General features: G+C 40.7%; 1 protein-coding gene and 2 long non-coding RNA genes across 5 annotated transcripts; 1 reads left to right on the top strand and 2 right to left on the bottom strand.

The window, feature by feature from the left end:
• Positions 1 to 15,660: 15,660 nt before the first annotated feature.
• LOC118147323 (uncharacterized) lies at positions 15,661 to 27,020 on the bottom strand. 2 transcript variants are annotated; one of them, XR_004733604.3, is made up of 6 exons: positions 26,814 to 27,020; positions 25,812 to 25,939; positions 23,836 to 24,060; positions 18,171 to 18,281; positions 16,132 to 16,246; positions 15,661 to 15,854 (listed from the first exon to the last, which is right to left on the bottom strand). It is a non-coding gene; the product is annotated as an uncharacterized LOC118147323 (long non-coding RNA). The 2 variants fall into 2 exon arrangements; XR_013526100.1 differs by having other exon boundaries at positions 25,798 to 25,939.
• Positions 27,021 to 27,143: 123 nt separating this feature from the next.
• On the top strand, positions 27,144 to 30,136 carry LOC118147324 (uncharacterized). Its single transcript, XR_004733607.3, has 3 exons — positions 27,144 to 27,402; positions 28,010 to 28,234; positions 28,686 to 30,136. It is a non-coding gene; the product is annotated as an uncharacterized LOC118147324 (long non-coding RNA).
• A 13,715-nt stretch (positions 30,137 to 43,851) lies between these two features.
• Positions 43,852 to 71,126, bottom strand: CIMIP6 (ciliary microtubule inner protein 6). 2 transcript variants are annotated; one of them, XM_054244983.2, is made up of 5 exons: positions 71,026 to 71,126; positions 67,010 to 67,220; positions 58,118 to 58,271; positions 47,166 to 47,278; positions 43,852 to 46,085 (listed from the first exon to the last, which is right to left on the bottom strand). In XM_054244983.2, exons 1-5 carry the CDS (start codon positions 71,049 to 71,051, stop codon positions 45,726 to 45,728), a joined length of 864 nt encoding a protein of 287 aa, XP_054100958.1. In that variant the 5' UTR covers positions 71,052 to 71,126; the 3' UTR covers positions 43,852 to 45,725. The 2 variants fall into 2 exon arrangements, with proteins under 2 accessions (XP_054100958.1, XP_078204562.1); XM_078348436.1 differs by lacking the exon at positions 67,010 to 67,220.
• Between the last annotated feature and the right edge of the window lie 963 nt (positions 71,127 to 72,089).

A 72,089-nucleotide genomic window follows, 5' to 3' on the forward strand; every position in this document is an offset into this window, starting at 1 on the left:
CGCTCGCTGGAAGACATTTAAGTCTTCACCAACATCTGTTTGAGTGGGAAGCAGGGATGTGAAGGTGAGAAAACTGGGAAGGTTCTGTTCTTTAAAATTCCTTATGAATAAAAGAGATTCAGCTCTCCTGGTCAGTTCTCAATATCTCAAGGAAGGTGCCTCTGTTAAGTCATCCAAAGGGGTAAGATGAGGTAATGTACCATGACCTGTCAATCAGTCAATATCATTACATCACTAGTGTCTCAAGGATTCCAATGGTGGATTTCTGATTGGGTTTCTGGAATAATTATTATTATTTTTGGAGACAACATAGTTTCACTGTGTTGCCCAGGCTGGTCTCAAACTCCTGAGTGAAGCAATTCTCCCTCCGCAGACTTCAAAAGTGTTGGGATTACAGACATGAGCCACTGTGCCCAGCTAGTTTCCTGGGATTCTTAGTAATCTCTCTTTCACATTTTTTGATTCCTGTAATTTCTTCTAAAGGGAAACTAGAGCCTTACAACCAGATGGGTAAAATGAGTCAGCCCTTCACAGAAGTGAAGGGACATGGCAGTTCTTTAAAGCTGTCACTGCTCATAAGAGACATTCTGGGTCGGGTGCGGTGGCTCATGCCTATAATCCTAGCCCTTTGGGAGGCCGAGGCAGGCGGATCATGAGGTCAGGAGTTTGCTCAAGATGGTGGAACCCCGTTTCTACTAAAAACACACAAAAAATTAGCTCGCTGTGGTGGCACATGCCTGTAGTCCTAGCTACTTAGAAGGCTGATGCAGAAGAATTGCTTGAACCCAGGAGGCGGAGATTGTAGTGAACCAAGATCACGCCACTGCACTCCAGCTTGAGTGGCAGGATGAGAATCCGTCTCAGAAAAAAAAGAGAGAGACATTCTGAAGCACTTCAGCAACTTTTGGAAGATGTCTATTAAGCTAGAGAGCTTTATGTTATTTGGAGCTGCTGCTTTTTCTATATACCATGAAGCTGTGCGTTGTACTAATTGCATGACTACAATCACCCTCAAGTGCACTTATCCTTGACCTGCTGTGTTATAAATATTTCAGATCCATGTGCTTCTTCTGAGAAGATGACTGATTTGTTCTTTCCTCTGTGTATTGCAAACCAGGGTGCTCCTTACAATTTAAACAAATAGAAAGCCAGGGATCATTGTATTTGGTTTGTATGATAATACTTTAAAGGGAGAAGAATTTTAGCTAACATGAGTGATGTAAGATGCAAATAATGACTGCGTATTTAAAGGGAAATTAATGTCATGAAAATTTAAACTAAGAAGGAAAAATATAAAATAAATACATGATGCAATTGGTAAAAAGAAGGGCATCCTGACCCTATAAATAAGTAAAATCTCCCCCTGGATATCATACGTAACCCTCAAAATGTCATTTTCAATGTTTGACAGAAGCTGGGCCTGTACATTTACAACCTGTAAGTGTGATTCATTTGGACTGTGTTTCAGTTCTGTAACTTCTGCCTGATACAAACTGAAAACATCTTAACAGCACAGAACACAGATCAATTACTGAACATCTCAGCAACATGAAAAATATTGAAATTGCATTAATATATGGATGGTAGTGCTTAATCAAAGTATTCCATGAATTATTCCAAAACCTATACAATTTAAATCAATTCCTACCTAGTGATATATGACACTGAAAACAGAATTTTAGATAAGGGTCCCTAATGAATGGGGCCTTAACTGCCTAGAGTTTCTGAATCGAATGAGATTAGGAATGTGGCAAATTTCATATGAAATTGAAGATCTTCAATAAGTCTGAAGAGCCAAGCAAACCTGCCATTTGGCATGAATGATGCTCTCTTTAAGGAAAGCTTCCTCTTGTGGGTAAATGCTCACAGCTACCTTGGTGAGTAGGAGCCTAAAATACAGGTCAGCCTCAGACAGAACCACCATGCAAAGGCATCATAAAAGTGAATAAGGATGGACAGGTAAATCTGTGAGAAGTGAACATAGTCAGATGAGCCCTGGCTCCAGAGGTAACTTCTTGGTAATCCTCTGTTTTTACAAAACAAAAAAGGTCTTTGATTAGAAAAAACATATCTTCCTTCTCCTCCACTTTTCCTTCCTCCCTACAACCAAACAAACAGAACAAAATAGCTATGCGAATAAAGGCTTTGAATGCTGCTTCTTTCACCTTTAGAGCTTATAACCCAGCTGGGTGAGGATCATTTCTCCTTTTCCCTCTTTCCCTAGCTCACCACTGAAAAGAGCATTGATGCAGTTACTGATCAATTATTCATTGGGATTCATTGGCCAGTCCTTAGTTTAATAGAGCAGAACAGATTCATCTTGGGGCAAAAGCAAGGCCTAAACAGAGGCTACACTGAATCAGGGAAGGCGTCCTGGTGCCTGTATATGCTTGGATAGCAACTGAGCCCTGTCAATCTACATGTGTTTTGCACAGATTCTCCAACAGTCTGCTCTCTGTGGTTCCATGGCCTTGTGGAGCTTGACTATGGATGTCTTTTTTTTTTTTTTTTTTAATGAAGGAGAGGAAGAAAGAGAAAGAGGAAGAGGAAGAGGGAGAGAGAACAGGAGTGTTGCTTTATTGCCTAGGCTAGAATGCAGTCTAAACATGGGCGTTGAAACCCTCTTTTATGCCAATAATTGTGCTTAATAATGGAGACAGGAAAAAATGAGGGAAGAAAATAACAAAGAAGTAGCCAACCAATATTTCATTTAAACCTGTAAGTAGGTGTGATGTGGTACTGATAAGAGTGTATATTTCGTGTATTTAAAGTGGAGAGTTCTATAAATGTTTATTAAGTTTACTTGTTCCGGATCTGAGTTCAAGTCCTGGATATTCTTGTTAATTTTCTGTCTCGTTGATCTATCTAATATTGATATTGAAATCTCCCACTATTATTGTGTGGGAGTCTAAATCTCTTTATAAGTCTTATGTATCTGGGTGTTCCTGTATTGGGTGCGTATATATTTAGGATTGTTAGCTCTTCTTTTTGCATTGATCCTTTTACCATTATGTAATGACCTTCTTTGCGTCTTTTGATCTTTGTTGCTTTAAAATCTATTTTATCAGAGGCAAGAATTGCAACTCCTGCTTTTTATTTATTTATTTATTTTTGCTCTCCATTTGGTTGGTAAATCTTTCTCCATCCCTTTGTTTTGAGTCATTGTGTATCCTTGCATGTGAGATGGGTCTGGATGCAGCATACCAATGGGTTTTGGCTGTGTCTTTTGACCAACCAAATGGAGAGCGACCTGAAGGATGGAATGACACTAAAGGATGGAAATCTGCCTAAAATGGCACTAAGGGCTGGAAATGATCATGACAAAATATGGTTGAAAGTAGTGATTAAAAACCGGTATCAAGCCCTTGTCTGTTATTTCCTTCTACAAATTGAGTCTCTTCAAATAAACTGGTTACCAGAAATGTATCATTACATAGTTTCTGTAGATTTTATTTATTTATTTAGAGATGGAGTCTTGTGCTCTCACCAGGCTGAAGTGCAGTGGCATGATCTCCGCTCACTGCAACCTCCGCCTCCTGGGTTCAATCGATTCTCCTGCCTCAGCCTCCTGCGTAGCTAGGACCAAAGTGAGTACCACCAAGCCTAATTTTTGTATTTTCAGTAGAGACGGGGTTCCACCATGTTGGCCAGGTTGGTCTAGAACTCCTGATCTCAGGTTATCCACCTGACTCGGCCTCCCTTTCTCTACCTAAATAAAATCACCTTTCTGCAACACTTCTTGGGTCTGATATTTAGTTTTACGAGTATATGGTGCACCTGCAGCGCACCTGCAGGGGTCCCATCACTTTTCCCTTAAGAGATTGGAGGCCAAGAACCCATGGAATTCTGTCAGGGGAGCTGTGCCTCACCAGCACCCAAGAAAAAACCCAAATTACAGATAAAAGTATAATAGCATACATTTGCCTTTACCCAAATTTTAAAACTGTTAAATTTGGCCATATTTGCTTCAATTGGAAAACAACAAAAAAAGGAATAAAAACATTTTAGTTACAGAGGAAATGCCTCAGAATTCGCAAATGAGATATTGCTTCTCTCCAGAGGTAATAACATCGCTGATATACATTTTTCCACTCATGTTTTTATACTTTTTCCACATATTCATGATAAATATGATATTGTTTATGTTTTGCTATTTTACATAAGAGATATCATACTGAAAATGACTTTTTGTAACTTGCTCTTTTCCATTCGACTTTACATTTTTGATTAATCTGTGTTGAAACATCTAAGCATTTATTCTTTTTTTTTTTTTTGAGACGGAGTTTCGCTGTTTTTACCCAGGCTGGAGTGCAATGGCGTGATCTTGGCTCACCGCAACCTCCGCCATCTGGGTTCAAGCAATTCTCCTGCCTCAGCCTCCTGAGTAGCTGGGACTACAGGCACGTACATCACCATGCCCAGCTAATTTTCGTATTTTTAGTAGAGATGGGGTTTCACCTTGTTGACCAGGATGGTCTCGATCTCTTGACCTCGTGATCCACCCGCCTCGGCCTCCCAAAGTGCTGGGATTATAGGCATGAGCCACCGCGCCCGGCCGCATTTATTCATTTTAACTGAGAAATAATGTTTCATTGTGTGAGGATGAAACCACAATTATGTCTTCTGCTAGTGATGAACATTAACCTTCTATCCTATTCACATAAAAACAATTATGTGTATCTCATTCTGTACCTGTCTGAGCAGCATATAACTGAAGGTGAAATACTTGAAGGGTGTGAGCATCTTCTGCTTGAACAGATATTGCAAAATTCCTCTCCTAAGTGGTTGTGCAAATGTACACCCTGTCGTGTATCAGAGTTCCTATTGTTCAATATTCTTGCTCATGTGGTATTATCAGACTTTCAGATTTTAGTTATTTAGGTGACTGTAAAATAGTATTCAGTTGCGATTATAATTGGCATTTCCTGACTACTAGTGATACAATTTGGCTCTGGGTCCCCACCTGAATCTCATCTCAAATTGTAAATCCCCGTGTGTGAAAGGAGGGAGGTGATTGGATCATGGGGGAGGTTTCCTCCATGCTGTTCTCACGATAGTGAATTATCACGAGGTCTTACAGTTTTATAAGGCTTCCCCCTTGGCTTTCTCCTCTCCTGCTGTCTTGGGAAGAAGGTGCTTATCTTCCTTTTGCTGTCCATCATAATTGTAAGTTTCCCAAGGCCTCCCCAGCCATGTGGGAACTGTGAGTCAAGTAAACCTCTCTTTATTTTTTTTTAAATAAATTATGCAGTCTCAGGTATTTCGTTATAGCAGTGTGAAAATGGACTAATACAACTAAAGAAGTTGAGAATTCTTTCATCTGTTTATTTGCCTTTAGAGACTGCTCTTGTATTAATTGACAGTATATACCTTTAGCTCATTTTTTCATTGGGTTGCTGCCTTTTTCTTTGATAATATTTCCTTCTATTTTGGGATACTAATCTTTTCTTGGTTGAAAATATGAGTTGCAGATATCTTTTCTCATGCTTGGCCTTTCACCTTATATATGGTGTTTTATCATACAATAACTTTACTTACTAATGTAGTCAAAATCCGTCTTTTTCCTTTATGGTTGGTACATTTGCTGTGTTATTTAAGAAACCCTTCAAGCTAGGCATGGTGGTTCACACCTGTAATCCCAGCACTTTGGGAGGCTGAGCGGGCGGATCACCTGAGGTCAGGAGTTCAAGATTAGCTTGGCCAATAAAACCTGTCTCTACTAAAAACAAAATAAGCTAGCTGGGCTTGGTGGTGCATGCCTATGGTCCCAGCTACTCAAGAGGCTGAGGCAGGAGTTGCAGTGAGCCAAAATTGTGCCACTGCACTCCAGCCTGGGCGACAGAGTGAGACTCCATCTCAAAAAAACAAAAACAAAAAACAACCTTTCAGATACAGAGATGGAGGCAGTTATATAGTGGGTGAGGGTCTACACTTGGAGTTGAAATGCTTAGATTTGAATCTCATATTAGCTTTTTAAATGATGGGACCACTTGCTCTTTTCTAATTTCTGTAAAAGTTTGTATCAGATCAGGGTTATCTGACCTTAAAGGTGTGGCAAAACCCAACTTATACAATCATCTGGGCCCTACACATTTTGTTGTTGTCACTGTTGATAGATTTCTTCAACAGGTCTATTGAACTATCATTATTATGCCATATGATTCACCTATTATAAGTGTACAGTTTGCTTTTCGGTAAATCTCTTCATTGTCCAACCATCACGACAGTCTAGTTTTAGAGCATTTTCATCAACCCAAAAAGTTCATGACCATTTGCTGTTACTCTTAGCTTCCTCTCCTAGCTCCAGGCAATCTGCAGATAGAAATTTGCCTTTCCTAGAATTTTGTCCTATAAATAGTTATACAATATGTAGTCTTCTTTCACTTAGTAATTATGAAGTTCATCTACATCATAACACATTATCACTAATTCCTTTTTATGCAAAATAGTATTACATTTCTGGATATATCAGATTTTATTTATCCATTCAGCAGGTGATGGACATTTGTATTGTTTTAAGTTTTTGGTTATTGTGAGTAGTGCTGCTTTTAACATTTGCTTACAAGTCTAAATGTAATTCAGTTTAGGTAATCCATATTTTCTTTCTGGCTGGTTTCAAGATTTTCTTTTTGCCCTGGCACTCTGCTATTCCATTACAATATTTCTAGGGGTAGGTTTATTTTTATTTATATTGCTCATTATGCTGCTTGCATCTGAGCACTTGTGTCTTTCTGCAATCCTGTGAGATTCAGTTATCCCTTCTGCTGTCTGATGCTGTCCATTTCTCCATGCTCTCTTCCTAGAATTGCCATTATGTATGCCACACTTCTTCATTCAATTCTCACATCTCACAGTGTTGAATTTAGAAAATTTCTTTGCCTCTATCTTCTGGATCAAGAATTTTTCTCTTCTGTTAGGTTGCATTTTCTGTTACCAGTTTATTAAATTCTTAATTTCAATGTCCAATATCTTTTATTTTTCTTTGGTTCATTTTAAAAAATGCCTTTTTCTTTACTCATTTTGTCCGGCCCTCTCCTAGGATCTTTTCCTTTAAAACAAACTTTTTGTTGTTGTTTTTTGTTTTGAGATGGAGTCTGGCTCTGTTGCCTGACTGGAGTGCAGTGGCGCAATCTCAGCTCACTCCAACATCTGCCTCCCGGGTTCAAGTGATTCTCCTGTCTCAGCCTCCCAAGTATAAACCGATTTTTTAATCATTTAAAATACATGTAATCTTTCTCTCTCTCTTTTAGAGACAGGTTGTTGTTTTGTTATCATGGCTAGAGTTCAATGGTGCCATCATAGCTCACTGTAATCCCAAACTCCTGGGTGGAAGTGATTCTCCCACCTCAGCCTCCCAAGTAGCTAGGATATACGCATGCGCCACCACACCCATCTAATTTTTAAATTTTTGTAGAGACACGCTCTTGCTATGTTACCCAGGCTGATCCAAACTGCTGGGCTCTAGTGATCCTCCTGCCTTGGCCTCCCAAAATTCTGAGATTACAGACGTGAGCCACTGCACCCAGCCACATAATCTCTTTAAGGTTATTTTATTACCTACTGTTCTGACAGTATGATTTCTCCAATTCGCTGTCTCTCCTGACTTTCCCTTGTTACAGTTCATCACCCTGTGTGGTTTACACATTTTTGCTGTGAGTCATTTTCAGCAGGTGTTCGTTATCATATTTGAGGTGTTTGTGCTTCCTGAGTTTCGGAAACGTCACTCTGCCATGGTTTTGCATTTGTTTCTGTGGACTAGGAGTTTTGTTGCTCCAAATCTGGTTTTCGACCTTTATTCTTTAGCTTGGGATTCTTACACGAATAATGTAATCTGGACCTAAGACCCCCTATAGACTTCTGGTTTTGATTTCTTGGTAGGGACATTTTGTTTGCAGTCTTTTTTTTTTTTTTTTCCTGTTACTCAATGTCCCAGGCAGATGGGAAGCTTCCCCGTTGCTTTCCTGACAGAGCAGGTTGTTTTCCTAAGCCCTTTGGAAGGAAGGGCAGCTCTTTGAGGGCCCTAGTTTTGTGCAAAGTTTTGTGTGTTTCTGATTATAGCTCGCCACCCCTCTGAGGCTGTGGGCCACATCTCCTGACTCTGCACGTATTGCCAGTGCCATCTCTTGGTTTCCCAGAGTGGGTCCCAAGGGCCACCCTGGTGCCAGTTCATGGGCCTGCTCCTCAGGCTTCAGAAGATTCTTGTGTTCTCGTTCCAGTGTTTTTCTTTTGAGTGTGGCTGTGCATCAGAGTCTCCTTCAGGCCATATTGTGCCCAGTGTTCCTGAGTGTCTGGAGCCACGGTGAGGTCAGTGTGCCGCGGAGCTGGAGGTCTCTGTCTGTCTCCAGCATCTGCTTGCTCATGTGTGTCTCCTGACTGTCTATTCAGCCAGGGCATTGAGAGGTTGGGGCTGCTGCCCTTCTATTCACCAGTGCCCTCAGCCTCATTCTTTCTTCCTTCAGGAACCTAGAGAGTTCAGGTTCCTCAGGAAAGCCCCAGCTTTGTCTTCACACTCTTTTCTTCTTCCAGGATTAAGCAAAACAGGTCAAGAGGCACATCCTTGAGGACTGGCATCCCTCTCCCCTTTCCACATCCTTCTCTCTGTTGACCTGAGAGAGGCCCAGGCCAGCATTCCTCCAGGCCTCAAGAAGGATTGTCTGGTTTCTGTGGGGTTCGTACTGCTTCCTGCTGACAGGTGTGGCTGTTCCTCTTGACATAGTGAAGAACAGAGGCTTGGGTTTGGACTCGGGGTTGGAGAAGAAGAGTTAGCCCTTCGGTTGGCTTTGGCTTTGGTTCTGTAGGTTCATGCAAAGGCATTCTTCATTAGGGCCAGCCTGGCTCACCACAGTGCTGCAGTGAGATTTGGAACCCAAGCTTGTAATAAGGGGTTACTTGTGTTGTTGATTTTTTTCTTCCTGTGGACCTCATAGGGAAGGGTGGTTATTTAGGAATGGATTCTGATCCCAATGAGCCTGAATCCTGTAGACCTGTGTTTCTCACATCTGCCTGAGCATTCAAATCACCTGGGGGACTTCTAAAAATAATATGGCTGGCCCACCCCTAACTCAGAACAATCAAATCAGAATGTCTCAGGATGGATTCCAGGTATCAGTGTTTTAAAACTCTCTTGTGATTCTAATTTGCAACCAGAGTGTCATACTACTGCCTTAGACAAACACCATCTTAATCACGTCCCATTATTATTTCCAGCACGGAAGTTTAAGTCAAGACATCTACCCTCTTTAAGAATCATCAATTAGCTATGGAGAGAGGTTAAGAGAGCTCTTTGCAGATATGAGATAACTATTAACACATGTGTTTTTAAAAGGCCAAAGACTGATTACCAGGGGATGCAACAAAACTTCCAAGTCACATGCTAAGTTCAGGTCAGCAAGCTGAGGAGTTCTGTGTCCCTACTTTCCACCCCTTGATTATTTGATCTGTGTTTTGGTCTCTGTGGAAGACAAAGATGATCAGTGTGCAACATTTTTGCAGCTGGAAGGGTGGTCCCTGGAGCCTGAAGCCTTCACTTTATTCTGAAGGCTACAATGGTGACCCTGCAGGGTGTAGAGTAGTTTTCGGTCCTAATTGCTTCCCTCTCTATTTTGGGGTGAATCCCTTCACGCAGAATCTTTTCTATGTTGTGCTACATTTTTAAGTCCCACAAGGGACTCCTTGGCCACTTTAGATCCATTCTTCAGTGCACCTGTGAGCTTCACTCAGCTTTGAAGACGTCTTGAAGTTCAGGCCAAATGTCGCCTGCACACATCACGGGGGGGAACACAGGCTCGTAGAAAATGCTGGGTTTTAGTGGACGAACCATTTCCAGAATTCCCTTTAGGATGCTCAGTTCCTTTCTCCAGGAAAGAGGGACGAGATTTCCTTTTTGCGTTGGCAGAATGTTCAAATGTAATCTCAGGGGTCCTTGGGGTACACGAGCAGAAGGTTGTTGGTCTAATTTCAAAAAGGCATGGACTAAATTCTTGAGAGGAAATGTCTGTGGAAGGAACCGCCTAGGTGCTTGCTATGTCTATATGACAATGAAAACTCGCCAATCAATTCTGAAAGTCCTAAAATTTCAAATCGTTCCCTCTGCCATCCTCCCCGGTCTGCAATGACTGGCAGTCTGTTCTTCATTCCTTCCTCACTTGCATTAATGTAACAAATCAGCCTTATTTACCCTTTTTCCATATTGAGGAAATGAATCTTTTCCTTTGTCTTGGCTCTTACTTTATTTCTTTCTATTGTCACTTGAAAGAATGTTATTCTTTATCCAGTTCTATTCAGTTTGCTTTGACACTTTTCTTTTTAAAACTTTAAAAAAATAACTCCCTTCAGAAGGCTTATCCAACACAGTGGTAAACACCAGAAAACATTGCTGTAACCTCAAGAGGATGAACTTGGAAGGGGACAACAAGATTATTCACTTTTTCTTTATAAAGCTTTGTTTTCATTACTGTCTTAAAATGGGCATGTTACTTCAGCAATTAAAAATATTAAAAAATACATTCAGTTACAAAGAAACGAAAAAAGTGTTTTTGTTTGTATGCAACCCCTTGATGTGTACATTTTGTTAAAAATGTGCATACTATATGTAGTACCTTGATAAATGTATAGATATACCCATAAATACACACATGCATACATTAGTATTTATAAAGAACTTCAGATGCTGCCCGGCACATAGTAAACCCAGTACATTATAATAAAAAACCAAACATGTGTGCCATCATTTAACCAAACAAAGGATTTGCATTAAATCTGTAAGTGAAGGGAAATTCTGAGTGGAGAGTGAAGATATGATGCTTAGCCAAGTGTGGAGAGTATTCCACTGTTGATGGATAACTTCTGATGTTTTCTTTGTTCTCATTTGAGAAACTGGAATGAGTTAAAGTCAAGGAGCATGCTGAGGTTTAACTCATTCCATAGCTCCAGAGTGACACAGGCGTGATTTAAAGCCAGCGAGCCTGCAGAGGTTTCAGTTCTCAGTGGAAGATGTCTGTCTTTGATTGATTACATAGGACCGGGGGTTCTGAACACCTATTGTGACTGACCCAGGGCTGAATGCATCCAGGCAGATGGCTTGCTGCATTCCTGTAATTTTTCTGGTTCTAGTCAAAGCCCTTGGATGTGAGTAGCTATTGGATTGATCGGGGATTGTTTGATGGGTCCTGGACCCCGAAACTACTCCCATGGCTCCAAAGAGTCTGGGCTAAACCTGGAGACAGACTCTAAGGTCTGGACCCTGACTAGGGCTTTGGTCACCTCTGGAACTGGAGGGGGGTCCGAGCTAAGACTGTCGGGAGTGGGTAGCAGGGCCAGCTAGGAGTACTCACAACCGGGATGGATGCACGCAGATGGACTCTTCCGCAGACTCCTGCCCAGCAGGGAGGACACGCTACTTCTTCCCTGACCTCAGCTCCGTGGGTTCACCTGGCCCTGAACCAGCTTTGGTTTTGGCACAGTAGTTAGTGACATGCTGCTCTTCCAATTACAATTTTCCTTAAAGGCAACTAAAAAATAGAATCAAATTTGCAATATGCTTTTGTAAATTTATTTTTCTGAGCTTAGTGCTGTGTGGCTGCATTTTTTGTTGTTATTAGAAAAAAAATCTGAATCATAAACAAAAAAGCTCTATTAAGTGATTACATTGATGGTTGGAAATGGTATTCTTGCTAAATAATAATTTAAAAAGTGTAACTTGCTTTCATTGGAATAGGAAATTCCACAGAGACTTGTGCAAAAAGTTCAGGGGCTTCTTTTATGTTTTTAGGCATGAATTCAAAGAATTCAATTGTTCATGGATCAATAATGCTACAACTTTTAGAACTTCTGAGAGAATTCATCCTGCTGGTTTTTTTACGTTTCAGGGAAAATATTTTCATGAGGCCTACTTTGATGGGGAATTAAGTGTGGATTCATGACTGCTCAGGGAGGGATGGTTTGGGAACTTTCCCAATGACTCCCTTCCGAGTGAGAAGCCAAGTCCAGCCCCTGGGACCACACACTCACATCCTTCCGGCTATTGTAGATGTGAAGGGAAGTCCCAGAACACCTCCTGTCCTGAGATAACTGGTTAGGGTGGGGACAAGTTAGATATTATATTATAAAGTGAAAGTACCAGAAGCCCTCCCACCCATGTCCCAGGCCTAAAATCTAACTTGCTTGACTTGCTTAGCTTCAGTGAGTCCCCTGAATTGGTGCCCTTTTAGGCCTTGACTTTCCCCAAGGGGTAGGAATTTATTTCTAATTCCAGCATGACAAAATCATCTACAGTGGAAATTAATTTTATGCATATTTAGTATAAAAGGTACCTTAATATTTCAGTTTCGTTCTCATTTCATTTTAGCTCTCCAGACATATCCTGACCAAAATATTGATTGCAGTATTTAGAAATGGCCTTGGGACTTTTTTTCCTAAGAATAGGTGTGCTCATGGTTAAAGCACTATCTCTCTCAAAAGCTGTGTTTAGCCATTGCAGTGGCTCACACCTGTAATCCCAGCACTTCAGGAGGCTGAGGCAGGAGGATTGCTTGGGTTCAGGGGTTCAAGACCAGCCTGGGCAACATAGCAAGACCCCCATCTGTACTAAAAATAATACCAAAAAAAAAAAAAAAAGAAGCCAAACATTGCGGTACAGGCCTGTAGTCCCACTTAGGCGGTAAAGGTGGGAAGATTGCTTGAGCCCAGGAGTTCAAGGGTGCAGTGAGCTATGAAAAAATAAAACAAAACAACAAAACCCAAAAACCTTATGTATCCGATAGCATAGCAGAGACTGAACAAATATTTATTAGATAAAAGAAAAAGGATCAAGGATCGATTCAATTCTATTTCACAGTGTTCATCAAGTACCTCGCACGTCCAGGAAGAAAGGGCACAAACTTGTGCCCCCAAATCTGGCCATTTTCAACCTCACACTTGGTGTGTCACCCAGCCAATTAAGAAATGATTGCTCCTGCCAACATCTTACTGAGCATAACTTCAGTGTGAACTTCTTCTATGTATTATACAACAGAGTCATTCTATCTATGTCAGGGTTTCTCAACCTGGGCACCACTGACATTTTGGGCTGGGTAGTTCTTTGTTGTGGGGACTGTCCTATGCACTGCAACATACTTAGCAACAGGCTCCCTGGCCTCTATCCACTAGGCATGACCCTCTCCCATCCCGACCAGAGATGAGAATCAAAAATGTTTCTAGATATGGCCAAATGTCCTCTGGGGGGCAATCACCTCAGTTGGAAACCACTGATCTATTTAAAATAATATTACTTGATTATGCCACTTTAAGCCATACTAAAATTTAAAAACCTGTAATAATCTGAGGTCTCTTCTTTTTTAGTGATGGTATTCTATAATATTCTACCCCAAAAAGCACATACAGAATGAACTTGCCCTGAGAAGTAAGGGTTTTGTTTATTAGAAAAGTAACTGTTGTTTGGGGGCAGAAAGTTATAGTTACGAAAGTTTTCAAAAAAATTTAACTTCTTTGAAACAATAATAGAAAAAATAAAACAAAAAGATCCAAGTGGTCATAATCATCACCTTAATGAACTTCTCTAACGTAAAAATTAAAATTAGCCAGGCATGGTGGCTCACACCTGTAATCCTAGCACTTAGTGAGGCCAAGGCAGTTCAGCCGAGGAGTTTAGGACCAGTCTGTGCAATATAGTGAAACTCTATGTCTACCAAAAAAAAAAAAAAGTAAATTAAAAAATTAGTCAGTCATGGTGGCCCACGCCTGTGATTGCAGCTACCCAGGAGGCTGAGGCAGGAGGATTGCTTGAGCCCAGGAAGTCAAGGCTCCCATGAACTACGCTTGTATCACTGCACTCCAGCCTAGGCAACAGAGCGACCCTGTTTAAAAAAAAATGTAGTAAGTACATGTGGTTTAAAAAAAAAAAAACAAACTGAGCATGGGAAACAAATGTCTCCTTCCTTCTGCTCCATTCCCCAAAGTTAAATGTTGAAATGCAGCATTTTTCATTTCAGAAAAAAAAATGTTTGCAGAAGGAAAGTGTAAGCTTTCTTTGGGGAGAATTGGAACATTCATAGACATGAACCTGAAGTGGAGACAGGGTGATGACTTGAGGCTAATGTCAATTGCAAGCAAATCAGAAAGGAAGCCGTGGGCATTGCTCCCATTAAAAGAGTTTGAGACTATTCATTACTTAACTACTCCCAAGGTAGGGATAGTCTTCCTTTTCCCATGGTGCACAGGCTGCATGTTTTGGAAATATAGCTGTTTTAGCTTAAATCTGATAGAGTTTTAATGCATAGAGCAAGTTTGCTGAGACTGGGTTTTTGGCAGAGAGTGCTGTCCCCATCTTTGTGAAGGCTGACCTGCTGTGGTGGTGCCAGGGACTCATTTACTGCCTTTTTTCCTCGGTACACAGGGCACCCACTCTTTCACTCCATTACCATGTTGTTCTGGCAAGAACAATTAAGCCTTTGTCATGTTCGGAGTCTCCACAGTCTGGCAGTGAATGGACACAGGTTTCTAGTGAAACGGCACCCATCACTGTGTCCCTCTCCTCTCCTTAAAAGGTTCCCGTGGATTTCAGCAGCTTTCCTTAATGAATCAGCTTTTCAGAAAAGTCCTAAATTTGTTTGATGTCCTGAAGCACTTGAGGCTCTTGATCTAAAAATGTAGACATTATGAAGAATTTTTTAGTATTCTCTAAGCATGCTTTTCACCCAGTGAATGAGTCTCTTTATGTGTCCTAGCCAATAGTACCCTAAAGTTCAGAGGCATACAAGTAAAAAGGGCCATTTGTATGAGGATAAAATGTTTGAGAGAAATGGGATTTTTTGATTCTTTGTGAACTTTTATGACATTTCCCCTTTTAACATGTTGCTACTTCTTCATTCACTTATTCATGTAGTCGCTGATATTAATTTACCAAACAAAGTATGTAAGACACTTTGTTAGGCCCCATGTGAGATGCAGGGCTCACTGGGAGGGAGCATATCAGAATGGCTTAGGGCATGAGTTTGGGGATCATCAGATTTGTCAGCTTGGCTATGAACAAGTCACTTTACCTCTCCCAAGCTCGTATTTCACATCTGAAAAATCAGAGTAATAATAGCATTTACTTTGGAGGGCGATTGTGAGAATTAATTGAGAGACACTGGCAAAGCACATGCTGCCAAACATCTTGTCATTTCTCATTTCGTGTGTCTTAGTCCGGTTTGTACTGCTATAACAATACCAAAGACTGGGCAATTTATAAAGAAAAGAAATGTATTTGGCTCATAGTTCTAGAAGCTGAGAAGTCCAAGATGGAGGGATTGCATCTGGGGAGGGCTTTCTTGCTCTGTCATCCCATGTCAGAAGGCAGAAGGCCAAGAGAATGTGCAACAGAGAAAATGAGGGGAGCCTAACTTGTTCTTTTATAAGAAACTCACTCCTGAAATAACAGCACGAATCCATTCATGCAGGCAGAGCCCTCATGGCCTACTCACTTCTTAAAGGTCCCACCTTTTAATACTGTTATGATGGCAATTGATTTTCCAACACATGCTTTTGGAGGATACAGTCAAACCATAGCAATGTTCTTTTTTTCTTTTTAAAGCAACTAATAGACTAAAATGACAAAATTTATTGTTCTTTGCCATATATAATTATTTGCATAAATAAATAATTACATATGGTAAAGAACAATAAATGCTGTGAGAAGTAAAAGGAGAGTATATTACATAGAATTAGTAGCAGTAACGACGATAGCAAACAAGTCCCAAGTTCGTGATTTAATGTAAGGGTGGCTTCCTAGGGTACCACTCCTCCAAATGACTCAGAGGTCCTGGATCCTTTTGTCCTTCGGCTTTCTAGAGCTGCTTTCACTTCAAGGCACATAACTAGGAAAAAACAGAGTTTGTGTAAAATATTGTATGGAATGATTTGTAGCTAAACCTGTATATAACCTGCTTATTAATCCATTAGTGACCTGTTATCTTAGTTTACAACAGGTATTTATTAACACGATTTATATGGGGTCAGGAACTGGATAGCAGCTTAGCTGGGTGGTTCTGGCTCTGGGTCTCTCATGAGACTGCAATCAAGGTTTGCCCATGTCACGGTCATCTGAAGGCTTGAATGAGATGTGAAGCTTCTCTTCCGAGAGGACTCACTCACATGGCTATTGGCAGAAGGTCTCAGTTCTTTGCTGGCTATTGCAGGAGGCCTTAGTTCCTTGCCATGTGGACCGCTCCATGGGGCTGACTGAGTTTCCTTACAGCGTGGCCATAGGCTTCCCCCAGAGCCAGCCATGTCATATGGGAGAGAGGGAGAGAGTGGGAGGGAGAGAGAGAACATAAAACAAAAGCTTAACGGCTTTTATGATCTAGACTCAGAAGTCATATACTGCCACCTCTGCCATATTTGTTCATTAGAAGAGAATCACTATGTCCAACCCACACTCAAAAGGAGGGGAATCAAGCTCCACTTCTTGAAAGAAATAGTCTCAAAGAATCTGTGAACATATTTTCAAACCACTACAGTCTAGAAATGATGAATATCACTTCTGTCTGCATTCTGTTGGCATAAATCTGCCACATGGTCCAATTAAATGAATGTCTGTGAAATGTGGTTTATTTGTGAGCACAGGAAGGAGAGGAGAATGAGATATGGGGTAGAAAACATCTGTGTGTCAATTAGCATGTGTGGAGGGTCTAGCTAGTAGATGGTAAGGAGGAGGTTAAGGAAGGCTGAAGGGAAGAAGTGATATTAGAATATAGGTAGGATTTGAAGAGATAGACATATTGGAGAGGATATTTCAAGTGGAAAAATAAACAAACGGGCATGGAGGCAGGAAATGAGATGTTTGTAGCATGGGTGAAATGAAGTAGCTAAATATCAGGTTAGAAAGGTGTCCTGGAACTACCAGAAACTGTAAAAATGGAATCTTCTGATTAGTTGCAATGTTTTATAATTATTTCTCCATTATTTATATTGCTTTCCAGGGCATATCTGTAATGGCCACACTGTGAATGATTTTCATAAGTAAACACATTACTGCACTGGCTCAGTGTCACTGTACTCAATTTCCATTCAGTATTTTACTCTTGGAGCTGTTTGGACATTGATAACAATATAGTGATTTAGAATATTGTGTGGTATTGAGTACCCAGATGATATTGATATTTAGAGGAATGGCTAAAACAGAAAGGAAATTATGTTTGTTGTCTTTCACCATTCATATTTCTATAGTAGAAAATGTGTGCTTTGTAATCAGACTAACTTTTATTAAGTTCTCTTTACCCACTTATGATGGAGTAAGCTACTTAACCTCTCTGGGCCTCAGCTTCCTCATTATAAGAATGAAACTGCTAACACTTATTGCAAACATGTTTCAAGGAGAAAATGAGATGGCATGAAACCACCTAGGACATAGCGCAGGCACCAAAAACATGCTGGTGATCTCTCTGTTCCTTCTCTTTCTGCATTGTGGCCCAGGACCACAATTATCCAATAGTATTGGCTCCTTTTCCTCAAGGTTTCATCTGGAAGAAAGACTAGAATAGCCACTGAAAAATTATGGGAAAACAGTGTGATGGTTTACAATCAAGTGTTAAATTGGGTGGAATTCTGAGATGGATCCATTACAGAAAAGTCATTCAAAGCCTCCAAGGGGTAGATGGCACTGGACCTAAAGGATGGGGAAGGCTGAATTTGTTCATAAAATCATAGACTTCAGGATTGGAAAGGTCTTTGAAGAACAGCCTAGCAAGTAGTTTAAAGGATGGGGTTTGAAATTAGGCAAAGCCAGGTTCTAATCCTTTCTTTGTTCCTCACTAGCTATATACCTTTGGGCAATTTATTTAGTTTCTCAGTCTCAGTTTCCTCATCTGGAAAATGGGAACAGTAATGTTCCCTGTAATGGGGTATTAAGAAGACGTGAGAAAACATGTAAAATACTTAGGGCAATGTACAAAGTAAGCTTAGTCAATGGTAGCCTTTATGATCTGTGGAGACTTTTTATGATGAGAAAGAAACAGGCCTAGAGAGTTGTAACAACCAGCTCAACATCCTTTGGGGGGTCAGTTAGGAACTAGAGTAGAACCTCAGATTAGAACCAGCATGAACAAAGGCATAGAGGTTGGAAACACCATATCACGTGGGTCTGGAACAGAAATGGCAGAGGAGGGCTTGGGCAGAGAACGGTGGGGCAGTACCAGGCCTTGAAAGCAGAAGAGCAGCTTGCGCTTGATGCAGGAAAGAGGGAAATGTGATCTCAAATTCCTGGGCAGAGTTGTTTTCCCCAAGCGTATCCTGAGACTTCACTGCTAAGAAATGAATGACATAGTTAATACAATAGACTTTGACTCAGGAATAGGAATACAATCATTCAGCCACAAAACCCAGAGGAGAAAGACCTACTAAAAGGCACCCAAGGCATTTCAGCATTCTTAACCTGTAGTCAAGGAAACACGAATACTAAAAAAGATATCACCACAGAAACACTGTTTTGAAAATATCTATAAAGGAAAGAGGAGAACCAACTACGTATTTTGTGCCCACGTTCCCATGGTAGCACGTGTCTGTACAGAATACTTGGTAAGGCATGGGTGTGATCATACGTCTGTGTATGTGTGTGCACACATGTGCGCATGTGTATGTCAGAGGCAGGTGTGGGAACTGGGTGTGGAGGATACATAGCCCTGGCTCATGTGGCACTGCAGCTGGGGGAGAGGTTATAAGCACAAGGTCTCCCTGTAATGTCTACAGGTAGATAAGGAATTCCCAGGAGCTTTTTGAATATTTTAACTCTTGTGCCAAATGAGTTGTGGAGTAGCATCTCAGAGGTCGCTTTGGGTCAGTATAGAAAGTTATCAATCAGCTGGAACCTGGAACCTTGAATCCATGCAAATGAGAAGACACTCCAGGTGGGAGTAGGCAGTGTGGTGTCATGGGAAGAACTGAGGCAGTGCAGGGGGTTGGGGGGAGTTACGGTACAGGGAGGTGGTCAGATGCATTTGTTTTGGAATCTGAGCTTGTACCGATTCACTGAAGAGCCTTTGGCAATTTGTCTTATCAATACATTAGTGTCTAAGACTCATCACTGAAAGAGAATAATAAAGTCTACATTTAGTGGTATTGTAAACGTCAAAGGAGGTATCATAATCGTAAATACAAGTACCTAGCATATAAGAGGCACTCAACACATTTATTTTTCTTCTCCCTTTTTAAATTATTATTATTTTTGAGACAGGGTCTTGTGCTGCTGCCCAAGTTGGAAGACAGTGGCCTGATCTTGGCTCACTGCAGCTCAATCTCCCAGGCTCAAGCAATCCTCCCACCTCAGCCTCCTAAGTAGCTGAGAGTAGTGGTGCATACCACCAGACCCAGCTAATTTTTTGCTTATTTTTGAGACACAGTTTTGTTCTTGTCACCCCCACTGGGGTGCAGTGGTGCAATCTCGGCTCACTGAAACCTCTCCCTCCTAGGTTCAAGCGAGTTTTCTGCCTCAGCCTCCTGAGTAGCTGGGATTACAGGCACATGCCACCATGCCTGGGTTTTTTTTTTTTTTTAGTAGAGATGAGGTTTCACCATGTTGACCAGGCTGGTCTCGAACTCCTGACCTCAGGTGTCTCATCCACTTTGGCCTCCCAAAGTGCTGGGATTATAGGCATAAGTCACTGTACCTGGCCAACTTAATTTTTTGAATTTTTGTAGAGACAGGGTTTCCCTATGTTGCCCAGGCTGGTCTCAAACTCTTGGTCTTAAGATATCCACCTGCCTCAGCCTCCCAAAGTAGTGGGATTACAGGCATGAGCCATCCTGCCTGGCCTTTCTTTGTTCTTCTAAATAAGGGATTCTCGAACCTTTGAGTACATAAGAATCACCCAGGAGATGCAGATCTCACATCATCATCCCCAAGAATCTGATTCAAAATCCTGCAAGTTTGGCCCAGGAATCTGCATATGTACCAGGGCCACAGATGATCTGATGAGGTGATCTAGTAACCACACATTATGAAACACTAGAAGAGTGAGGAACTAGAGAAAAAATAGAAGTCAAAGGATAAAATCTGAAATGCATACCAGACATCCTTTCTTGGCTGTTTGATGATCCATGTGGATGAGGAGGCATTGTTAGGAGCAGCCAGGTCACTTTCCAGAGATGTCAGTCACAGTGGACCAGGCTAATAAACCACATGTATATCAAAAGCCTTATTTTTAAGTTGAATCAATGTCATTTCCTTGTGTGAGACCAGGCTAGGAAACTGAGAGCCCTAGAAGCTCTGTTTTGCTGATATCTATAGCATTCATTTATTGCTTTGTTCATTTGTTTCTTCATTGGTTTATTATTCATTCATAAGTTTGGGTGCCTGTTGTGTGTGAAGCTTAAGTAGAGGCTGTGTGCCTGTCATATGAGGCTTATAGTACATGCTCTCTGCCCTCAAAAACAGAAGGTGTGAAAATATGACAATTTAAATCTCTGCAAAGGACAATAGTACAGTACTTTCATCATGAAAGCACAAACTTAGGAGTAGGAATAACAAGTTCTACAGCTGTAAGAACTCAGGACATGTGAGTCCAAAAAGGTTTATTGCAGCTTATGGGAACTGAGCTGTGATTTGAAAAGGGAGTTTGATTTAAATAGAGTAGAGGGAACATCATTCCAGTTTTCTCCTTTTGTTGGATACTTCTTTCTCTTTATCGTTTTGGGAATTGTTATTTATGCCTTAGTTATTTTTGTTTGAATCAGTACCTCTGCATTTTATTGTTAATTACAATACTGTTTCCTGAGAAAGCTGGCCATTTCTCTGTTTCTTCTTTTCTAGACAATTTTTGGGTAATTTTGCATGCATATTTTCCCACATGCATTTCAAAACAAAATTTGGATGTTCTAAGAAAATCCATGAACATGTATAAAACATATGATTTTTTCAGTTAATTGGGGAGGAATTTAAGTCACTATAATAGATAGTTTTCCTGTTTAAAAATGTTGTTTTTGTGGCCGCGGTGGCTCACGCCTATAATCCCAGCACTTTAGGAGGCCGAGGCAGGTGGATCACGAGGTCAAGAGATCGAGACCATCCTGGTCAACAAGGTGAAACCCCATCTCTACTAAAAATACAAAAATTAGCTGGGCATGGTGGGGCGCACCTGTAGTCCCAGCTACTTGGGAGGCTGAGGCAGGAGAATTGCTTGGACCCAGGAGGCGGAGGTTGCAGTGAGCCAAGATCATGCCATTGCACTCCAGCCTGGGTAACAACAGCGAAACTCCATCTCAAAAAGAAAAGAAAATGTTGTTTTAAACTCTTAGATGCAGGCCTGTGCCTGGATAAGCTCCGGAGGTTGCAAAGCTTATCCAGGAGTTTAAACAGAGTAGAGGGGACAGCATTTTTCCCAAGGAAGACTAGCACTGGTTATCCTGCCTTGGTAACCCAGAGGAATAACATCATCACACACCCAGGTCAGTTTTGTCAATGAACCTTCTGCCCAACAATGGCAACTCTGATGGAGAAGGTTAAACTACTGACTGTTGCCAGGTAACAGGATGATAAAGTCAACGTTTTTCCCAGCCGGATTCCCAAATCTGGTAAAAAGGAAAGGAGAACCGAGTTCAGCCTACTGTGTCCTGATGCTCCCGGCTCTGCAGGACTCTCTAAATAGCTCCCACCAATTAACTGGGGAATCTATGGACACATGTTAAAGAGAGAAGCACTAACATGTATGAAGCTCCTGCTCAGGGCTGGGGGTTTCATGTGTGTCAGTCCTTATACTTCACACTTGCTCTATTTTTAGGTGTATTCTCTACCTGCTTTACCTCTTTGTTTTACAGCAATCCCGCAGGTGATAAATATTATTAAATTAAGGCCTAAAGGTTAATTAAATGACACATTGACACAGAATAGTCACTGGTCTATTTGACTCCAACATCTGTGCCTTTCCTCATCTGCTACACAATCTCTAGCCCCTACACTAAGTCCAAGGAGCTGTGAATACAAACACCTGCTGTTGCCACACAAACATACCTGTGGACTGCTAAAAACACAGGGAGAACTGGGTTTTCATTAAGGAAATAATGACTGTGATTTTCCTGGGAAAAATAGTATCTACAGTATTTTGCAGTGTAGCAGTCTCAGGGTGTGCTGAAGCTGGTTGCTATTGGCTTGGAAGAGCCGACTGTTAGGTTTTCAGGAATTCTGAGAGCTGGTTGTTAAACCTATCTGTTATTAGAAGTTAAATTATATATATTTATATAAATTATGTAAAAAATAAATGTCATAAATATTCACAACTTATCATTTCCTAATCATTTTACTGCCCTTGACCATTGCATCTGCTCTTGAGGTAGAAATACTATGTAATGATACTATATACTGTACACATCTCTTCCCAACTGATACTCAGTAAAGTTTTGCTGGTAGCTTGACATCAGCCATGTGAGTTGTAGTTACACTGTGGAAATTGGTCAATATTATGAATCAGGCTGTTGTTTCTCAGAGAGCCATTTATTAAACCTTTACCAGCACACCATGGATAGTCTGCAGACAGGTGTTGCCATAAATTCCTTTTGTAAGAAAATCAACAGTCCCCAAGGGCTGATGAGTAGCTTCTATAAGCCCAAGAGTGCCGTCCTCTCCTTTGAGACTTGGCCGAGGGAGCGGAAGTCAGGAAAACAGACTGCTAAGGTGAGAAGTGAAGACTCCATTCTTCAGAAGGACGACACTAGGTCATTCACAAAATTCTGGCATGCAAACTCTTGTGTGAAATTCACAGGGATCTTGAGTGCCTTTGCCCTCAAGGAAAGCAAAGACTAATTTCTTGTGCTAACAGTGCCCAGCTGGGAGAAGCCCTGGTATCGAGCTAATGCTTTTTCCAAATACTTCAGCTTCCTGGGCCTCAGCGCAAATGGCCAAGCAGTGGCAGCCCTGGCTGGCGAGGGGTGTGAACACTGTTCACAGCAGTTGGTGGGGTGTGATGTCTGGCGGGCTTTCTTTAATTCACTCCTTGTTACTCCTAATCCTGGGCACTGCCAGCCCATTGCCTCAATGAGTGTATAGTACATTATTCTGGGTGACTGTCACCAAAGCTCAGGTTTATGTCCATGAGAATATTTGTCTGGAAATGAGTAAGATGGAGTAATTGGGATGAGGGTCAGAAATGAAACACATGGTCTCAATTGTAAACTCATTATGTCTATTCCAGTGAAGGAATTTCTATTCCAATTGAGGGACCATAATGTGAACTTGAGATTTTAAGGTCACTGCGATGTATTAGGGATCTTTAAAACTTAGTGAGTTGGTACTCACGACAGGAATCTAGTTAAGAGTGTCTCTGGATTTTATTTTTCTTCAACTGTTTTCATGAGAAAATTTAAAAACAGGCCAAGCTCCGTGGCTCATGCCTATAATCTCAGCAGTTTGGGAGGGTGAGGCAGGAGGATCACTTGAGCCCAGGAGTTGCAGACCAGCTCAGGCAATGTGGTGAAAACCTGTCTACAAAACAAAAATATATATATAAAAATCACCAGATGTGGTGGTGTGCACGTGTGGTCCCAGCTACTTGGGAGGCTGAGGCAGGAGTGTTACTTGAGTCGGGGAGGCTGAGGCTATAGTAAGCTGTGTTTATGCTAATGCATTCCAGCTTTGACAACAGAATGAGACCGTCCCAAGAACAAACCCAAAAAATTTTTTAAATGTGTTATGTCATTGTAAACATTTTAAACAATATTGAAGAGTATAAAGCTAAAAAAAGGAGTTGCTTCTTTATCTCCACTTTCCAGGGATAGTCACACTGCGGTGAGTAATCTTCCAAAACTCACGCAGTCTCTCTCTCTATATATATATGATTTGAAATTTTTACAATAAAAATTGGAACATACTACCTATATCAATAGCTTTGTGACTTGCTGTTAGTTCACATGTATCTTGGAGAAGACCTAGTCCATGCTTCCAGTGCACAGTAGAGAGTTCTGCTGTACAGATGTACCACAGTGTATTTAAAGAGTTCCCTGTTGAACACTGAAGTTTTCTTCAATTGTTTGCACTTCAAATAATATAGCAAATGAATGCCCTAGTAAATGTGCTCTTCTTTCCTTGTGTAGTTATTTCTGTAGGATAGACACCAAAGAGTAAAATCATAAAGTAAAAATGTATACACATGTCCAATTTTGATAACTTTCATCAAATTGCCCTTCTAAAAAGTCATATGTATTTATATTCACACCATTAGAGTACCTGCTTCCCCCGACCCTTACCAGCATTGTATACAAACGATCTTTTCAATTTTTGCCCACCTATAGGGAAAAACTTGTGTTTTGTTCCTCCTTTGTAATTGTTTGGCAGTATCTACTCTGTATTTCTTCTGTGAATTGCCTGTTCAGGCCCTTTGCTGATTTTTCTTATTAATTTGATGACTTCATGTATACTGGTTTGTCTGAGCTCTTTATATAAAATTTTTAATGTCTTTATGTTAGGAATATTAATACTTTGTTATCTTACAAATATTTTCTCCCACTTTTCCCTTTATCTTTTAACTTTATTAAAGTTATGTTTTTTGCCATTGAGCACTTTATATTTTTTTGTAGATAAACCTGCTGTTCTGTTCCTTCCCAGCTTCTGGGTTTGGGATCTTGTTTGGGATATTTGTAAATGCTGGTAAGGTAGCTGGAAAGCCTTGAGGAGAAAAAGAAGCCTAAAACTTTGAAGAATTAATGTCATGAAAATTTACCCTGCATTTATTAATAATTCACTAGATATTCTATTATCTGTAGAAGCAAAACAAGAAGAAATATTTCTCCAATAAGATTAATAGACACTTTTGTAGATCAGGGAAGAAAATGTAGCTGGGAAATCTGCGTGGAGCCTTCTGTGCATTGCAAACACGCAGGGGAGATGGGGGAGGGGGCCCTCGGGAAACTGAAAGGGTGTCTTGACATATGTATTTCATCATTTGCTCTAGAGGCAAAATTTAGCACTGGCTGATTCTGCCTTTATTTTTCCAAGAAGAAAGAAATGAAAGAGGATTTGAAATCTATTCAGTCCTCTGTGTATGAAAAGTGACCACTACATATCCAAGTTCAGGTTTATCCAGCCTTTTCTTTCTGACACACACTTTGGATAATTGCATAACATTCCTCTGAAAGGAAAAAAATGTGAACAACTGGTTGATGTTTAAGTTTCTTAAAAGGAGACAAACTATCCTGTTAATTTGGAAAGATTTGTGATTGGTTCTCTAAGCATTATCTTACTTTACTTAAAAGTTTAAAATCCTTATTCTCCTTTGCCCTGACAGAGTTTTTTCTTTATACTTCAAAATACCATCCACAACCAAAGGAAAGTCCAAACAAGTTTTATAATCTCATCCCTCAATCAGATCACTCAAATTTAATTACTCCAATTACCTTATTTTAAAAAGGACCTTCACTACTTTTCTAATACTTAAAATATCTCATAAAAGAACAGAACAGAAAAGAAAAAAAGACTTGCATTTTCAGCACATTAGGATTCCATCTATAAGAATTATGGAGCAGGCAAGAAATTCTCAGGTAAAACAGACTATCAGTTACTATGGAGAGTAGGGAGTAGAAGAGAGGGAGGAATATAGCAGGCAGGTATGCTGCATAGTACAGTACAGGCTAAGGAGGCAAGAAACACCTCGGGTGTCCAGGTGACATTGGCCAGGCCATGCATAATAAAGTGAACTTGCCATTTTAATAGCCAGGAATAAAAACGACCTCATGGGCATTCATGGGACTTGATGTGGAGACTCAATGACAGAATAGAGGAATGGAAGAATAGATTCTGTCTAGGAGAAACAGACTATTAGGAATATAAATATGTCATACAGAAATTTACAAACCAACGATGGTGCCATGCTGGAGAATAAACAGGTACAGAGAAGACTCAAGCCTCCTTCAGCCCAAGGACATAGGTGGAGGTCACTGATGCCATGCCAAGGAGCTGTGTCTTTATTGAATAGGCAGCCACCTGCAGTTTTTGAGGAGGAGGCAAACTGTTGGGTCTGTATTTTAAGAAGACAAATTATACTAGGGCAAAGATTACTCTCTGAGGGCAGCAGCAGAGGAACTCCTGGAAGCATTTATAGGGCATGTATTGTATGCCAGGCTAGCCACATGGCAAGCCCTGGACATACAGAGTGTAGAGACAGATAAGAAGTGCTGCAAAAGTGACACGCAGACTAGGGAAGGCTAGGATGTCCATGAAGGAGCATTTGTGCTGTGGGGTTGGTGGAGGGGAGCTTCTGAGAGCGTGATCCCCGCACCAGGCGTTGAGGAAAGAATAAAATATTACAGCCATGTGGAGGAGTGAAGGTCTGGGCCACCCAGGCAGCAGCATGGAGGAAGGACAGAGGCACAAGTGCGCCTGACTGGTTCCGGGAAGACCGAGCAGTGAGCACTGGGTTGGGAGCGTGGCTGGCTAGAGAGGGGCCACCCCACTGTGAAGGTTATGTCACTCCTTCAGGCAGCCAAAGGGATACCTTAGATAATTTTAAGCAAGACTGGGATGGCTCTGACTCAGGTGCATCTGGAAAGACCAGTTCCAGCTGCAGTACAGAGAAGGGACAGGGTGCGAGAAGGTGAAGTCAGGGAGGTCAGTAGGAGACCACTGCCTGTGAATGGGGGGAGCGGTAAGGTCCTGAACTACATAAGGCAGGGGCAGTGGGAATGGAAAAGAGGACTCAGAGGGACCCACTGGTGACCTAAGATACTGTTAACTGGAGAGCAGAACTATAGGAGGGGAAATGTAGGAGGTAGAGATGACCCTGGTTTGAAATATACCAAGAATGCCAGTTGGGTATTACAGTACAATAACAGACCCCAAACAGAGCAGCAAACCACACCACTTTGTTATGCAGGAGGTATGACTCGTCCCTCCTCCTCAATCTCGGGCCTTAGCTGAAAAGACTGGGCTCAGGTGGCTGGGGCTGAAGAGCTGGAGCTGCAGGAGCCACTTCCAAGATGACTTTTCCACTTGTGTGCCTGGCACCCTGGGGAAGAGTGCAGGCTGGGCTCTTCCAGGACTGCTGGTTGGCAAGACCACAGGGCACAGCAGCCTCAGAGTAGTTGACCTTCTTAAGTGATGGCCTTGTGTACCAGCCAACAGTGGCCTTTTATGACCTCTCCTTGGAAGTCTTCTGTCACAACTTCTGCCTTGCTCTGTTGGTCTAAGCAATCACAAGCTTGCCCAGATTCACAGAGAGTGGACACAGACTCTACCTCTCAATAGGAGGAGCATCAAAAAGCGGAAGCCATGCTTTATAACCACCACGATGAGTGACGTAATAAAAACTAGAGGACAAATATGATACAGGTACACTCTTCAGATCCCAGAAACTGACTGAAGATGAGGCTAAGAAGGAAGGAAGCTTTCTGATGAACATGAACACTGCCATTTCCTGTATGATAGTATCATTGCTAGTGATGAAGAAGGTGGGCATGGAATCTGATGACCTGGGCGTAAATATTGGCTCCACTGCACCTTTACAGTTTGGCCACAGACAAGTTTCTTAATCTCTCTGTGGCCCCACTTTATTTGCTATCCCATTTTAATGAGTATAAGAATAGTGACCTCCCCGTATCTACTAAAAATAAAAAAAAATAGCTGGGCATGGTGGCGTGTGCCTGTAATCCCAGCTACTCGGGAGGCTGAGGCAGGAGAATTGCCTGAACCCGGGAGGTGGAGGTTGCAGTGAGCCGAGATCGCGCCATTGCACTCCAGCCTGGGTAACAAGAGCAAAACTCCGTCTCAAAAAAAAAAAAAAAAAAAAATAGTGACCTACTTTAAAGCGTTGCTAGCTAAAACATACAGTTCATAGAATAGTTCCACAAACGTTAGCAGCTATTCTTGTTGACAGAGCACCACCACATGCACTATCCCATTCATTCCTTACTAGGACGTCTGATGTAGCCGTTCACATTATCATCACTTAACAGATAAAGGACCCAGACCCTGAGAGGTTAGGTAACATTCTCAAGGTCACACAGCCGGGAAGTGACAAGGCCGTGATTTCGGAAACCTGCTTTCCTGCTTCCCTAGACTCAGTTCTTCCCACGGCTGCGCAGCTGCTCCCCAAACTGGAGCATGCGCGGGACCACTCCCGTGCCCACCCACATTGTGGGATTAGCTTCCTGGCCAACCCGCTGTGTTTCTGGCGCTGAAGCTGTCCTCCCGGGAGACGCCGCCTGGGCTGCCTCTGTCCTCGCCCACCACCGGCATGTCTGAAATTTACTAGAAGCAAGACGTGGACAACTGCAACAGCAGGTGTGATGCCTGCAGGCACCCAGCCTCCCTGCTGGAAATCTCCAGACTGCTGCCTTTGCTGTGGAGTGGGGGTGGGGTGTAGCCCTTTCCCCAGGGCCACTCAGAACCCAGGACCAAACTCATCAATCCATAACCATTCCCTTGGGACCACACCAGAACAGATGCCAGGCCCAGATGTGCCTGCCCAAGATGACTGCGGGTGAATGTGGAATAAGAACGGGCCTGCCTTCCCCCTAAAGACCCAGTAGGAGCCAGCACCCTGGTGAAGGGTGTCAGCCCCAGTGGTGGTACCTGCAGGGTACACCCTATCACTTCCTGGGCTCTCCTCTATGGCCGAGCCTGGCACTTCACCTCCCTGTCTCAATCCTCCCCATCTTCCCATGTAGGGGGTTCAAAATCAAACAAGGAAATAGTGGGGGGAGTGACACGCTTCCTCTTTTCTCTTAAGCAGCCTGAAAACATGAACACATCTGTGAGAAAATTAATCTATCAACCTGTCAGACGCTGCAACTGCCTGGAAAGGAATAACAGCGTCTGCTGCTTTCTGTTAAAGGTCACCCTCTAGGCTCTGAGGAATTTTTCCTGAATTACAAAGAAGGAACAGATCAAATGCCTGTCATAACACACTTCAGAAAACAAGGAGCAACCAGAAGTTCCTATTCATCTAAGGAATCTTTGAAAATCCTGCTCTGGGTGGAGCGACATTTGTTAACAATAAAAAGTTCACTTGGCAGGCCAACCTGGGTATGGCCAAAGTTGACAGGGCAGACTACCCCCCCAGGGACTGTGTCTCACCTCTCAAGACTTCCAGGAAGTTCCTGAGAACGTCAGGAACTCTGCAATTCTGGCCTTGGTGGTTCACAGCCCACCCCTCCATTCAGGCTTCTTCTCCATGCATGTCACAAGGGAAGCAGACCTCCACAACAGAGCTTTCTCCTAAGGACCAATGGGCGGCTTCACCTTTTCCCACAGTTTAGACTGACCAGGGCTGGCTTAGGAGGAGTCGCTAGGCAGAACTACCCACAGATTTGTGTGTTTCAAGTCATTTGGGTTCCTGCCCAATTCAGATTCATAGGGATAGAACTCTGGATGACAAAACCAAAAAAAACCCCATGGTCAACTATACAGCAACAATTTTGTAATGCCAAGTTTACTAGTCATCTTTACATAGTTTTTATTTAAGTACTAAAATATTTGTAATACACCTTCGAGGGGATTTGTAAGATGCATTTTATAACTTCCCCAACACTCTTGTAAAGGCAGCAGGGAGTTTTACCTTCTTCCCTGCTTTCTTCTCTGAAAATGTAATTTTGACTATTTTTTTCTTTTTCTTATTTTTTGAGACAGTCTCACTCTGTTACCCAGGCTGGAGTACAGTGGCATGATCTTGACTCACTGCAACCCCCCCTTCCCAGGTTCAAGTGATTCTCTTGCCTCAGCCTCCCGAGTAGCTGGAGTTACAAGCATGAGCCACCACAACTGGCTACTTTTTATATTTTTAGTAGAGATGGGGTTTTACCATGTTGGCCAGGCTGGTTTTGAACTTCCAACCTCAGGCGATCCACCCGCCTCGACCTCGCAAAGTGCTGAGATTACAGGCGTGAGCCACCATGCCTGGCTTACTTTTTTTTTCCTTAATAGTTGGCAAGACCCCTGGAATCAACCAAAATGCCCATTGATAATAGACTGGATTGGAAAAATGTGGCACATATACACCATGGAATATTATGCAGCAATCAGAAATGATAAGTTTGTGTCGTTTGTAGGGACATGGATGAATCTGGAGAACGTCATCCTCAGCAAACTGACACAAGAACAGAAAATGAAACACCGCATATTCTCACTCATAGGCGGGTGATGAAAAATGGGAACACATGGACACAGAAAGGGGAGTACTAAACACTGGGGTCTATTGGGGGGAAAAGGGGAGGGCCAGTGGGAGGGGGAGGTGGGGAGGGATAGCCTGGGGAGAAATGCCAAATGTGGGTGAAGGGGAGAAGGAAAGAAAAGCACACTGCCATGTGTGTTCCTATGCAACTGTCTTGCATGCTCTGCTCATGTACCCCCAAACCTAAAATCCAATAAAAAATTAAAAAAAAAAAAAAAGTTGGCAAGACCAAAATATAGGACTGAAGTAGCATAGAATTACTACATGTTTTTGTGTGTGTGAATTCAGCGATAATGTCAGAAGCAAGGTGAAGGAAGGAACAGCTCGCTTGGCTGTTCTGCCATGGGGATACCCTTCATTCCTCTCATTGAATTATTTTAAATAACTCCGGCAACTTTGGTGTGATTGGTGTGATGAGAAATGTCCTCATGGCATTGATTTACAAACTACCCTGTGGTCTAGGAAATTATATATATATTAGAAAGCAAATGCACTCAGTAGTATTCTTTTCCCTCCTTTCAAAACAGTGCTTTCCTGTAACCAAGGAATTGTCCTGGTTATTTAAACAACCATTTTGATTTGCCAGTGAACATTTTCCTAGGCTCATGACTTCAAAAATGAAATAATGAAACCATACATCTGTCTGGTTGCTTTACAAATTTTAAAGCACTTTCAAATCAATTTTCTTTCTGAATGTGATCCTTAAGAACACCCACAACCTAAGCAGAGTTGCTCTAATCGTTCTTGCTTCATGGATTAAAACACTGATGTTTATGTTGATGAGATGAACTGCTTCAAGACCTGCCTTAGGGTTAGAAACCAGATTTTTCAGTGTTTGGTCCACCATTTGGCCCAAGCTGTCTCCCCAGTGATTTTCAGGATTTTTTTTTAGCCTCCTGAGATTATTGTTAGATGGTATGAGTCAAAATGTCTGCAAATCAAGGTTCATTTCACATCAGACACACAGACACACACACACACACGCACAAATTCCTGACAAATTTTGCCCATCCCAGTGTTTTGGTAACTGAGGATTTAAGTGCTTGTCATGAGAGGAAAATTGTTCTGTGACCCAGTGAGATGGTTGCAGGTTCCTGTGGCCTGGTATGCTTTGTGTATATGATGTATGGAGTACCAATTCAAGTGTGAAGTTCCCAAGACCACCCTCATGATTGATAATTTGCTAGAAGGACTCCAGAATTCACTCACTCACTCCAGAGTATACATTATTACGGTTCATTACAGTAAAAGAATCAGATTAAAATCAGCAAAGAAAAGAGGCATATAGGTCAGGTTCTAGGAGAATTCCAAGCACAAGCTTCCAGTTGTACTCTCTCAGCAGAATTGTGGATAGTGCTGACTTCTCTCAGCAATGATGTGTGACGATACATGGCAGGGAGTAATGTCAATCAGGGAAATTCTCTGAGCCTTGGTGTCCAGAGTTTTTATTGGGCTTCGTCATATAAGACATGGTTGTCAGCCGTGTGGCTGACCTCAGACTCCAGTCCTTCCAGAGGTCAAGCTGATGCCATGTGGCCCAAGACCCTCACCATAACTTACATTGTTAGTATAGGCCAGCATGGCTCAGTGCCCCCAAGTAAACAAAGACGCTCTTCTCACGCAGGACATTCTGAGGTCTTAGAAGTTACCTCACAGCATCCAAGGGCAAAGGCCAGACCTCTCTTTGGGCCAGGTTAATCCTTTATTGTATGGGCATGCAGTAGGATTCTGGAAATCTCATACTAAAACCAAACGGAGGAAACTGCAAGCAGACAGACATCTGACAGGACTTTTCCTTTTGTCCTTCTAGCTCGGTGATATTTTCTAGTGCATATAAGAAATACTGTGCACAAAACTATGTATACCAGACATAATAGGCTATGTAGGGGCTTTCAAAGAAATTTCAACTTTATTGCCTGATGTTTAAAAGTAACTTCCCACTACCCCCAACTCCCACCACAACAAAATACATAAGCTGCTGCTGAAACTACTATAAAGAAACAAAAACAAAAGCAAACAAAGATGAAACTGTTTTTGCAGAAGATCCAAATGTGGAAATTTAATTTCTATTAGAGCTACAATTAATATTCTAGCCATGAAAATTATGTAAGGTCAAAAGTTTCTTCAATTCTTTTGCTTATGATTGTGAAACACAGAGCTAGAACTCTGGGGACCATTTTTTGGGATGTCTCCTAGCATAAAGTTGACCAGATAATGAGGAAATTATGTGACCTGTAAGATTACTTAAGAATAAAGCTAATGTTTTCTTAGAATCTACAGACTAAAAAGAATTTACAGAGTAATTTGAGGAAATTTTTGTAATAAAGAAAATATTGCAAGTAAGTAAAAAGTAGCATGTTTTCTCTATCTCTTAAAGTCCATCTTTGGCTTTTGTGGCCACAGAATAGCACTGGGCTCTGCCTTCCTGGCTGAAATATTATAGAGCATCTTGATATATTTTACCAATGAAAAGCTGTTTCTCCATAAATCTGAATAAGTTGGCAATGCATTTCTGTGGTGGAAAGGGTTTTTCTTCTCCTTTTTTGCATTTGATTTATAGCATACCCTTTCCTTGGGCCACATTCCTCAGAGAATAGCAATTCTAACTAATGGTTTCATGCAGCCTGTTTTCCCTACATCATGAATACAAACACCCAATTACCAATAAATATGTATATATATTTTTCTATGATATAGTAATAAAGCTTGAAAATTTGCTTTTTCAAAAAAATCCTGTTTCACAATAGATCAAACCAATAGTTTCCAGATTTTGGAATTTCACAGACCAAGAAAAATTACCGAATTTCTTTTGGAGGTGAGGGAAACATAGGGTTGTCATATATATAATATATATATATAATATATAAATATATAAAAATATATAAATATATATATGTATGTGTGTGTATGTATATATGTAGATGTAGATATATATAGCCAAATGAAGAAACTATAAGGAAAAAAGTCCCATAGAATCTATTAGAATTTCATGAAAGAACATTCGTATAGTTAATATATAGGTTAATCAGTATGATTTACTGATTTATTTGCCTTGCTTTTCTGCTTACATCATAACTTTTTCTGTCTAGATTTAATATAAATTTTTAAATGACATCTTTCAGTAATTATTTCATTGAAGATCTGTGGGTAACTATTAGTCACGGAGACAGTGAAGCACAGTGATTAATTAAATCATGGAGTCTTGATTAGAATGCCTGGTCTTAAATCCCAATTTGGCCATTTACTGGCTGTGTGACCTTGAGCAAGTTACCTTAACCTCTCTGTATCTTAGTTTCATCATCTCCAAGATGGTTATGTTCATAGTAGCTACCTCAGAGGGTTGTGGAGATTACTGAGTTAACATATTTATATAGCACTTAGAATAGCATCTTGTACAATTATGTATTATATAAGTGCTTGCAATTACTGTTAATCTGAGTATGTCAGACAATGTCCATATTTTACCCTCATTCTTGACTCACAGTTTATTTTAGCATGGAGTTCTGTGTTGACCATTATTGCTTTCAGCTCTGTTGAGATATTTTTCCATTGCTGCCTTGCATCCATTGCTGTGGATAAAAAGTCTGCTGACATTATGATTGTCTTTCCTTTATAGGTAAGAGCTCTTTTATCTCTTACTTGTTTTTAAGGTTTTTCTCTTTACATTTGATATTCTGTGGTTTCACTATTGTGTCTATGTATGGATTTCATTTTTCTAGTTCTAAATTCATTTTACTCCTTCAATTGAAAATCCACATCTTTCTTTAATCCTAGAAAATTCTCAGTCATTGTATTAGTTAGGAGTAGAATTTGCTACAAATGATTAAAGAAAACAACAATCCTAAATCAGAATAGTTTATATAAGATAGAGGTTTATTTCTTTCTTGTACAGATTAGGCCATCCTGATGTGTTTGATGATGTCAGGGGCTCAAGGATCTTTATATTTTATTGCTCCTCCATTTTCAACAAGATGGCTAAAATCTTAGACTATCACATCTGTGTTCCAGCTACAAGGAAAAAACAGTGCAGAGAAGGGCCTTCCTCCTGCCTTCAAGGACATTTTTAGAAGTTGCACATACTGCTCTGGTTATATCCCAGAACACAGTAATATAGTCAACCCAGCTACAAAAGAAGCTGGAAAATACCATCTTTATTCTGGTCTGCCAAATTTCCTGCTAAAAGTGGGTGCTTTTATCAGTAAGAAAGAGGGGATGACTGGCTGTTGGAAAACAAGTAGTAGTCTCTATCATAGCCATTTTCCTTTCAAATTTTTTCTCATGATCCCTGTATTATATCCTTCTGGAACTCTTAGTAACATTCTATTCTCTGTCTTCCTTTGAATATTTAAAAAAATCTTGCATTGCATTTTGTGAGATTTCTTCAGTCCTGTCTTCCAATTTACTGATTTTCCCTTAAGCTATGTTTAATTTACTTGTTTTTTAAAAATTATACATTTTAAACTGTAGAATTTCTGTAGCTTCACTCCCAAATGTGCCTATTTCCATGGTGTTCTAGTCTTTCTGTATACCTTTTTATTTAATTTATAAAGAAATGAGGTTTAATTGGCTCACGGTTCTGCAGGCTTTTCAGGAAGCATAACCCTGGTATCTGTTTGGCTTTGGTGAAACCTCAGGAAGTTTACAATTATGGCAGAAGGCAAAGGCAGAGCCAGAGCCAGCATATCACATGGTGAGAGCAAAAGCAAGAGTTTTCTGTATACTTTTTATTCTCTTATGTATTGAGACATTTTAAGCACACTGACTTTATGTAGTCTGTTTTCTTTATTGTCTGTAATTCTTGGTGAATGAATTCTGTTAACTTCTTTCCTGGGAAGTTTTTGTTCTTACCTCTTGTGGTTTTTGTTTTTAACCATCTCGTCTTGGGATTTCATGGGTATTTCTTTCCACACTGTGTCATGTGTGCAGGCTTGTCAAGTGTCATTATGGGGCAGTTCTTACTTGTTTTTAACAGGGTTCTTCAAGTTTCCCTGGTTCAAACCAGTATTTCTGTTGCTTTCTTGGTTTGGATTCCTCCTCATGAATGCACATTGGACCCCACTCCTGTGCATAGCTCGGTTTGGTAGGTGTGTCATCTAGGTGGTAATACCCAGGCTAATGGGAGGAGATAGCCCAGAATTATTTTCACAGCAGCAAAGGTCTTCTAGGATCCTGGCTCTTTGCTCAGTTCCAACTCCACTGCCCCTGGGGCTTCCACCCCCATTCCAGCTCAGGCATTAAAATGCAGCCACTAAGCTTACCCTCTGATTGCATTTCTGCAGTTGTTTATTTAGTCTCACCTCTTGATCATTGCTTTTTTGTGTTCTCTCCGTTTCTGGCACCTGAGTATTTTAATTTCTTATTTTAGTGCTTAGCTGTATATTTCAAATGTTTCTGTTATATTTTCTTTAACATTTATCTGTGTTTGGAATGCTGGGTGCTTCCAATATCAGCTTAGTCCATTACAGTGATAAGGAGTCTAACAAAGAGTATTTTCAATCCCAAAAAGCAATAAAGTTGCAGTGTCTCAATAAAAGAATTGAAGTTATTTGTTTTGATACTTCTTTATGCTATCCTTGCTTTTTCGTTTATTATGGGCCAGCATTGCCTTGTTGGTTAACATCCGGGAATTAATGGATTGGTTATTGAGAAACTTTGGATCTGGTCATAGCTGCTTGCTAACTGCAGACTTGAGGAAATCATTTACATTCTCTGTAAGTAGCTGTAAAATTCAAATGTTATTATTTGCTCTACTTCATAGGATTATGAGTCACCTAAGATAATAAATTTAAAAATGCTTCAGTACTTAACATATACAAATTTATGCTACTAATAACAATGTTAGGGTTGAAAAATTATTAGCACCTTCATTAAAGTATTTTTGCAATGTTAGATTATGGTTTTTGTTTTTGTTTGGTTTTCTTTTTTATTTTATTTTTTGTAATTTGAAAAAAGATCTTGTATCCTGGTAAAGGCTATCATTCTTTGGAAATACTTAATGAGGGAACTACTTGGAAACATTCAAATATTCTTGTGAAATTTAAGAGCACTATTTGTACTGACAGGCAGTTATGACTTTAATAGACTATGGAATTCATTTTGAAGAGACACACCCTTTGCACTTAAAAAAAAGAAAAGAATTAAACCTGGAAATCATCATTGCATTTTATTATACATTTCCCACACAATGGATACTAAAAGTTCAATGACGTTTAGTCATTGTGAGGAACCATAAACTTTCTTTTTAATGGAGAAAAGATGTCTTCATGTTTGAAAAGATTGAGAACCAACCTAACCTGTGGTAGGGATCACTAACTGGACTGCATGACCCCAGACTCTCCTCCTCTAACTAAAACCTCGTGTAGGACACGAGGACTGTGTTAATTCTCAGTGACATTTGTCAGTTAACTATGAGGTCTTTTGCAGAGAATGTGTTATTTACTAATGGTTAAAGTACTAAGATGGCAAATGATTTAGAAGGAAAATTAGAGATTGACTCAAGATGGTGGACTGATCATGCACAGCTCCTCCCTGTTGCCCATTAAAGTCCATAAAATGAATGTAGATAAATATAGATAATGACATCCATTTTAACAGAATTAGAAAACAGGGAAATTTATGATCAGAAGAAATATATTTTTAATATAAATGTTGAAAGATAGTACCAAAGAACTAATGTTTAGAAGAACAAAACTAAAGGAAACCAAAGCCTAACATGGGTATAGATGACCTGATGGTAGGTCTCATAGAACTACAAGCCTAGAGCCAATGAATATGAAGAGGTAGAAGATGCCCTGGGCCATTTGTCAACCTGAAAAATTAGGGAACTATGTGTGGAGCAGCAAACCAGGCATCCCCTTCCTGTTCTCTTGCTATGTTAAGCCAGGGGGTAACTGTGGCATGAATCAAATCGTACTCTGGGGCTGGAGCAGCCGGGCGATGCCCAAGGAGCTACTGACCCCAGGAAGACCAAAGAGCTCATCAGGCAAATAATCTTCAGAATCTGTCTACATAGCCCAAACTTGTCCCAAAGTCAGGCTGAAACATTTTATACTGATAATAACCTGGAAATCTTATAATCAAAGAAGAGTAGACAATTAAGAGACATGAAGCATTTAAGAAAAAAGTACAGAGTGTGAGGTTCACACTCAACAAACAAAAGTTAATAGAATTAAGAGAGCAAACAAAACATTTTAAGCATAGCTACAATATCCTAAGAAACATGATCACATCCATAATAGAGGAAGAGTCTCACGTATTGAGGAAACATTCATAGATTGGACATTAAATATATACTAAGTTTAATAGATGGTCAAATGTTAAGTTTCAATAAATGGTCTGACGTACCAGTGGATAAGGCTGAAAAGCAAATTAGTTCCCAGAAAGTGTCAAGGGAATTCTTCCATTACTTAGTGATAAAGTACCATGAGAAGGATAATGAGAACTGGGCACAGTGGCTCATGCCTGTAATCCCAGTTCTGTGGGAGGCTGAGGTGGGAGGATTGATTGAGCTCAGGAGTTTGAGAACAGCCTGGCCAACATGGCAAAACCCCGCCTGTACTAAAAATACAAAAATTAGCCAGGTTTGGTGGTGCACACCTGTAATCCCAGCACTCGGGAGGCTGAGGCTGGAGGATCGCTTGAACCTGGTGTCCGACCTACCCTCTGCGGGAAGACTGAGCTCGTTCGGAAAAAAACCGGACCGCAGGCTAGAGGAAATTCCTTAAGTTCAGGCTTTATTGAGAGGAAAGAGCCTCCAGGCGGACCAGCCGGGAGGAGGAGGAGAATGGCTGCGCCGCTCAGAGAGGCAGGGTTATTTTATAGGGGGCTGAAGGGCTGGGGGGTGGGGAAGCCGAAAGCCGAGGTGGTGGGCAACTGTTGGTCAGTTTGAACTGCTGGGTGGGAAGCTGGGTGGCGGGAGGGCTAGGGCCGGTATGTAAAGTGAGAGATAAGGGAGCCTCTTTGTGGGGGAGGGAAAGAGAGAGAGCTTTCGCGGTAGGGGCAGAGTTTTCCAAACATTCCCGACTCCTTAAAGAAAAGAAAAAGAGGGGGTCAGGGGCATCGGTTGTCTCTCTGGCTACTTCCTGCTGACAAGGGTCGACGGGGGGTTCTGAAGAGGTTTCTTTTCCTAAGGAGCCTGGATGTTCGGGGAGAGGTCCGCTTCTTGCACTCGTTCAGGGTAGGGTTGGAGCAGCATCTGGTGGATGGTGACTCAAGTCAGTTCTTGAAAGCGCCGCTCTAGGAACTGTAGAAAGCAAGGAGCAATAAGTAAGATTAGGCAAACGGCTACTAGGGGCCCAAGCAATGGGGACAAGAGGGTATACATAGAGGAAGACCACCACGCTGTGGCTTCAGCCGAGAACTTCTGACTCTGCAGGTTAGTTTTGAGTTTCTGGAGGCTCTTGATTCGGGTTTCTACTAGGCCGGATTCATTGATGTAGTAACAGCACTCTTCCTGTAGGAAGATGCAGGTCCCTCCTCGTTCAGCAGTGAGCAGGTCTAGGGCTCTTCGGTTCTGTAAGGCAACTTGGGCAACTGAGGTGATCTGTCGTTGGAGTGACGCTAAAGACTCAGTAGAGTCATCAATAGCCGCTTGGAGTTGCGAGGTCAGTCGGGCTATGGCCAGGTGAGAGTGGACTAGTGCCCCTCCTCCTAATCCTGCTGCAAGTGCTGAACCAGCAAGGGAGACTCCAACGGCAATGGGTAGGAAGGCAGCTCGTCGGGTGCGGCGATGGGGAGTTTACAGCATCTGGAATTCGGCTGGGGAATATATAGTGAGTCGAGGGACTAGGGTTACCGGGAGGCATAAAAGAGATGAGGAAAGACCAATGTAGAGAGTTTTTGTTAAGGTCTTGTTACACCAGAAAAACGTTCCTCGTGGGGCTGTTATATTAGTGGTTACCCATACAGTTCTGTTACAGCTAGGGAAGTTTCGGCCTAGGGAATAGCACACAGGTAGCTGTTCAAAATCAGGTGGAGTGTATAGAGATCAACTTCCTTGATAGGGGAGAAGGAAGAAGTTGAGGCTGAAAGGTTGAGAGGGATGGGGTAGGGGACTGCAACGAAGGGAGTCTGTCCTAAGAAGGCACACATGAGGCATGAGGTTAGGTCAGTTAATCCTGAGAGGTTAGCTAACTTGATTCCTTCTTGGAGAAAGGTTAACCAGGAAAACGGAGGCGAATGTGGTTGCAATTGGTCATTCAGAGATTTTTCTTGTAGGCTAATGTCAGAGTGGACTTGGTGGACTGTACGTACGTATGCCCGCCAGATGTACAGGTGGGAAGAGGGATATTTGGTATCTATGTGGTCATACACGGCAGCTTTCTGGGGGCTTTTCCACCGGTTGTCCCAGGGGTCAGGTATGAGAAGGGAATACCATGTAGAACCGATAATGGTGTTTCCTTCTCCATCTACATCTGGGATGATTTTGAGCTGAGATCGGGCAGGTACTGTGGACTCGATAGCTATATGTAGTCGACAGCTCATCCAAGTACATCCCATGCAGGAGCGCCAAGGAGTATTATTGCATGCTCCTGATGGTTGGTCATAGTTGAAGCACATGAGAGGTATATCAGTATGGACGTTGCGGAATTTGGTGAAGTTCAGATATATGGCACTTTGGCATCCGGCTGCGGGGCAGTCGGAAGTTGCAAGAAGGTGGTTGTGGCTGTATGGGGGGGTATTACAGATGAAGGTGGTTTTGGTATAGTTTTCAGTTAGGAAGAATTTCCATCTGTAGGGGGTGTGGCTGCTAGGCCCTGGTAAGTTTGACAGATAAAGGGCCAGTAGGAACAGCCTTCCAGCATAAGGAGGGTCCATGAGGAGCCTTTTTACCCAAGAGAGGTGAACCCAAGATGGGATTTCAGCAATTCTTATAGCTGATGGAGTGGTAAGGAGGACTGTGTATGGTCCTTCCCACTTGGGGGCGAGGGGCTTTGGGGAGAGGGACCTGATAAGAACTGAGTCTCCGGGGGAGACTTTCTGTGTATTTTCAGATGGCTGGGTGGGTTGGGGAAGAGAAGCGTTGGCGTGTTCTTGGAGAAGGCTGCGAAGGAGAGTAAAGTAGGGGAGGTAGCTGTCTAGAGGAGTGGTCTCTGGCGGTGGGGGAGTTGAAAGTAGGAAGGGGCGACAATACAGCAGCTCGAACGGGCTAAGCTGTGATGGGCCCCGGGGGCTTGCTCTCAACCTGGTGAGGGCAATAGGAAGCAAGGTTACCCAGGATTGGCGGAGCTCAAGCATGAGCTTAGTCAGATGCTCCTTTATTAGGCCATTGGCCCGTTCCACCTTACCAGAGGACTGAGGATGGTAGGCGGCGTGTAGCTTCCACTGAATTCCTAGAGAGGTAGAAATGGCATTAGTGACTTTGGAGATAAAGGCTGGGCCGTTGTCTGACTGTATGGTGGCTGGGAGTCCAAAGCATGGGATGATGTCTTCAATGAGATGAGTGGCTACTGTCCCGGCAGACTCAGAGGCTGTGGGGTAAGCTTCAATCCAGCCTGAAAAAGTGTCAACAATGGTTAGCAGATACCGGTACTGTTTGTGCTTTGGCATATGGGTGAAATCAATTTGCCAGTCTTGGCCAGGTAGGAACCCACGTAGCTGATGAAGCTGGCGCCGGGGATGACAGGAACCCTGGGAATTAGTTTTCGCGTAGACAGTACATGAGGACTGGACTTCCTGTATGGTACTGAGGAGATGGTGAGGGTGAAAAAGTGGGTTGAGGAATCGGTATAAGGCTTTAGGCCCAATGTGGAGTGAATTGTGGATGTCTTGGATTATCTGGTACTTTTGCTTTTCGGGGAGGATGAGGAGGTTATGCTTGAAGGCCCAGTCATCCTTGAACCATACCCCGGGGGTAGACTGGAGGGTCTGGAGTTCCGAGGCAGAGTATTGAGGGCTAGAAGAAAAAAGGCTGTGTGGGCTGGTGGTGGGGAAGGTTATGATGGCCTTCAGCTTTGAAAGGATGTCTCGCCCCAGAAGGGGAACTGGGCAGGTGGGGATTACTAAAAAGAGTGGGTAAATGGAGTAGAGTTATATGAGCATGTGAGTGGTGGGGTTTGGTAGGGGATACTCGGGGTCCCGTCAATTCCCATGACTAAGACCTGGGAACGGGTGAGACGGCCAGAATAAGAAGGAAGAGCGGAGTAGGTAGCCCCCATGTCTTGTGACCCTAGGCTCGGCGAGGGTAACCGGAATCGGAAAGCCAGGGCCCCGCTAGTCGTCTAGCAGCCCTAATAGCCTGGGGAATGGAGTTCCCTCGGAGGTCGGTTCCTGGCAAGCAGGCTCCTCCCTACCGAGGGTGACTGCCGGCTGCGTAATGCCAGTGTGTCTGTTTTGAGGAACCGGCACCCTGGGGAAGCTGGGGAAGTCTGACTTCCAGTGTCCCGGGAGCTGACAGATAGGGCAAGGCTTAGTTGGTGGCCATGGTTGTGGACAGGCTCGGGACCAGTGTCCTTCCTTTCCACATTTGAAACATGCCCCTGGAGGGGCATGGGTTTTGGCCTTGGGCTTCTGGTTCCCTGCCAGCCTTAGAGCCGCCACTAGGGCTTGGGTCTGGAGGGCAGCCTTCTGCTTGATGCGGGTTTGGCGGGCAGCCTCAGCCGCATCTTCCCTGGCATTGAATACTTTAAAGGCCATTTTTACCAGATCTTGGATGGGAGTCTCTGGCCCCTCTTCTGCTTTCTTTAGTTTCTTTTTATGTCGGGTGCTGATTGGGAGATAAAGTGGGAGGCTAATACAGTGGCCCCGTTTTGGGAGGCTGGGTCTAACCGAGTGTACCGGACTAGGGCTTCTTATGCTTGAGTGAGGTATTGGAATTCTTTAATATAGGTGGACGGGTTGGCTGAGAAGGATCTTAACGTTTCTCAATTTGGGACAGGTCTTGGAGTGAGAAAGGAACATGGACCCTGATTAAACCTTCTGCGCCTGCTACTTCTCGGAGTGGGGCCAGGATAGCTGGCTGGTGAAAGCGGGTGTGGGCCACCACTGGAGGAAGTGTGGCCTCTGAGGGAGGGGGCCCGGAGGGAGTAGAGGGAGAGCGAGGCATGGCCTCTGAGGTAGGAGGTGCAGAGGGAGTGGGGGAAGGGCGTGCCATTGATGGCGACTGGTTGCTGAGATTGGCAGGAGAGGACAGATGTTCAGGCAGATCCTCCGGTGAGGAGTAGGGAGGGGGAGAGGTAGTGGAGGAAGATTTACGAGGGGTTCGAGCTAAGAGGATTTGGTAGGTGGAGCAGGAAGAACATAGGTAGGGGTGGGTACGGAGGTCCCAAAAAGCCTGGACGTAAGGAATTTCATTGTCCTTGCCCGCACAGCGACAAAAATCGTCGAGATCTCAGAGGGTGTTGAAATCAAAAGTGCCAGTCGGGGGCCAATGTGACTGGTTACCGAGTTTGTATTGGGGCCAAGCCACCTGAGACAGGAAGATAAGCTTTTTCTTTCTGAGGGTTTGGGAATATCCCAATTTGGTAAAATTTCGCAGCAAGCACCCAAGGGGGGTGCTCAGAGGTATTTTGGACTCCGAATTTCCCATGGCAGGCGCAGCTACAGACTCTCCGGCGCGGATGGGCAGATGCAACGAAAAGGCGTCCCCGTTCGCTGCAAATTCCCCGGAGTACAATTAAGTACGGAAAGGAAAGCGGTCAGAGGGGCGTCCCCCGTCTGGCGGCTGTCCCTCGGAAGGCTCCTGGAGCCGGAACAGAAGACTACCTTGGCTTGGCTGAGACTAGGCAAGGAGTCCGTGCGGAACGCCGGAGAGGGAGCAACTGCACCGTGCCATAGGAGGAGGAGACGGGAAGCGGGGGAAGGCAAAGCAAGAAAAAACTTGGCTTACCTTAATCGGAACGTGGAGGTGGCAGGGCCAGTGTTGGGTAGGTCGGGGAGGGGGGCCGTGGCCGGGCCAACGGCCCCAGCTCCCGGGTTTCCGGCACCATTTGTCTGACCTACCCTCTGCGGGAAGACTGAGCTCGTTCGGAAAAAACCGGACCGCAGGCTAGAGGAAATTCCTTAAGTTCAGGCTTTATTGAGAGGAAAGAGCCTCCAGGCGGACCAGCCGGGAGGAAGAGGAGAATGGCTGCGCCGCTCAGAGGGGCAGGGTTATTTTATAGGGGGCTGAAGGGCTGGGGGGTGGGGAAGCCGAAAGCCGAGGTGGTGGGCAACTGTTGGTCAGTTTGAACTGCTGGGTGGGAAGCTGGGTGGCGGGAGGGCTAGGGCCGGTATGTAAAGTGAGAGATAAGGGAGCCTCTTTGTGGGGGAGGGAAAGAGAGAGAGCTTTCGCGGTAGGGGCAGAGTTTTCCAAACACCTGGGAGGTGGAGATTGCAGTGAGCTGAGATCAAGCCACTGCATTCCAGCCTGGCTCTGGAGAGACTCTGTCTCAAAAGAAAACCAAAAAACCGTAGACACACACACACACACACACACACACACACACACACACAGAGAGAGAGAGAGAGAGAGAGATAATAAGAGACAAATGTTCTAACATTTAGCTAATAGCTGTCCCAGAAGGAGGGAATAAAAAGAATGGAGGAGATGGAAGTAACAGAAAAGGCAACATAATACAATTTTCTAGGGTAGAAAAAACAACAAGGATATCCAAATGGAAAGTGTTTTAATTCTTTTATCTCCAGATTTAAAATTACATGTTTTAATTCTTTTATCTCCAGTTTTGAAATTATAGTCATTCTTTTGTACTGCAGACTCTTGCTCAGTTTGGTTTTCTTTTATGATTTGTAATTTTTGTGTGTGACTATCTTTAGCAGGGATTCCTTTTTTGTGTTGATCATGAAACGTCTCTCCAGGGGGTTTTGCATTTGCTTTTGTGAGGCACTTCAGCAGTATCACTAGTGGATTTTTTTGTAATATATATAATTTTGTGTCCTAAGAGAACACTTGCATGTAAATTCGTATTCCTAACTGGAGTGTGGTACAAACTTGGGGTTTTACTTTTTCACAGAGTTTATATACTATCTATAGCTCCAGGCAGAGGCAAACTTCCTTGCTATCTTCCGATTATGAGAGGAGTGGAGTCTGCCTTGTACTGACAGGCCAGCCATTCAAGAGTTCTACCTTTGTGCAGGTTTCAATTCTATCTTCCTCCTTTGGAGGACATGATGTTCCGTTTCTGTTCCAATGCGTATAAAAATTCAAGTCCCTAGACTTTAAGACCTTTTCCCAAACATGCTAACAACCTCTCTCTTCCCTGCCCTCATAACAAAACTTGCTTTCTGATTTTTCCAGTACCTTTGCTATTGAAGACTATGGAGCTATTAAAATAACAAGATAGCCTACAAGGAAAGAGCTCCAAGATATATACTGGCGATATATAGAGCTAGAAGTGGCAACACAAAAATATATAATATTTTTATATTATGTATAAGAACTAGAAGTCCCCAACATAAAAATACATAATAATGAAATTTATTCTTTTGCAGTTTATTAAAATTTCTTTGTGGAGGATAAAGTGATAAAGATATAGCTGTAGTCTTCTCAATACTGAAAATAGTGAGCAGCTGATATTTCTCCATGGAAATTTGTAAATACTCTTTATAGTACAGGAATACTCCACCTACTTCCAATTGTATGCACTATAACATATCATATAGTAGATACCATGTGGCACACCGAACACACAAAATTGGAAGCGGAATTAATCTTTACCAAACTCACCCAAAAAGCAAAGTGGAATTAATCCTTACTAAACTCATCTAAAAAGCAAAGTGGAATAAATCCTTACCAAACTCATCCAAAAAGCAAAGTGGAATGAATCCTTACCAAACTCATCCAAAAAGCAAAGGTTGAGTTGGTACTAGAAATGATCTGAGTAAAACAGAAAACAATTTGGAAAATACTTCAATATTCTAAGTACCCATATGCCTTTGGATTAAGTGCGTTTGTGTGTGTGTGTGTGTGTGTGTGTGTGTGTGTGTCTGCGTCTGCGTCTATGTGTGCATCTTGTACTGGCAGAAATATTTTTAGATTTTCACACTCTTAATTATATATGGAAGAGTTCTAAGTTTAAGAATAAGGAGGAAAATTTAAATGTGTAGGAGAACATTATCCTTAAATTGAAAATTGAATTATAGTAGCAGTGATGATATGATTACATTGACCACCTATTGATCGACATGCATAATCTCATGCTCAATAATCTTATGAAGTTGCTATTTTCCCAATTTTACAGTTGAGAAAACTGAAGTCTAGAGAGGTTAAGTAACTTACCCAAGGTCACACAGCTCAAGGAATAAAGTGAAGCAAATATTCCATCTCCAGTTTGTTTGATTCTAAAGCTGTCACTCACAACCTTCTAACAGGGCCTCTCTTCTAAAAGTCTTGTTATATTTGTTAATTATGTTCATAACTTTTGTGCAAAACAAAGTTGTGTTTATAAAGACTGTGATGTGGAAACAATGTCTCAATCACTTAATGGAGACAACTTTTATCAATAACATTTGTTTGTATTCTAATTGTCTTTTTTTCTCTTTTTTCATTTACATAAATAGTATGTTCTCAGGTTATTGATAACAAAAAAGGTAAATGTGAGGGCCAAGATGAGGATTGCGAAATTCCCCTATATTCTGGGGATTATACTTTTATCAGAAGAAGGTAATTTATTCTGATTTTTTAATTGCTGGATTTAAAGCCTTGTGCCTGGTGAAAAGAGCATCTCCTTCAGTTGTTTGAGTGGCGCCTGTGGTCTTTTCTCTGCTCTCAGGACTGCTGGGGCATGCCTTGGCTGCCTGTCTGAAGTCTGTTTCTGATAAGTGAGTTTTAGTCTCTAACAGCTCTTGGGAATTTTGTCGGCAGAGACCTGGTGAGATCATTCTGCTTTCCGCTGAGCTTCCTTTCTCTGTTTTTTTGGACTGTTCTGATGAACGTGACCCTGGAGCATTCAGTAATACCTCTGTTCCTTTAGGAACTGTCGGCCTACTCCCTGGTTTTATCTCTCTCTGCACAAAAGCTCCATGTCTCTAAAAAAGAAAACAAAGTTGACTTTCACCAGGGAGAACAGAAATTGCTGGAAGATGCAGCTGTGAACGAGTTTGTGGGTTAGCTCAAGTCCTAGTGACTGATGCAGGCACGCACTTCTCTGCCTCTTCATTGGTGTCACCTTAGTTCCAAATTAGACACCACCATATATGGGTGAACCTTTTAGATTATAAAATAGGGTGCATCAGAAAATGAACAGGAAGGAAAAAAGCAGAAAGTCAAAGAAGCAGCAGCTCATTATCTTCCATTCCCAACTTTTTTATCATTTGGACTACATAAGACTACTCACATCAAATTTCATTTCTTGCTCTAAAGATTGCTATGGGTCCAACAAAAAGTACAGTTCATAGACCTAAGAATTTATGATTGCATCCCAAATGTTTATTAGTGCTAATGGAAAGCTAAGAAATAATGAAATATGAAAGCAAACATCTATAGTTGGAAAAAATCCAATAATTGACAATTACATTCCTATTTGGCTTTATAAACCTTATATGCATCTCCCTGCCACACATATGTATTATTATTATTATTAGAAAAGGGGACTTGTTATGTTGCCCAGGCTGGCCTCAAACTGCTGGTGTCAAATGATCCTCCTACCTCAGCTTTCAGAGTAGCCGGGGCTACAGGCATCAAGTCACTGTATCCAGCATGTTTTGACATTGTTTTACACAAATTATTTCAGTAAGTAGACCAAATTCCAAATACTCGTTCAAATTATTATGTTTTTATTGATTGATTGAAATGAGGTTTTATTGTGTCCCCCAGGCTGGAATACAATAGTGCAATTATGGCTCAGTGCAGCCTTAAACTCCTGGGCTCAAGTAATCCTCCCCCCTCACCCACCTGAGTAGCTGGGACTACAGGTGGCATCACCATACCAGGATAATTTCATTCCTTACATTTTACCATGGCATGTGACTAAGATTCTATTAATAACTACAGTAGTTTGTTTAAATAGACTTTTAGAAAGATAATTATGACTTGAAAAGGTATAAAGTTCTTGTACAAATCTACTCTGTCTTAAAATATTAAATAATTAATTATCAATATTGTCTCACCTTTCCCCAGAGAGGCTCATTCGGAGTTTTCCTGGCATCATATTGATGTATAAAAGAGATGTATTCTATAAAATTGTTTTGAAGTTCTGATGTACCAGGAAAGACAAGTGGAACTAAAAATAAAAGATTTGGTGAAGTCAGGACAAAAATTAGAATTGTTTATGGAAATATAATCAGTATTAATAATATGCTTTATAAAATATGGTGACAAAACTAAATTCTTTAAGTATGCAAGATTATTCATACACATCTAAATAATAAATAGAATGGATTCACCGTTCTTTCTCCATGAAAAGAACCAAATCAAAATAGCAAAATTAGCTCCATGTGTGGAATTATTAGTAATTTAAAAAACTAATATTAAATTAATATTAATACAATAATATGGCCAGGCATTGTGGCTCATGCCTGTAATCCCAGCATGCCTTCAGAGGCCAAGGCAGGAGGATTGCTTGAATCCTGGAGTTTGAGACTAGCCTGGGGAACATGGTGAGACCCCAACTCTACAAAAAATTAGCCAAGCATGATGGCATGTGCCTATAATCCCAGCTATTTGGAAGAAGGTGGGAGTATTGCTTGAGCCCAAAAGTTCAAGGCTGCAGTGAGCCATGACTGTACCACTATGCTTTTTACACAGATACCAGTAAGTTTTAGGGAAAGCATAACTATCATTTGTTAACTTTTTACTACCAGAAAGACTATGAGAAATTCTATGTTGTATCTATAGCTGTGGCCAAGTGGCTACAGCCATGGACTAGAAATTCTATGCCAAAGCCAGCACTTCAGGAATACACTGGAAGACTCCAGGGCAAAGCCAGCACTAATGGAATACGTTGGAAGGGCTGCTACGGTTGTAGTTGAAAACATAATTCTTTTCATTTCACCCAATAACAGAGGCTCTGAAAATTTGTAAGAGTATTAGATCCTTTAAAAATCACTTTTAAGGACAAGGAGGGCGGATCACGAGGTCAAGAGATCGAGACCATCCTAGCCAACATGGTGAAACCCCCCCACCTCTACTAAGAATACAAAAATTAGCTGGGCGTGATGGCACATGCCTGTAGTCCCAACTACTTGGGAGGCCGAGGCAGGACAATCGCTTGAACCCTGGAGGCAGAGGTTTCTGTGAGCTGAGATCACGCCACTGCACTCCAGCTTGGCAAAAGAGTGAGACTCTGTTTCAAGAAAAAAAAAAATCACTTTTAAATAATCTTTTAATCTGGGTGATAAGTATATAGGAGTTCATTATATTCGCCTCATTATATATGTATGTTTAACATCTTAAATAATTTTAAAAACTCAGTTTAGTTTTATTTTCAGCAGACAAGGTTTTTGGTTTGTTTGTTTTTTGAGACAGAGTCTCACTCTGTCACCCAGGCTGGAGTGCAGTGGTGCGATCTCTACTTACTGCAACCTCTGCCTTCCGGGTTCAAGTGATTCTCCTGCCTCAGCCTCCTGAGTAGCTGGGATTACAGACTCACACAACCACACCAGGCTAATTTTTATATTTTTGCTTTTTAGTAGAGACAGTGTTTCACCATGCTGGCCAGGCTGGTCTCGAACTCCTGGACTTAGGTGATCCACCGCCTCAGCCTCCCAAAGTGCTGAAATTACAGGTGTGAGACACCACATCTGGCTGCAGAGAAGGTTATTTAAAGAATCAGAGCAACTTTCAGTACTGTTGCCTGCAATCACAAAAGTCTAGTGAAGTAAAATTCTATCAGGGAAAATAATTTCTCCCTTAAAAAATATGTACATAGGAGTTTATGTACACCTAATATATCTATGAAATGCTAATGTAAGAAACTGGTAACAGTGGTTATTGTAGAGAAAGAGAACTAGGGGACTGGAGAACAGAGGTGGGGAGAAGAGGATTCAGTTTTCACTGTATATCTTTTTGTACAATATGAATTTTGTGCTATAAGCATATATTAATTATTAAAAAATAAAATTTAATTTTTAAAAATCAGACCTTTTAAATTAGGAGAATGCATAGAAAAAATTTGTTAGGAAATTTACATTTATTAAGCATTAATGAATTCACTTTGATATTCAGACATTGTTATAAACTAATTTTATTAGCAAGAATGATGAGTATTCAAATACTTATACATGACATGATATAAAATGGCAATCTTTTCCCAGTTAACAGTATTAAAAAAAGTTAAATGTTAACATTTTCTTGATTTCTAATTGCAATCAACTGCTCAAAACTCATGTTCTACTTAATTATTACCTTTCTTATAGGGCTTGCTAGCACACAGAAAACAGTGCAAAGATATAATAAGCATGACACCGAGAAAATTCTATCCATAACTTACATTTTTTTCTACCAAGAGGGAAAAGATGACCAGTTTTTTGATGAATACCATGGTCCAGCTCACAGAACATGAGTATTTTTGAACACAGTTTCATAACTTCATGGATAGACAAAATGTAGTAGCTCTAAATGCAGGCATTAATAGGTGGCGTTAATGAAGTATCCAAAGCATGGATTTGGGGATAAGATAGAAATGTTTTCAAATTCTGGCTTTACCACATTTCCTAGTTGTGTGACTTTGAAAAAAAAAATCACCGAACTTCATTGAAATTTGATTTCCTCTTCTCTAAAATGAAGAAAATAATAATTTGCTTTTGGAATTGTGAAAATTAAGGGCAGTGTTTATAAAGTCTCTAGGATGCTAGGGTCACATTATGTAGTCTTCAACGTTAACAAAGGGTCAGCTTTTCTGTATCTTGCCAAAAGGGGAAACCATGGCAGGAGAAAGAAGCAGGAATCTGAACTCTCAGTAAAACTCTGAGAAACCCAAAGGCTTTAGTGAACTGGTATAAAGGGTTGGTGGCAGTTTGGGCTTGAGGGTAGGAAGGTCAGATGCAGCCAAGAGAGAATAGGTTGGGGGAGAGTTTTAAAATCTGCCTTTGACTTTCCCTCACATTGCCTTGGGAAGATTATGCTTGCCCAGGGCCACAGAAACTGGTAGCAACTGCCTAGCCATCTGTTGTAAACACAGTAATATCAGAAAAGCACAGAAGTTCCTCCAGGATAAGGAGCTGAGGAAAATGAGTCTGTGTTGCCCCCTTGGGCAATCTTCCTCCAACATTCCCGCAGCAACTGTCAATGCTGGTGAATTAAAACCATCAGGATACTGCCTTTTCTCAGTGATGGCTTTTAAAAAACAGTTTAGGGGTGGTAGGGTGGATTCCTGACTAGAGGACCAGCCTGGTAGAGTGACTGCAAATAACAATGGTCAAAATAGGGTTTGTGGTCTAAGAAGCTCTCCAGCCTGAGCCTCATTTTCTTTCCTTAAATTGAGTGAGAGGCACACAAACTGGACCCTCGTCTTCAGCTGTTGCCTGCACAGGGCTACTGATTCCTCTAGGGAAACATGATCTAGCATAAATTTGACCATAAAAGAAAGAAAAATTTAAAACATACACTGTGTGAAGCAGAAGTGTCAGAACCAATACACCAAGGATTTAAAATAAGCATAACAAATATCCTCAAAGATACAGAGAAGGTATTATTAATATGAACAAGAACAGGTCATAAAAAGGAATCATATAAAATGTTAGAAATAAAAAAATACAACAGCTGAAGCAAAAAAATAGGTGGTCTAAACAAGAATCATGAACAAGAAAATCAGACTGAGATGCTGTTCCAGAAGGCAGCAGGAAAAGATAAAGAGATAAAAATATTAAAGAAAAGCTCAGAGACATGGAAGATGGAAGCATCAACACCAGAACTAAGAAGAAATAGTGGAAGGGAAGAAGTATTTGATAAAATAATGATATATATCCAAGAATTAAAGAAAGATAGAAGACCTCAGATTGAAAGAGCTCATAGAATACCAGGGGCAGGAGAAAGATGAGGCAATGAGGCACAAAGGATGCAAAACTTAAGGAGGCACTTGCATGACCCTGGGAGCAAGAGCAGTTTATTAACAACTGAACTGCCTGCAGACTTGACACAACAATAGAATCCAGAAGACAATGGAATAATATCTTCAAAATGTAAAGGGTAAATAATTATGGACCCAAAGTTCTACTTTTAGCTATGCTTTCATTCATCAAAGAGGGCAACTGAAAGACATTTTCAGACAAAGAAAGGTGAAGAGTTGGCTACTTCTAAACTCTGATTCAAATAACTGTTTAAGGGTATTGTGGTAGTCTGTTAAACTAGTGGCCCCAATGAATCAGGCCTGGCAGTATTCGAATCCTTGTATAGTCCCCTCCCCCTAAATGTGGGCTGGTGTTACGATTAGCTTTAACGAACAGGATATGACGGAGGTAACACTATGCCAGTACTAGCCATAAACTTTAAGAAAGCATTACAGCTTCTGCTTTTGCATTCTTGGGAGTAAGAAGTCCAGCTACCCTGCCGGAGAAACCAAGTGGAGTGATCACATGGAGAAGCAGAGGCTCAGTCATTTCTGCATCCCAAATGAGTCCCGTCCTCAGTCCACCTGCCAACTGAATGCAGCCACACAAGTAATCATCACCAAGACCCGACCAAGAGCTACCCAGCTGAACTCAGCCTAGATCGCAGAACATTAAGCCAATAAGATGATTGTTTTAAGCAATTAAATTTGAGATGGTAGTTATGCAGATAATGGAAACAAATATTTCAGAAGGAAGTCAAACCAATTAGAATGTATCTTTTGAATAGTAGTCTAAACCCCCCCACAATCTCACAATTAATAACTTTTAAAATAATTCTTTTTTTCATGAAAATAAAGGGAAAAGAAAGTAGTCTGAGTTATGATAGAGGGAAATTCATTACTCAGACATTATACCTATTAAAATTAGACACAACTACTGTGTTCATTTATACAAGCATATGAGAGTTTTACAGAAGCCCACGATAGTGAGGAATATCTAGACATGAAAACATCAAAGAAGATATTCAAATTCTTAGTGGTTACTCTACTTAAGAATTCAAATTGTACCCAAAGTAATTACTTGAAAGAAGCCTTGTTAGATGAGAATTGCAAAAAAAAATAAGGCAAAAGTCCATGAAGAATGTTTGAAATCCACTCTATTTCTTGGAAACTTGATCTAATTAAAATTAGAATTTTTGAAACAAGTTGCTATCTAACCATTTATATTTTATCAACAAAGCCAGGATTTATTCAAACATACAATTTGCTTCTAATATTCGTGAGAACTTAGCAGTTTTACTTTGAGAAATGTCCTTTTGTTAACTCTGTGTCTGCTTAACGATCATTCATTGGTAATATTTTTCTCTTAAATCCCACTCTTCTCCATAGTATTCTGATCTTATATAAAAAGATTATTAATATAAAAATAGTATAGATTTTCAAAATATAGTAAAAAGAAAAAACATCACTGTAGCAAAAAAAAAAACCTGCTTTTTTTAGTTTGGTACAAAAGAAACAACACAAACTAAAACCTATTTTAGAAAATTAATTTTACCACTATATCTGAATTTGCAATTCAAAAGAACATTGAAATATCAAGCTGTTGATAAACAGAAACATTTTATTTAAGCATGAAATACCCTCTTCACAAATTAGATTAGGCATTTCAAGTTATAAAGTTTTATTATATAAAACCAAATGTGCACACTTACTCTTACAGGGACTCAGATATGACAGAGCATAGCCATTTGTTAACTGGCCATGGATGGCAGCCAGGAAATTGTGTGTGGTACAAGACATAAAGGACACTTTGAATTGTCAGCACAAGATAACATTGCTGAAATGCCAAAGTCTGGGCGTAATTAAGTGGGCTGATGGAACAGAATGACTATGAGATGACTTTTAATTGGTATTTGTGCATGTTTATGTGCACATTTTTCTATGTTTGTATGCTTACAGTAAAAATTTGACCCATATAGACTAGATTATATACATATTTTTAAATGTTACATTAAAATATTTTCTTTTTTAAAAACCATTTTCATCTAATATCCGAATACCACCTAAAATATGAATAAATTGCAGGCCTATATTTTATAGTATATGTCACTTTACATTGACTTTAAATTAATCTGTTGAAGAATGTGTAATTATCATTTAACTATATTTATTGAATCTGTGCATCATATTAGACCCTAGGATACAATAATGAACTTGGCAATGAGAAATACCAATAAAAGAATAGAGAGAGAAAAAGAAATACCAATAAAAGAACAGAGAGAGAAAGAACCATGCCAGGTCTCAAGCTAAATTTCAACTCAACACATAAGGTAGTACAGTGCAATAATTAATAATAGAAACAGTTACTATTTATTGTCTACTATGTAGCAAATACTGTGTTAGGCACTTTACATGTTATTTCATTTGTTTCTCACGACAGTCCTGCGAGGTAGAAATTACTATTCTCACTTCATAAATTCAGGAAAACAGAATGATTAAATTTAATGGGTTCAGGCTCACACAATACTAAGTTTAATACAGAACCAATATTAAATTATAAAAGGAGTGTTGATGGTGACAAAGTTACTTGATTTCCAGTTAAACATGGCAAATTCAATATGCATTTCCCCCATTCCTTCCCAAGCCCCAATACAATCACACTACAGAAATTAAGAGGGCTTACATACTTAAGGAAAAAAAGAACTAAATGGGAGTGTGGATGTTAACCAGTTTGGAAGCTGGAAAACAGATGGATGATAAGTGGCAATAGATTCAAGTAAACTACAGAAAACTAAAAGTTAAGTGCTTTGGGGAAGGAGGTGGGGTAAAAATCAAGCCAATTCATGCCACAGCATTCCAGGAATTCCCCAGAATAGGGAGGCATCAGATACCTCTGAGTCAGGGAGCATGGGGCAGGGGGACAAGGTGACATTGCAGAGGACTGCTTAAGGGACTCATGGATTTTCTGTCCTCTATCCTAGGCAGAGGTTTGGAGGATTTCTCTCTGTGCAAATTAAGTAGATAAACAGACCAGATCTACAGACCCTGATTTTGGAGGATCCCTTATGAAATGACTGAGCCCTGCCTTATCAACCTAGAGCAAAGCCCATCTCTCCAATATCATCTTTCACCACTCTACTAAGTCCCTTCAACTTGAGTAGCGGAAGTATCATTTTTCACCACTCTTCTACATCCCTTCAACCTGAGTAGCAGATGTACCATAGCTGCTCCTTATAAGGAAAGGAGTGGTTGGTTACTAAGAAAGTTAGTTAAAGCAAAAAATCATATACCATATAGAAAAAATATATATATGATATATATTTCAAATATAAATATATATTATATATCAGATATATAATATATATATACAATGTTCTAACATTATAAATAATATATATGACGTTATATATTACATATTTTTTTAACCAGTTCATCAAATTTTATTGGCATGCCAATCCACTTTGAGGAGGTGTCTGAAATCCCAGCTACTCAGGAGGCTGAGGCAGGAGAATTGCCTGAACCCAGGAGGCAGAGGTTGCAGTGAGCCGAGATTGCGCCATTGCACTCCAGCCTGGGTAACGAGCAAAACTCCGTCTCAAAAAAAGAAAAGAAAAAAAAAAAAAAAAAAAAGAGGAGGTGTCCACTGATTGGAATTCACCTTTGTGTCTCTTGTACAAACCATGCTTCTAATGCATCATTTCCAGTTTCTATTTCTTTCACACAGAATGCAAACGTAAAAAGAACTTTCAAGTAAAATGAGTGCAGAATCCTTCAAGATTTAAAGAATTCAGTCCACCTCCTCTTAGTTATTTTGCCTATACCTAATGAGCATTTTTTAAAGTTAGAAATTTATTACCTTTTATCAAGTCTGCACATTCAACTTTGAATGTTTTATAGAAACAACTGTTTTCTTTTCTTACTCAGATTTTAATTTACAGGAATACAAGGGCACAGACACAAGCTTTCTGGTTTGGAAACAAGCTTGACTTTCAGAGAGTGTCTCTACCTCCTTGGTCTGAGTTACATTTTCTGTCTCTAAATTATGAGTAATACAAGATAATATAGGTGAATTTGACAGATCAAAAGGGCTGGGTGGGCCACAGTGAGGAATTTGAAATTTATTCTATGAACAGTGAGAAGTAACTGGAGAACCTAAAGGAGAAAAATATCATTTGTGTTTTAAAAAGATCCTTTGACAATGATGCAGAAAATATATACGGAGGAGGAAGAAAGGAAGCAGGGTAATAGCGGCTGTACTGCATTGGTTACAATGAAGATGGAAAGGAATAGATTTGGGGTCTATTTTAGAGAGAGTCAAGATTTGCTGATGGATTGAATGTACTGGGGGCAGCAAAAAGAGAGAGTTTTAGAATGCCTTCTAGCTTATCAAAACTTGAGCACCTGGTGGGAGAGTGGAGGTGGCATTCACTGAGATGGAGAAGACCTGTGGGGGATAAGTTTGGATGGGGGAAATGAAACATTCTATTCCAGCCATATCAAGTTTGAAAAGGTGACTAGCTATTCCAGAGGAGATGTTAAGTAGGTGTTTGGAATGTGAACTTGAAGCTCAGTAAAGAAGCCAGGGTTAGAGAGATAAATTTGGTTTTTAGACTGGTTCCTTTGACCTTTAACCTCAAACTTCTGTTCCTTGTTTCATCCCCATTGGACAGTATCTCTTGATTACCTATATTGTAAATAATGATTTTGGCACCCTTCTTCTCTTCTTCTCATTTTCTGTCAATTATGTATGTTTCTTATTAAAGCTGCTAATATATATTCTGTTCTGTAGCCATATTTAAACTTGTGTCTATGGATTGAGCCTGAAAGTTGAACGCTACTAAACAGCATGCATAATATTACATTATTACATATATTTTGTTTATTTAAGGGCCAAATGTTGTGCCAGGATGTCATTTTCTTTTCAGTGGGTCTAATGCCCAGTGCCCCTTTAAAAGAAAAAGGTTTAGTATCCATGCCACATGAATTCCCATTTCTAGGTCAAAAAGCATTTCCCCTGAGAACTTTGAACACATTAACTCCATTGCACTCTTGCATCAGTGCTGCCTGCCTGCATGTTGATACTTCTTAGATGGTGACTTATTTTTCTATCCCTTTATGGAAGCTTTTAGAAACTTCTGCTTATGATTATTGTTTTGCAATTTTGTAATGATATGTAGGGTGTGTATCTTTTCCCCCTTCATACTTAGAAGCACTCAGTAGACCCTTTTAATGCATTTTATGTAGGGAAACTTTCTTATTATTTTAGAGGTTGTATAGAGTACTGTATAGTACTGGTTATGAGTATATGTACCGGAGTCAGGCTATCTGGGTTCAAATACCAATTATTCACTGTGTAGCTTTGGAAAAGTTATTTTAACTACATGCTTGCTTTCAAAGGAGTCCAGAACATGCCACTCTAAAATGCTACTGGCATATTGACTATATTGAGTTAAAGGCACTTGATGCAAGTTAGAGGCACAGATACAAGAAAAACATTTTGACCTTTCTTCTCTTTCTCAAAAGCAGGAGATGAAATTCCTATGTCTAACAGGAATTTGAGGTGGGGGGAAATCTATATAAACAAACCTTGTTAAACTCACCCTTACCTTCCTAGTCACTTCTTTACCCGGTTACCCTAGCCCAGAGTCCTTTGCCTTGTCCCATTTTTACAATTCGCTACTCTTTGTCCAATTTAGTGTATGTGTTCTTTCTGTGTCTTTGGGTCTTCCTTTCCTTATGAAGCTTCCCCTCTGTATAAAGCTTGTATTACATAAATTTGTATGCTTTTCTCCTATTGATGTTTGTGTCCATTTAATTATCAAGACCAGCCAAAAACACTAAGAGGGTAGAGGTAAAATTTTGCCTCTCTACACTTTATTATCTGAAAAAATAAGAATATTCATAGTATTTCTACATTATTATATTGCATAGAGTTAATGTGGGAATTAAATAAATTAATATTTAGGAAGTTCCATAAAGTGCCTTGCAAATAGCATGTGCTCAAAAAATGTTATGTTTTGCTAATTATCTACCTTCATTTTTACTCTTTTCTGGAGCTCCAGAAAAGTTGGATATCCCAAACAGATCCTCTATTTTGCTTTTCTTTTCATTTTCTAAGTTTTTGTTTTGTTGTTTCATGCCCTGTGATATTTTCTTGCCTTTATCCTCTAAATCTTTTTTTTAATTGGCATAATTCTAATCTTTGGTTGTCCATTCATAATTAAGAACGGAATGGGGGGTATTGGCTCGACTGACCAAAAAGACTGGTGTGATAGTTGACATCTGGCTAAGACACTGGGTTCTAGTAGTCTTCATGTTGGGAAAGGGTGGAATGCTCGTGACTGGAGCCTTTATTTAAGGGACAGGCTTTGAAGTAACTCTCTGACTCTCTCCTACCCACTTTTATTCTTGCCTTCCGCTATGCCTGCTGGCCTCACATGTAGCTCAGTCAGGGCTTTGGCCAGTTAGATTGCTGCACCTCCTTCTAGGTATTGCTTCTTCATTCTCTTTTAGTTATCAGTAGGCTTCTACTCTTTCCTACATTCTTGAAAGTTCTTCCTTCTATTCTCTTCACCCTTATGAGTTTATTGCTTTGCTACTATTCACAGTATTAGGGTCTTAGAAGGCAGGGAATTTCGATGTGTGTGCTCAGTCTACCGTCCTGAATCAGAAGCAAACTTTATTATCTTTCTAAAGGACAGGTCATTGTTACAGATTATTTAATAGCCCCCTTTATCAATAGCCTAACTTCCTTGAAATGACAAGGGTTATTATAATTATTAAAATGTGGTGACGACAACAACAATGAGCAGAATACTACTGAGTTTCTGACTTTGAGGCTGGTGTTATGAATGATCAGTACAATTTTCATTATCTCATATTAACTGTGTTTGGAGACAAACTGTTGATTAGGAAGAAATAAACTTTCCAAGGGCTGCACTAGCTGTGTATACATTTTCAATTTCTGTAAGGAAGTAATTTTTTTCAGGAGGTGTTGGCACATCTAATACATCTTAGTTTTGATAGCAATAACTTGAGATTAAAAAAAAGGTTTTTACCACTGTAAAACCTTACCTATTCCATAAGAAGGCTTTTGCATCTTGCTGTGTTTGACTGGCAGAACCAGTGGACATGTTGGTTTTTGGAAGTCACTCCTCTGGGTGCTCTTAGGGTCATAAGGTGGTAGGAAGACAGGTTCCAGGGCTTTACCATGTGGCCACCAGTCACCCTTTATAGAAAATAATTGGAAACAAAATTGGATACTGTAGGGCATTGTTATGTATTGCTTGATGTCTATGGATATTCAGTAATTCATTTTAACAAGTTAGTGGATATCCTAGTACTAATATGGAGTTCTGATATCTAGAAATATCTTTTCACAAAAAAAATGTATTTCTTTTAAGGCACCAAAAACATGAGTTGTCATATATTTTTAGCTTAAATACAGCTGCTAAATTCTTAAACTATCTTCCTTCTATCAATAGATGAAATGGTAAAAATCAACAAAACAGCTGTTTTTTGTTTTGTGCTACAATTTTATTATGTATGTACATATGTATGTATTAAATGTGATTTGATCTTAAAAATTATGTTCTATACTTGTCATTATGACAATACAAATAATGTATCATCATCTAAAAATGGTGGTTTTCAGAGTTTTTAGTCCATAACCTGCACCATGAAATATATTTTATGTCATACAATAGCCCACAATGCTACACATACATAAAACAAACAAAAGTTTCACAAAATGCTTTTTCTTACTCTATGCAGTGCATTCAGCTATTTTTCTATTCTATTTTACTGTTTTCCTATTTCATTTCCCATTGCTGACTGCAACTCATTGATTTATAATTCACTAATGACTCAGTTTGATAAACTTTTTTCTAAGGGAAGGTCTCTCCATTGTTACTGAATTTTGGTACTAAAACCTAAGTACACAAGAAAGGAAAAACTGATAGATTCTTCATTAGCATGTATGACAATTTGTTCTCTTGGAAGGTGAAAGAGTAGAGAGGGGAACTGTTAGTCAGCTTAATTCTGATCAAAAATTTAAAAACTGGTTGATCAAGTGGTAGTAAGAAAACCGTTGAGAAATCCTGTGATACATAGGAGTTCCTGGAATACAATTCGGGTATGAAAGTAATTTTTGGTATAACCAAACACTTACCATGGGCTATAAGGAAGCAAGTCTGCCTCTAAAAAAAATCAACTTTGATTCCATAACCAAAGACTTCTAAAATATGATTCAAGGGGGATGAATATGCAATTCTAATAGGTAAAATTCTATCAATACAATTGAGGCTACATTGATGCAAAAAGGGAGATGTTTCTTAAAAAAAAAAACAAAACATGTAGCTGCATAGGGAGTCAGCTCTCAAATGAGCTTAGTTTAGAAAAAGACAGCATGTATAAAAGACATATACCACATAAGATTTAAAAAATAATTAATAGAGTCAGCTTGTTAGAAGATTGTCAAGAAACTTAGAAGAAATTTATAAATTGATAAAATGTTATAAATTTATAAAATTGTCAAAGATAGCAAAAATAAGGTTTTCTAGAAAAAATTATTCATAGCTGAGTGAAATCCTACAGTCCAAAAAAGGTTATCTTTCATGTTCTGGCTAAAAATTTGGAGAGAAGAAATTAGAACTATTCAACTTTAGGTTCTTTGTTAAGGAAGATTACAGTCAACCTGAAAAAGATGAAATGAACATGTACCAAAGAAAGAACTAAGCCCTGAATAGCTGATGAGAGAGTTGGACTTCTCTCATCAGTTGGACTTTGTCACTTTAAAAGAGTGCCAGTTTTTAGGCCAATGACAAATTGTAAGCAGGAGTAATGGAATAATGGGTAATTGGAACTAGGGATAATTTCTGCAGAGATCACAGAAATTTAGGAACTAGGGGATTTTGAAGAATAGATTGGCTAATGCTTCATTTTTCAGAATGAGCTGAAAGGTGAATTTTAAAAATCAAGACTACTTGTTGTAGATCCTAGGAAAATTCTAGAACAGATTACTAAACAGATGGTGTCTTCTCACTATCTGGCTGAAAATAGTCACATCTTACTGTTGTCAGAGCGCCTGCTTCTGGCAGCTCTCCTCCACTCCACTTCACAATTATGATAGTGCTTCTTATGCTCCAAGGTCTAGAATGTAAAGGTCTTATCTTATTCTCATTACAACTCTATGAGGCAGGAACACCCACTTTACAGATGAGAAACTGCCAGGAGATTAAGTAACTTCCCCAGGGTATATCACTAGCAGACTGCTGCACTGCCACAATTCAAACTGTCTTTGTGCACACCTCTAATTTCTGTAAAACCAGCTAAGCACAACCAAATTAAATTATTTATGAAGTGAAAATAGGTCAGGTACAGTGGCTCACCCTTGTAATCCCAGCACTTTGAGAGGTCGAGGCGGGCAGATCATGAGGTCAAGAGATCAAGACCATCCTCGCCAACATGGTGAAACCCCATTTCTACTAAAAATACAACAGTTAGCTGGGCATGGTAGTGCTTGTCTGTCATACCAGCTATTCAGGAGGCTGAGGCAGGACACTTGAACCTGGAAGGCGGAGGTTGCAGTAAGCAGAGATCACACCACTGTACTCCAGCCTGTCAATAGAGTGAGACTTGGTCTCAAAGAGAAAAGAGAGGCTCTAAGAACCTGTCTTGGTCAGTTTTGTGCTGCTATAACAGAATACCTTAGACTGGATAATTTATAATGATCAGAAATGTATTGGCTCACAGTTCTGGAGGCGGGGAAGTCCAAGATCAAGGCACTGGCAGGTTTGGTAATTATGATTCTAAGATGGCACCTTAAACACTGCATCCTCACATGGTGGAAGGCAGAAGGGCAAAAAGAGGGCAAGAGGGGACCGAACTTGCCTTTTTATAATGGCATTAATTTCACTTGTGAGGGTGGAGCTTTCATGACCTAATCACCTCTTAAGGGTTCCACCTCTTAATACTGTTACAATGGAAATCACATTTCGACATGAGTTTGGAGGGGACAAACATTCAAACCAAAGCCGTAAGTATCCTGAGAAAGTTCTTCTATGATAAGATTGTAAAGCATACACATACACTTCATATCATCTACTTTTGTTGATCAAAAACTTATTTTGCTAATACCCAAGTTACTGGAAAAATGACTCTGGGATAAGTGAACCACAAGGAAATGTCTGATAGACTTTAATTATTATTATGAATTTATTTTTTTGAGACAGGGTCTCACCTCACTCTGTCATCCAAGCTGGAGTGTAGTGGTGCCATCATAACTCACTGCAGCCTCAAACTCCTGGACTCAGGTGACCCTTCCACCTTAGCCTCCTGAGTAGCAGATGATGGGCATGAGCCCCTATGTCTGGCTATAATTTTTTCTTAAAAGTGTAATGCAAAACTAGACTTAAAGCAGAGATATAATTTCATTTTTTGAGAAAACTTCTTTTAAATTGAGTTGCCAAAATGGTCTTAGTTTCACAAATATAAAGGAAATGGAGAATAGTTTTTCCTGAAATGTGATTGGTGATTTTAAGACTCTGCAGTTTGTGAAAGTGTTCTGATGAGTGTTATAAAGTGGATGCATCTTCACTTTAGCTGAGTGAATCCTAAAGTCCAAAAAAAAAAAGGTTATCTTTTGAGTTTCCGGATAGTCTTCCTTAGGGCTAAAAAGTTTGGTTTGCTCTTGGAAGAGTGGAAGTGCATATGTGCCCATGCAACATGTGTGTGCCTTTTTGGTCCAAGCATTTACTCATAAAAGATTATGAGATGAAGGAAAGAGATAAATGGAGGCTTGTTTTTAATCTTTATTTCACACTGAAGGGACTAACACTGAAAGACTAACAAAAAATTTACTGTTCTGTGTACCATCACTTACATTGGATTGTTGGGGTTAACACGGAGTTATTTATGACAAAATAAGAAATGGGAAAAGTTGCCCTGTGTGATGGCTTTGTCTGGGCTCTGGGGAACAGGCTGTATCTTGCAGATTATAGAGATTTTTGCCTAACTCAAACTTTGGACCCTGCAAGTTCTCCCTCCCATTATAAGGCCTGTCTTCTTTCCTACCCCAGGATGATATGGGTAGGAAACCCCAGGGGCTCCATGGTCAGGAGGTGCCTGGAGATTCCTGATGACAGGGCTCCTTCTAACCTGCAGCCCTGGGAAAGCCAATGGCTATTGCACTTGTGGCTATGTGGCTATGTGGGTCCCTTAGTCACATTTGGAAGCCAGTGTAAGGCTGTCTCTATGTTATACTCCTAGTATTCCTAAACTTTCAGAGATGTTTTAGTTAAGATTACTTATTTTCCATTTTTTGGGAAATTAAGGGAGAATCCTCAGAAGAAAAGTTGTAAAAGCAAGTGAAATATCCTAGAGAAACCAATTAAGCCAATGAAAGAGGTCGTAAGTCAAGCTCCACAGCCACAGCCACAATGGCCAAGCCAAGATGGCTGCTGGTGGTCATCTGTGGAACATAAAATCATACTTTGGGGTTTCCCAAGGAAATGTGGGCTTTTGACAAAACTAGACATAAACAATCGCATTTTGTTGGTAGAACTCAGTGGCTTTAAAAAATTGAAGTACTATCACAAACACTAGGGCAGCTAAGGTCACATTGGTTACACAGTACCTCTCTCTTTTGCTATAGATACTATACGTGCTAAAAAAAAAAAAAGAAAAAGAAAAAAAGAAAAAAATCATTTTTTAAGTAGTTCATAATGCCACCCCCACATAAAAAATTCCTAAACCGGAACACCAGTTCTCTAGCATATTAATAGGTGTTATAAAAATTTTAAAAAGAGGTGTCTACAGTTAAATAACTTCGGGAAATAGAAAAGCAAAGATAAATAAGTTTATCACAAGACTTCTTAGAACCTTTGTATACCAATGTGAATTGTGAAGCTCTGAGAAAGGTTTATAAAAATACAGCTTTTCCAAAACATATTTGACTTTGCAAATTTATTTTGTTAAGCATGTAGGCAAAGGTCAGTGTTCTGAAAAATAAACTTTCGAAAATACCAACCTAGTACAGTCTCTTTAAAAGTACCAATATTTAAATATATAAGACAATCAAACCAGTTTCCTTTGAAAGTGACTGAGCTAAAACTTCTTACCTTTTCTAGCATTCCCAATTTTATGTTCCTAGGTAGAAATGGATGAAATCTTAAAAATCTTGTAAATAATTAAAACCAACCAATCTTGTGTTGCATCCTAAAGATACGATCTTAGCAAAACACAGAAAACAACAGGTGTCATATAAAATATTTAGGCAAGTTTATTTTCTTTACTCTTAGTGTAAAGACAGCATTACTGTCAACCAGTTTTTTTTCTTAACCAAGCTAACCTTTAAAAAGAAACCTGTCATCTTAAACGAAGGAACAGTTTACAAATATGTGAAATATACATTCTTTATTAGTCCTTGAATACTTGAAAATGAATATATTTAAGGTTCATTATTGCTTCTGTGTTTTATTTTATTTTTAAATTTGTTTTTAGAGATAGGGTCTTGCTCTGTTGCCCAGGCTGTAATGCAGTGGCATGATCATTGTTCACTATAGCCTTGAACTTTTGAGCTCAAGCCATCCTACTGCCTCAGCTTCCCAAATAGCTGGAGCTACAGAGGCATGCCACTACACCTGGCTATTTATTATTATTATTATTATTTTTGTAGAGACAAGGTCTCACTATGTTGCCCAGGCAGGTCTCGAACTCCTGGACTCAAGTTATCCTCCTGCCTTGGCCTTCCAAAGTGTTGTGATTACAGGTGTGAGCCACTGTGCCCAGACTATTTTCTTTCTGGGCACAGTGGCTTACACAGATAGGGTCTCACTCTGCCACTCAGGCTGGAGTGCAATGGCATAAACACAGCTCACTGCAGCTTTGATTTCCCAGGTGAAAGCGATCTTCCTGCCTCAGGCTCTCAAGTAGCTGGGATCACAGGCACACTCCATTGCACCCAGCTATTTTTTTTTTAACAATTTTTGTATAGATAGGGTATCACCATGTTGCCCAGAATGTTTTAAAAATATAAACATTTCCTTCCTGCCACACCCAAATCAGACATACTTGTAACTCAGTGATGTATTTTCAGTCTTTCTCTGTATCTCTCCTTATTCATATTCACTGCCAGCTTCCCTTATCCGAGCTCTTACTTCATCTCAAACTCACTTTCACCATCACTTAAAGGTCCAGCACGAATAATGATTCTACTACTGCTCTGTCACCTAGTCTTGCTGATAGCAGCTCTTAACACCTTTGTTCATTTTTCCCCCCCAATATACCTATAGAGTAGGAAGAAAAGAGAAAATTAGTTGGGATTAAGTTTTTAAACTTTTATGTTTCATATTTCTGTTCTCCATCCAGCTTCTTTGTCTTAGTATCGCTAATGTAAGGATGAGTTCAGTGAACAGTTTTAAACTCAGTCCTGAACTAGACCTCAGAGTAATTCATGAGCCTTTGTAAGAAATATAAGAACTTTACTAATCTGGATTTCGGTACCAAATTAATTTCTCCACTGTAGGTCTGGTTTAACAATAACAACTGATTTCTTTAAAATCTGAAATAATTGCTATGAGAGCAGAAACAAGTTTACAAAATGAAGTACCCTCAATATGGCCCTTATAAGCGTTCAGCTCATGAAATTAAAAGAACATTTAACCACAGGAATTCCTGCCCTGAGAAGATCTCACATTCACACACACTGCCATGGTATTCTGTCTATGACAAGAACAGATGTTATCAGTATGAAGAGAGCTCACAAAAAGCAGTCTCCATCTCAGTGTTCAATCGCTGCTATACCTCACACACAGAAGATGAGGAAAGAAGTGGAGTAGTAGGAGGCTGACACTGGCACCGTTGTCTGAGACCATTTAGATGGTACACATTTCTTTTTCTGCCTTTTCTGAATATCATGCTGAAACAAATCTACATGAGAAATTGCCATTACCTTTGCTATGGCATATTTTGAATCCCATCTGTTGAACACTTGCTGGGCCCAGCACTGTGCTAGGTCTTCTCTCATAGGATCCTGCTCTCAGCAGCAGATGATGGGCTCCTCAGTCCCCGTCACTGTGCAAAGAGCAGTAGACTAGGATTCTGCTGCCACTAAGAGCTAATGTTTAGTGAGCGCTTCCTTTGTGCATTATGAATGCTCTTCCGCCACGTTCCTGCAGGCTCACTCCCTCACTCTCCCTCAGGTCTTCACTCAAATGTGACTCAGTGAAGCCTTCTCTGATCATCGATTTAAAATTGCCTCTCTGCCTCAGCATTCCTTATCCTGCCTTGCATGCCACACTTAATACCACGTAACATTTCAGTACAGCTTACTTGTTGTATCTATTCCCTCCCTAAAACGTAAGCCATGTAAGGACAGGACTTTTTCCCCCATTTGCTTTGTTCACTGCTGTATCTCTAGTGTCTAAAACAGTAACTGACAAAAATATTTTAATTCTCACAAAAACCCTATGAGAGGGACAATTACTATCCTTATTATATAAATAAGGAAATTGAAGCTTAGAGTGACTTGCCCAAAGTCACATGGCATGTATGCAGCAGCAACAAAATGAAATGAACTAGTGACATGCGGCAGCAACATGGGCAAATCCCAAATGCTTTATTCTGAGACGGGTTCAGTAGGCTACATACTGTATAATCCCATTAACATGACTTTCTGAAAAAGGCAAAACTATGGAAAGCAGATCAGTGGTTGTTGGAGTAGAGGAAGGGGATGACCTCAAAACGGCATAGGGGGACTTTTGAGGGTGTTGGAAATGATTCATAGCTTGATTGTGGTGGAGTAACATGACTACACTTTTGCCAAAATTCAGAGAATTATATACTATGAGGGTGACTAATTTACTGTGTAAGGGTAAGTAGAATAATGCTCCCTCTGTCCCTAAAGACGTTCATCTTTTAAGCCCCAAACCTGTGAATGCTACCTTGCATGGCAAAGGGACTTTGCAGATGTGATGAAGTAACTTGAGATGAGATTATCCTGAATTATCTGGGTAGGTCCAATCTAATCACAAGGGTCCTTATAAGAGAGAGTCAGGAGAGTGGGTCAGAGAAAGATTTGAAGATGCTGTGTTGCTGGCTTTGAAGAAAAAGGTGCCATAAGCCAAGGAATGTGGGCAGCCTGTAGAAGCTGGAAAAGGCAGGGAAGCCGATTCACTCTTAGAGCCTACAGAAAGAACCAGGCCTGGCCACAGCCAGTGAGACAGATCTTGGAATTTTGAGCTAGAAAATAAATTTGTGCTGCTTTAACCAGCTTTTAAGTGTGTGAAAATTTGTAATATCAGCAATAGGAAACAAATACAATAAATTGTACCTCAACCAACCTGACTTTATAAAAAAGATAATGGAAGATTTTTAGTATGGCATAGTCAATGAAGTGTGGTTTGGCTAAACCAACAGCTCTGGATCAGAACTATGACCGTGACATTTGCTTATTACATAACCTCAGATATGTTAATTAACCTCATCGGAGTATGTGTTTTCTGTAAACTATATCCAATAAGACTTCATAGAAATTGTTGTAGAGATGAAAGAATGTAATTTATATAAAACACTTAGCTCGTTAGAACTTCATATGCTTTCAATAAATAGTTATTATTTTACAGAAGATATGTGCACTATTGAGTATTATGGGATATTTTTATATTAGGATATATATCATAAATACAATATATACATGAAATTTCTTTAGCAACCCCAAAGCACTACTTCATGGCAATAATCTGACCCATTCTAGATAAATAATTATTTAGATTCCCTCCCTGTGTCTGTATTGCTTATATGTAAAAGTCATCTGCCAGAATAGTTCCAGTTTACTGCTTTTAACTATTGGATTATGATAAGTACTACTAAGATGTGTCTCATCCTTTATAGTCTGTGACCAAATTATTCTGTGAAACAGCATCTGAATCTAAATCACTATTTGTATACAATGAATATCTGTCCAACCTGTATTTCTGGCCCTTTTTTTGGATCTATGTAGGGAACTGGTTCACTGTATGTTCTTGCATTTGTGTTAATGAATTTAGCATAATAGATACGTCCTCTTCCAACACGTGGTTTTGAATGTTGTATGCTTTGTCCAGGGTTGTTTTCATGTTTAATTTCTTCTTTACTTTCAGTTACATATGCTATAGCAGCATCCTCTATTTTATGCTGTCTGAAAAATATAAATAGTAAATCATTTGCCCCAGTAATCATTGCAACATTGAGTCAAAATTACGTAAGATTTAAATATATTACAAACATCAGTCAAGACAATTTAGGCTGTATTAATAGTTATAAGAGTCTGTGCTATTAAAATTTAGGAGGCCATTTTCTGATTCTAAATCATATAAGTGATAAATGGATTTGAGTTAGTAATGATTACTCATTATAATATACCAGTGCACTGTACCAACTCTCATTTGCTAGAGTAAAGAAAGAGTAGTGATTGGATTTGTGCTTCCAAATCATGTTTGCAGTACTTATGTGTATGGATAAGTTACCTGTGTATGGATAAGTTACCTGCTATACTTAACTCATCTTCTTTAAAAGTTTTATTACCAAGAGAATGGCTTTATTCCCCTCTTTACCTAGTAAACAGCTATCTGGACATGGATAAACTAGTTAATTTTCAAACCTTGTCTGGCAAACTTAAAGCTACCAAAGGAGCACCATTATTTATCTTTTCAAGAAAAGAACACTATGTAGGTAGTCAAAATCAAGTCAATCTCTTCATGTTTTGCCTTTAGTAAGTAAACTGATACAAATGTAAAAATTACTAAAATTAAAAAAAAATTTTAATGTTTAGGAAGAAAGTTTATCAAATTTTTCTCCTTTCAATTAAGGAGAAATTGAAATTATAAAAGGCAATATTTTTAAAATTCACATACCTGAAAAGCAAAGAATGAAATATATGAATTTGAATACTTTTTACATAGCTTTTAAAAATCAAAGCTGTGATCCCGCTGCAGGTGAGTCAATGAAATTCCAAATTCACAGAGAAAGCAGGTAGCACCATTTAACATTATACACAGCCCTTAAAGTATAACACCTGCCTTCCTTCAAACGAATGCCAGGTCCATCTCTTCTACCATGTAATTTTTTTTTCTTTTTGAGATGGAGTCTCGCTCTGTCCCAGGCAGGAGTACAGTGGCGCTATCTCAGCTCACTGCAATCTCCACTTGTCGAGTTTAAGTGATTCTCCTGCCTCAGCTTCCCAAGTAGCTGGGATTACAGGCATGCACCACCATGCCCAGCTAATTTATATATATACATATATATATATATATATGTATATATATATTTTTTAAGTAGAGACAGGGTTTTGCCATGTTGGCCAGGCTGGTCTCAAACTCCTGACCTTGTGATCCGCCTGCCTCGGCCTCCCAAAGTGCTGGGATTACAGGAGTGAGCCACCATGCCTGGCCCACATCACTCTTTAGTTAAAACCCTCAAGTAGCTTTCCATTCATTTGTAATAAAATACTGCCTTCTAATTATAGCTCTAAGGTCCTGTGTGACTTGCCCCAGTGAATCTCTTCAACCTCACTCAAGACTCTCCCATGAGACTGCCTTCTGTCAGTTCCGGGAACACACCAACCTCTTTCCCTCAGGGCATTTGCACATGCTGTTTCCTCTGCCTGGACAGCTCTTCCCCAGCTCCCAGAACAGCTGGCTCAGGATATTTAGGTCTCAGCTTAAAACCATCTCCTTGGCAGCTTTTCCTAGATTGCCTTCCCCCCACTGCATGTATTCTCTATTTTAATACTTTGTTCATTTCTTTTATTGACACCATAATTTTTATGTACCTAGTTTTTTGTTTTTACCAAGCACTACAAATACCCTTTATTAGTCAATAAGTTCCATGAAGGTGCAGATTGTTTCATTCACTGTGTACCCAACATCAGGAAAATTGTCCTGTTGATCAAAGGTAAATGGACTACCATTGTAAGACATACATATTTCTGGTGAATCTCCTGGAATTGTTTACTCCAGCTTTGTTTAAATACCCTCAATCACTCCTCCAATACATATAAAAACAACATTCAGAATCCTTGGATTCTAGTTCCCTGCTTCCCAACAAAAATTCCTCTCTGCAAAGGATTTGGAAAAACTGATTACTGGTAAAATGTAAAGAGCTTCTAAACCTTTTTTTATTACCTTTCTGGAGATATACCTATTCATTTAAAGGTAGAGACTTTGGGGTCAATTAATTTATTATTGTAGACTTCGGGTATCAGTTTTTCCACCTGTTTCTCATGGTTATCACCCAACAATATACACTTATGGTGAAGAAAAGGACTGGGGCTATTTGCTTACATAAATTCACTTGATTAAGCACTTGTGTGCCTATGGGTTAAATTCACTTGATTAAGCACTTGTGGTGTGTGCCTATGGGTTGATAAATAAGCGTGAAATATATGACTCTAGCAATCTCTTGCCAGAAGAAAGGCCCAGATAAAAGCACTGATGGGCTCTGAAGTGAGTCGGACTGGGACTGGAATCCCTGTTCTGCCATTTAATATCTGAGCCTTGCTCTCCTCATTTGCATGATAGGAACAATAATACCTATTGTGAGTGATATGAGAATAACACTGAATAATTGATTGTTTCAACAGATATTTGAGTTGCATGCCAGGTGCTGTTGTTGGCACAGACAAAAAATCCTGCCCTCACAGAGCTTACATTCTAATGGGGAAAGGTAGATGAAAAAGTAAATTACATCATCTGTTAAATGCCAAGGACAATAATCAAGTAGGGAATGGGAAAAGGGAGTGCAGGTATGTGGGAGGTAGGTTTGCATTTTTAAGTAGGGTGGAGGCTGCACTGTGAAGGTGGCAATTGAAAACAGAAAGAGGGGAGGAGAGAGCTAAGTGGATATTTGTGGGGAAAGCATTCCAGTAAAGTGAACTGTAACTGCCAAAGCTCGCAGCAGAACCATCCTTAGTGCAGTGCTTCTGAAAGTATGGGCACCAGAGTAGCAGCATTGGCATCAACTGTGACCTTGTTAGAAATACAAATTTATGGGCCCCATTTCAACCAGCTAAATCAGAATCTCGGGCTGGTTCCCAGGAACGTGTTTTAACCAGCTGTTTAGCTGATTCTTATGCATGGTAATGTGTGAGAACCATTGTTCTAGGGACAAAAATACAGGCTTTGGAAGAAGGTATCCCTGGCTCCACATCATTCCTAACTAGCTGTATGTACTGCCTTGATTAATAGTCTCAAATTTTAAGGTACCTCAGAATCTACTGGATGCCTTGCTTAAAACCAGATCATTGAGCCCCAGCCATAGAGTTTCTGATTCAGTGTGTCTGTGGGGTGGGGAAGTCCTCAAAATTGCATTCCTAACAAGTTCCCAGGTGCTGCTGATGCTGGTCTGAATCACTGCAGATGAGAACAGAAAGGCCTGTTTGCTGTAGCAGGGTCCTGTCAGAGGGAGGCAAGCTGTAGATAAAACGGAAGGGGCCATTGGAGGAGCTTGGGCTTTTACCCTATGATGTCCGATGGAGACCGCGATCTAACCTGGGCTTTAAGAGGACCGCTCTGACTGCTGTGTCGAGGAGGCTGCAGAAGGGGAAGGAAAAAGCAAAGCCACCAGCTGCAGGGCGGTTGCAGCATCCAGGCAAGAGAAACTGGTACTTGGGACAGGGTGGGGACAGTACTGAAAGTGATGAACAGTGGTAGGTTCTGGATAATTTTAAAGGTAAAGCCTACAGCATCTGCTAATAAGTGTGAGGAGTGGATGACTTCAAGAATTTTAGACCTGGTAATGCAAGTCAAGTCCCCTACACAGAGTATGTGCTCAGTAAACGGTGCGTTTTAAAAATTATTGTTGTACGCGCTCAGCCAACTGGCAATCAGAGGCAGCAAGGGGAGTGTCTGAGCTTGGCCTTGTCCATTCTGAGGACCCCGACCTCCCAGTGAAGGAGGAAAATGGTTTTGGGGAGGGAAAATAAGACACCAAACCCCAGCACTTACTGATGCTTATCCTCCTTTCCCTCCATGGGCCTCTACAGCACCAGGCAGCGAGGAGCCTCCCGGGAAGGGCAGCGACGCAGCCCGCGCAGAGCGCGGCGACTGTGACTAGCGCGTTGCTAAGCGACGGGCCGGAGGCCGGGGAAAGGAGCTCAAGGGAGCCCCGGGAGTGCGCAGGCGCAGTAAGCCGGGTTGGCGCTGGACTGTCGTTCACAGTGCGCGACTGCACGGCGAGGAGGGCGGGGGTGCCTGGCTGGGGTCTCTAGACGTGCGGGTTCAGGGCCTTGCGTTTGAACTTGCCCTTCCCGTGTAGGGCCAGGAGGGTATTTATCAGGATGGATTCGGTCCTTGAGGACCGGTGAGAGGCCGTTTCCGGAGCCACGGGGCAGTGCTGCCCGCGTCTCCGCCGCGCCCGCCCTCCAGAGCCAGGAAGGTCGTCGCCCAGGCGCTGCCACGGCACCCCAGCTGGCTGCAAAAGTGCCGGCCGGTGGGAAGGAAACTTGTTTTCCCTTGAATTATTAAATACTGTGCTAGTTGTGATTCGCTGCTCCTGAGCTGCCTAGCCTTTACTCCAGAAAGCTTTGTGGTCACTGTTTTCCACCATTTCTGACAAAACCTTCCCCGGCTGGGCTGCCAGGATTAAAATAGAGCAAGGGAACACTCATCTCCTGCAAATGAGGCTCCCCGCAGTGTGTGCATCTGTTGCGGCCTAAGTGGGGTTCAGAATAGGGTGGCTTAAGCGGCGAGTTCGGGCTTCTACGTGTAGCACTTACCCAAAAGAGCAAGCTCCTGGGAAAAGTCGTTACTGACTTGCATGCACCTTCTGGCGCTGGAATTTCTTACTTCATTTCACCATTGCCTCCCAATTTCCAATACCAGAGCCAAGGGTCTCTTTGGCATCTGTCATGGTAACTCATGCATTTCCCTGGATAATGGAAAAAGAAAAGTACAGAGTTGACTTCTGCCTTATATCAGGCTATGCATGTGAATATGTTTGGAATCCAGAGTCAGTGTTCGTGTGTGTATTTACAGTCACCTTGGAGAGTGATGGGAGAGCGGAGGTTCAT

Source organism: Callithrix jacchus, chromosome 14 (genome assembly GCF_049354715.1).
Source record: "Callithrix jacchus isolate 240 chromosome 14, calJac240_pri, whole genome shotgun sequence".
Classification (NCBI taxonomy): Eukaryota; Metazoa; Chordata; class Mammalia; order Primates; family Cebidae; genus Callithrix; species Callithrix jacchus.

Coding starts and splice junctions, on each gene's coding strand:
- CIMIP6 (XM_054244983.2), bottom strand. CDS start 71,051: ATGGAGGGAAAGGAGGATAAGCATCA. Junction 58,272..67,009: donor AAAAAGGGCCAGAAATACAG/GTTGGACAGATA, acceptor TTTTCTATAAAG/GGTGACTGGTGGCCACATGG. Junction 46,086..47,165: donor ATGAGCCTCTCTGGGGAAAG/GTGAGACAATAT, acceptor TTTCTTTTTTAG/AGACATGGAGCTTTTGTGCA.